The following is a 72,089-nucleotide window of genomic DNA, read 5'->3' as shown; positions in this document are numbered from 1 at the left end:
GCGACACCATCGATGTACCTTTCCTCTTTGGCCATCATAAGTCCCCTCACGAATTTACCAAGGATCTCCTCGGGCATCATCTTTGTGTACCTAGGATTCTCATGGATCAAGTTTACAAGATTAGGATCAAGAACGGTAAATGCCCTTCACATTAGTCGCATGACGTCGTGAGCCATCCATCTTGTGCTTCTGTAGTTCTAGATTTGGTTCCCCAAGGTTTTGAGCCTGTTGCACGTCTCTATTGGATCTTCACCTTTCATCATGGCGAACCTCCCAAGTTCACCTTTGATAAGGTCCATCTTGGTGATCATCGTCATAATGTTGCCTTCATGAGTGATCTTGAGAGTGTCTCAAATCTCTTTTGCATTGTCCAAGCCACTAACTTTATTATACTCATCCCTGCATAAAGAAGCTACCAGCGTACTAGTAGCTTGTGCATTTTTATGAATTGATTCTTGGGAATCAATATTGTCACGCCCGGTTTTGGAAGGTAAATCGAATGTGAACCATGTACGTGCTAGGATTGGAATTCACGTACACAACGATTACATAATTGGACATCATCACACAATAATGCTCAAAATAATAGTGGAAAGAAGTGTTACTTTATTACATCATGATGTCTGAAACATTCACATAGTCATTAACTTAAACATAAATCAAAGTGTTGTACGAAACATATTAAGATAAGGCCTTCACAGGCAACTGACTAGGGGTTTGCCGCTAATCTAGTTTAGAACTCCTCGAAGTCCTGAAACTCCTGGAAATCTTCTGTGTTGCCTTCATCTTATCCTGAGCAATGGTTGCGATGGGGACAACCTGGTGTTTGGTGTTTAAGAAAGGGTGAGTACACATCAACGTACTCAGCAAATGTCCAGTTTGGCTAAAGTGGACTAGTTGTATGTGGGATTAAGCTCAAAGCAGTTGCTTTTAGTTGATCAGGTATTTATCATTAGTAGAAGCCAAGTTTTATCATAGAACCCAAGTTGATATTCCCAAAAGAAAGCACCTCCTCAGAGAGAAAAGTACCAGATATCATAAGTATAGCCATCATCATTAAACCATCAACATAAATGTATATAGAGTATCTCTAATCAAAGAGGATCCCAAGGTTGCTCTTAACTGTGAGCACGGCTGATATACCAGTTTCTAACCCTCTGCAGAGATCGCACACTTTACCCACGAGTCATAATCTTTTTTTGCCTTGGGTCAATCAAACCCTCAAACACTTCCAAGGTGAGTCAGCAAAGTTTTACTACATAGATTTTACAAAGACAATCCTGGTGTGTAGCCGCCCATGACTAACAAAACCAAATCGAATGAACCTCAACACCCACCCTTAGCAGAGCAAGCACTATGTCTCAGCCTCCATTAACGGCACAATGGTGAAGCAAACTACACCCCTAGGTTCCTCCAATTAATCAGCTAAGGGCATCTCATACCACCCTCATGGTTGTACTATTGTCCTGGGTGGTCTCTCAACGAATATGTCCTTATGGAGAGGTACTCGAGAAACAGCCTGAGCCCCCTAAAATGCCATAATCTCATAATCATAATCAGAATGAATCATCGTATCATAAAGTAATTCTCATCATGTTCGTTGATTAAAGTAAAGCACTAGCATGTAGCTAATCATAATAACCCAGCCCAAAAAGGTAATCAATGATAGGATAAATAGAAAGCCAGTCAATTCTTAGGTTAATCGTAGTATGCAGGACAGTGAATTATAAAGTAAATAAGACATAATAGGTCAGAGGACACTTGCGTTCACCAAATTGCTGCTGTTCAGGGGCTTCTCATACAACTTCCTCGGACTCCCGCGAATGGAACGTTATCAAAGTGATTGCAAACATATATTTAACATTCTTGAAACAGAACGGAACAGTACACCATACAAGGATAAACATTATAAACACGTGCAATATAAAATAGAACTCGCTTATATGGTCACACGAGAAAAATAAACGCCGAGATCGAAGCTAGGATTGAGAAGTTATTGTGTTTACGTTATACAAATATGAAATAGAACATTTAATTCGACATACTTGCATTAATCGACATTTATTAAATGTAACTAGACTTATTACCTAGTTTTAATTAATATACTACGCTAACAGCTCTCAGTTAAATAAACAATTTAAATAATATTAGTGACTCTAAGCGAGGCGAATTAACGGCGCAAGACGAAATGCACGACGTGGAAACAACATGACAGCACGCGCACAGCACGCAGACCAACGCGACACACGAGGGCTATTAAATAGTTAACACGTTTAAACTAAAAAATTATTAATAAAGAACATTTCAATCGATATTAACCACATTGATGTTTGTTATAAACGCGCAAGTTGAAAACCCTAAATTGGATTTAATTGGAACGCTACTTTAATAACCATCGGTCAAACAAATATTTAAACAACTAAATAAAATATGTAACAACTGAGAATAATACTTCTAACATGTACACAATTTTAATACGAATCTAACGCGACTTGAACGAAGCGAATTGGATTTAAAATGCAAAAGATATCACATTTTTAAACTAGAACACTTCTCCGCGCACAGTTTTAAAATACTTCAGGGACTTTTTGCAAAAATACCATCTCCTTCCTCCCTCCATCGTCTTTCTATCACCATGGCAAGAGAAAGAGAGGGGGAAGGTTGCCGCCGCTAGGGGGAGGGGGCGCGTAGGCCGAGGGGTGGGGGCGCTGTCTCCGAACCGATCGGGACGGCCGCCGTCGGGGGCCTGCTGGGGGAGAGGGAGGTGGTGCGCCGGGGGAAAGAGAGAGGGGCTGTGCATATGGGGAAAAATGGAGAAACTCCATGTATAAAAATGGAGGGAGGCTCACCGGAGAAGACGGAGTTCGGTGGAGCCGAGAAGAAAATTTTTGAATGGCGGCGAACCGATGATCGGATCGACGAATTGAAAGCACTGAGACGAAGCTCTCGACGAGACAAACGTAGTGGTACTCTCGGATTTCGCCAACGACGCACGTATTGAAAGTAATTGCTCGTCGGAGTTGTAATCGCCTTGAACTTCCGCGAACAATTCCGGGAATTGTGGATCGAATCTGGGGTAACGTTTTTAGGATTTGGAAAGGGTTCGAGGAGAGGGTTCCAGCCATATATATATATATATATATATATATATATATATATATATATATATATATATATATATATATATATTGGTAGGGTTTGAAGATATTTTATTTTTTGTAATAATCCTATTTTTAAAATTAAAATAATTCCAGAAAAAGGCAGAAATGTTTTTAATGTTCGAAAAATATCTCGAAGGCTCCAAAAAATCTAGGAAAATTCCTTGGTATGATTTGGCACCCAATAAACTCAAAAACATATTTAGAACTTTTGAAAATATTTTTAAGTACCTAAAATAAATAGATTTTGAATTTTGGAAAATAGAAACATTTTCAGAAAAATATGAAATTTTACCGGAAACTTCTACATTGCATATTAATGGCCTTTTGGCACGGCTCCCGCTCCTAATTCTTTAGCTCCAGATTATAATCCTCCTTAGAAGCTTATCCTCCAGATTCTCCTAGGGAATCAGAATCACTTTTTAAAACTGTTTCGCAAGTAAACTGATTCTTGTTTGCTGAGAGTTGGTGGTCTGTGGTAATTGTTTGTTTTACCCTTTGCAGTCCAAATTTGTTATAGATCAATGACAAGAATGCATACACGAACAAATTTATGAAACAATACCTTGACTCCCAAAGTGCCTTCGCTACATCATCGCGGAACCTATTCATGTTCCTATTACTTGACCCTATGGTAGACGTGTCTGATGCATTCTGAGGGACATGTCGCCTATAATGCGCTGGAATAGTAGAGATATAATCTGGGTCTCGATCACATCTCTGAAAATCCTCATCCAATGCACTATTCTCACGTATGAAATTGCGAAGACACATTGTAGCAGCAATAATCATCTTTTTGTTTGTCTATAGGATAAGTTGGCATCTTAAGAAGAATTCTCCATTTCATCTTCCATACACCAAATGTGTGTTCAACAACATTTCGTAGACTTGAGTGTAAATGATTGAAGAGCACTTGCTCACCATTAGGTGGAGGACCATTTCTCCATTCTGGAACATGGTACGGTTGCCCTTTGTATGGTGCCAAGTACCCATCTCTATTTGGATATTGTAACACCCTAAATTTGGTGTATAAAATTTCTTTTCTGATATCCACCAAATTCAGGTGTTACACTCTCCTTTACTTGGTTTTCTTCTTTTTTGTAAATAATGGAGAGTTATTTTATTATATATATATATAAGTTTTTAGTGTAGTAAATAAAATCCTAGAGAAACTTCGATTGTTGCATTCATGCCATTGCATAATGTTTATGAGTACAAAAAGTTTTCGAAATATGTAAAATTATCTCGAGGATGTTTTGGGGGATTTTCTAATCATTCGGAACTTTTTCGAGTATTAAACGTGAAATTCAGATTCTCTGATATTATTTTTTATCTCTAAAATTTAGTATTTGTGAAAGCTAAAATATTCTGAAGAACTTGATAATATATATATATATATATATATATATATATATATATATATATATATATATATATATATATATATATATATATATATATATATATATATATATATTTCTTCCTATCGTCGAGCTTATTCTAGATCTCGTGCCCTTTTTCGTGAGATCGCCAAACCGCTTCCTCTCGCGAACGGCATGCTGCTCGCGTCGGCTATCCTCATCTATCCCCATCTACTCCTCCGACGTCTACCTCGTCATCCTAGGCCCACGGGCCAGCTCCGACTATCCTTGTCTAATTTTATCTAACCCTGCCTACCACCCGTCTAACTCTGTCTCCATCTTACACTGTCTCGCGCAATCCCCCGCTCAACTGTCTCTTTCGCTCGGCCAGAACTTGATCCACATCAAATTTAGTGACCATCTCCCACGCCCGCTCTTTTTATATAAATCCACTCCCGCCGTCGCATAACCCCTCGTCTCCCTCCCTAGATCCAAATCGCGCAGGAGCAGGCATCCCGGCGGTTACCAGGCATCGGTGAGTCGCCTTCATCTCTTTCCTTACCTACGCTCCTCCCCTCCGTCCCTGGCAATCTGCAACCTACAGCCCCTCCCTAAGCGTGCAAGCTAGGCCACCAGCAGGAAGACCCATTTTGCGAAAATGCCCTCAAAGAAACAAGTAATAAACACCATATTTTATGAGTCTTGGCATTTTTACTGGCTAACCCCCAAAGTCTATAGTTAATTGCACGTAGATCCCGACAGTTTTATATATCCATAGCTTCCATGTTTTAAATCTGTTTTGAGCCGTTCAAGTTGCGTTAAGTCCATATTAACGTTGTCTACGCGTTAAAGTTATCGTCTCATCATTTCACATGTTTTTAATTAATGTTTTTAATATTAGTTTCCCATTGAAGCTAATTTATTGTTTTAACCTACGCTTTTATAAATAAATGCTAACTTAATTATTACCAATTTAAATGTTTTGATTCGATGCTTGTTTAGTATAAGCGCATCATCTATTTAGTATTTCTCGCATGTCGCGCGTGCTGTTCCGCACGTGGTGGCGTGTTGGTTCGCGCGTCGTTCGCTCTGGTCGCGCGTGTTGTCTCATGCATTCTTACGCGCGCTAAGTCGCATGTGTCCGTGTGTCGCGCGCATTGTTTTTGCACGTCGCGCACCTTATCGTGTGCCGTTAATTTGCCTCTCTTATAATCGCTCTTATTAATTAAATTACTTGATTAACCGTCAATTATTAAAATAGTAAGTTAGTCAAAACTAAGTAGTAGTATTAATTTATATTGGATAAATGTTAATTAATATAATTATGTCGAACTAAATGTTCTAATTAATACTTGTTTAGTGTAAACGTGATAACTTCTCGATCGTAGCTTCGACTGTTGTGTTTCTTTTCCTCGCGTGACCGTAGTAGCGAGCTCTATTTTGTACTGCACTTTTATAATGTTTTCCTTCGTGTGGTGTAATATTTTATGCATGTATATGTTTACTTGCTTATACCTGCTCATGTTCGTTGCGCGTCGCGAATAGATTGTGATCCGTTTTCGAGCTTCGAGCACTCGACGATCAGGCTTCGACGACCAAGTGAACAAGCTCCTCGAGTTCTACAAGGCAGAAGACTCTGAGCGTCTATTTGGTTGAGGCAAGTGTCCTCTGACCCATTATGTCCTACTCACATAATAATTCATTTCCCTCGCACTACATAATTAAAACCTAAGGATTGACTAGCTTTCTATTTACCTCGTCCTTGATTACCTTTTTGGGTTATTATGGTTAGCTTCATGCTAGTGCTCTACTATAATCAATGAACATGATGAGAATACAATTAAGACGATGCTTTACATTCTGCTTATGATTATGAGCTTGTGACAATAAAGCAGGCTTGGGTTGTTTCCCGAGTACTTCTCCGTAAGGACCTGTTCGTTGGATAACCACCCGGGAAAATAGTGCAACATGAGGGTGGTATGGGACGCCCTTAGCTAATTAATTAGAGGAACTTGAGGTGTAGTTTGCTTCACCGTCGTGCCGTCAATGGGGTCCGGGCACAGGTACTTGCTCTGCCGAGGCTGGGTGCTATTGTTGGTCACTCTACCTATGGGAAGATGTATTGTGTTTATAAAACTGGAGAAACCTAACGGGCAGCTATGACCTCTGGGGAATCTTTGTAAAAGCTACGTAGTGAGACCCTACCAGCTCACCTTGGAAGTGATCAATGGGGAGCCATGATCCCCGGGTAGAATGGGAATCACGGCTCATGGGTAAAGTGTGTGAACTCTGAAGAGGGATGAAACTAATATATCAGTTGTGCTCACAGTTAAGAGCAGCCTTGGGAGCTCCATTGATTAGAGATACAGATGGTTCGAGATGTTATGGTTCTATTGATGGATTTGGTTCGATGATGATAATGATGTTCCTCGATGAGGAAATGATTCACAGGTTGGTTATTGCTAAAACCTGGCTTCTACTAATAATAAATACCTGATGAACTAAAAGCAACTGCTTTGATCCTAACCCCACATAAAGCTAGTCCACCTCAGTCAAACGGGACATTTGCTGAGTACGTTGATGTGTACTCACCCTTGCTTTCACAAAACACTAGGTTGCCTTTGGTGCAACCTATGCTCAGGTAAAGAAGAAGAAGGCGTCGAGGCGGATCTCCAGGAGTTCTAGGACTTTGACAAGTTTGAGGATTAGGCTAGCAACCTCCCCTAGTTAGCTGCATGTGGTGGGCTTGTTTACGTTGGCTACGTTTCTATTATGTGCGCTTTGATTTATATTATGTAAATGACTCTAGTCTGTAATATTATTACTTATTCTTTATTAATATTCGAAGCATTGTGCTATGATGAGTCATTTATGTTACTGCTGTGTATGTGAGTTCTGATCCTGGCACGTACATGGTTCGCATTCGGTTTACCATCCAAAACCGGGTGTGTAAGATATCCAGCATCAACAACATAGTACTTTCCTGTAACTTACAATTATACATGAGTTAGAACCTTGAAAAAACATTTGAACAAAAAATAGAACTATTGTTTGACATTTGTTTACCTAGAGGGGGATGTGGAAATATATTTTCATCGGTTTCAAGTGCATGGTACAACAATGTAGTATCATGCATGGAGCTAGGTTGTCCAACAAATGCATATATGAAGCGCATATCAAAATCAACGACTCCCATCATATTTTGAGTAAGTTTACCAGACCTTCCCATGAATCAGATGAAGTCTTTCTTTGGAGGCATTGCATTGATATGATTATCGTCAATTGCTCCAATATAGCCCTTAAAGTGAGCCCACATTTTTTGGTCTTTGATAATTCTTCTATGTATTGTATGGAAATTAGGATCCTTTGGTTATATATACCTTTTGACATTTCTACCATGCAATTCAAGACATCACTGAATTTTTTGCTAATTGTTTCATTAGAGTGCTAGAATTTCTTTTGGACGGCAGTGAATGACCAAGCATGACCACAAATAACAAGAAACAATCCTAAAGATTCTATAGAGCTCATATGGATGGAAGAAGATAGACCAAAGTCTCTTACCAACTCGTCATGCAATTTGTATAAAAGCTTTGGTTCCATCCTAAACATGTTGTAGCATTCTTTTGGATTGTTCAAATGCTTCCATGACCCAAGCAATTCCAGAAAATGTTGTTGTCCTTGGCTCATTCTTGTCAACATATGATGCATAGTACCATGATAAAATAGATGTAGCGACCACAATTTTTTTGGTTCCCAATAATAAATTGAAGAACTTTTAAGTCATCTTCTGAATCACTTGAGCCCCTTTCACTATCAGAAGAAGAGGCCATCTGTATACATCGAAGGCATGACACAACAACAAAATATCTTAAAAAATAGGATAGCAACAAAATAGTTAAACATAATTCTCATAACAAGTTGCAAACTTGTTGAAATAATAGGTTAAGGTACAATCCATCCACGAGAATGTCACGACAAGTTCAAACATCAACAAAATGATTAAATAGATACATATAGCACTAAAAATGGGACAGTGCTACAAAAAATTACAGATCCTAGTCACCCATCCACTGACCTAATCACGCTTCATTGTATGGAGGGCTCGAGCGTCGAGGTGGAGGGCCCGAGTGTCCTGGTTTCCGAGTTATTGTTCTTCGAGAGCGAGCCACGCCTGATGGCTCGTGTCCGCCTGGTCGTGGATGATGTCTTGTAGCTCGACGGTGATGGTTACATGGAGCCACGAGAGCACCATGCTATCCATCAGGCACCAGGACGGAGACGGTGGGGCGACGATGTCATCGAGGACATGGTCGGCGAGAGCATACCACCAAAGTGTGAGGAGGACTTGCCCCCGCCAACGAGGGTAGTGGGAGGACACCGGGTCCAACGAGGGTAGTGGGAAGACACGAGGGACCTGATGTTGTGCAACCCGGTAGCCTGAGCGTGGAGAGCGACGATGTGGTCGGCGTCGAGTTTAGAGGCTAGGGAAGCCTCTGGAAGGACTAGAGGCACCGACTGGGTTACTAGGGGTTGCCAAGGATGAGGCGTTGCGTGGTGGCCATCTGCACGGTCAGGGCGGCGCCCATGGCCTGCTCTTGCTCTAGAGCAAGGGACGCGGCGTGCTCGCGCTCCTGCGAGGCATCCATGGTGGCTTGGAACGTGGCGATGGCTGCAACCAACGTGGGATCGGCAAGGGCCATCGGTGCGGGAGCAGTGAGGGTGAAACCCGATGGGGGTCGACGAGAGCGCGGCTACACGGGGTGGGGCGAGGGCAGAGGAGATGGCTTCGGGGAGAGGTCTGAGGCCGTCGATGTAGGGGGCATCATCCTCGGCGAGCGTACTAGTGCGTGGGGGTGCTGCGGTCACACTGGGAGGGAGCTAGCTGAGCAGCGTGGCTTGCGAGGCAGCGCCAATGGCCGGCCAGCTGAGCAGGCTTGCTGTAGTGGCAGTGCTTGCGGCCAGACCGGTAGCACGATCGCTAGGGCGGCTAGAGGGGTAGCCAGGGTCGCGCTAATTGGAGTAGTGCCGGCAGGGGCTAGGGCCGTGATAGTGGAAGCGGCGGCGTCGATCGGGTCCATGCGATTGCGGGGTCTAGCGACGGTTGGTGACGGCGGTCAGCGAGATTTGGTGGCGGTGGGATCTGGCGGTGGTACGACCATAGCTGGGGGCAGCGGCGGGAGCGCCGTAGGAGGATGGGAGGGCTGGCGACTGGAGAGCCGATGACAGTGTGGGAGGAGTGTCTTGGGCTAGGGTCCGGCGAAGGGAGGGAGAAGGGGCCGGTGGCTGGAGGCCGGTGGCTGGGAGGGAGGTGGAAAAGAAAAAAGGAACCTAGCTCTATACCATGTGGGAAACCCTAACCCTAGATTAGGGTTGGGTGTTGTATTAATAGACTTGAGCTAACTAGGCCGGTCCCATTACAAAGGGGTGAGAGGGTAATTACACGGGGAAACCCCTAAACCCTAAACAGGTATTCTAACGGATTGGATGAAGCGGAAATGTCATTGCACTGGTCGAAGTGATCTTTGATAAAGCCTGATCAGAACAATTCCATTTCAATCAAATGTTATAAATGGCAGTGTGTTGAAGAAGAGCAAAACAAACTTGGTCAAACAAATTGTAAACAAGAAACTGCGTAAAAGATGGTATATCAATAGTCCTTTAAACAAACTGAAAGGGAAATGTGCCCTTGGGCCATTTTTATAAATGTTTTGGTGATTAGATGCTCAACACATATTGTTTTGTGCTAAGTGTCAAAGAGATGCAAATGGAAAATCAATGTATGATTCTAGCCTTAGTAAATTGTTTTTGGTACTAACATTATTCTACTAAGTGCTAGGAACCTTGTCAAATCGAGAGAAATTGGATTGGAGAAGTTTGGCTGAGTCCAGCCAAACTTGCGCTAGACTGAGGTGCACCGGACTATCCGGTGTGCACCGGACAGTATCAGGTGCCCAGGCTGGCTCCCCCAGCGAACAGGCCGCTTTCGGGAAAAACTCAGCGCATCACGGCTATAATTCACCGGACTGTCCGGTGGGCCAGCCGTGCCCACGCCAACGGTCGGCAGCGCCAATCAGCCGGCGGCGCGTGGACCTCGCCAACGGTCGGAAGGCCGCACGGACTGTCCGGTGTGCCATCAGACTATCCGGTGTGCCACGGGCGCCGTGGCTGCAACGGTCGGCTTTGCTAGAAAAGGAAGGAAATCGCGCATTGTTCTTATCCGGTGGGGCACCGGACTGTCCTATGCGCCCACGGACATAAGGCAACTATGGCCTTCCAAATGGAGCTCCAATGGCTGCTAGCTGCCTTGGGGCTATAAAACGGACCCCTAGGCGCATGGAACAGTACACTAAGCACCTCTTGAACATCCTAATACGCCGAGACTTCGCATTCACACATTTGATTCACTGTGATAGAGATTCGAGCACTTTTCTGAGTTTAATACTCATCTTGTGAAGAGCCATTAAGTGAAGTAGTTTTCTCCGCTCATTCTCCTCTCTCGAACACTACTACAGCATACCTCTGTACAGGCGGTTTGGTTCGCCTCTACACAGGCGGTTCCAGGAACCGCTTGTGGTGCACCGCCTGTGATGTAAAACAACATCACAGGCGGTCAATCAAAAACCGCCTGTGAAAAACACAGATTACAGGCGGTCCAATTCAAAGGAACCGCCTGTGATAGACACACATCACAGGCGGTTTCTTATCCTAGCCGCTTGTGTAGCCACACATCACAGGCGGTTTTTTATATAAGTCCGACTGCATACAATATAAATCACAGACGGTTTTCATTATACAGATTCATATATACAGAATTTTCAAACACAGAATATACACAGATTTCATACACAGATTATACACAGATTCACACAGATTGCATACACAGATTTCATACACATATTACAAGTTCCATAATAGGTATAATACACAGATTCATCCACATATCAAGTTCCATCGTCATACACAGATTTATACACATATCAAGTTCCATATACAACTAAACATCTCAAAGTTCCATAGACAACTAAACATCTAAAGTTCCTAACTAAAGACCTAAACACCGTGTGATATTGTGTACAAACTTAGTTCTGGGAATTTTTGCAAATTTCCATTTGTATTGTAGAATAGCCCTTGTTGATGAAGAACTTCATGGCGCATAAAGTAAAGCAAGTCTCTTACAACCTTAGCAACACCGACGGAAACCATATCTCTTTCTAACCATTCAGCATTGATCTTGGATTTAGGAACCTGCAATGAAAGCAAAAAGCAAGCGGTGCTAAGAGTAATGTGATGAGCAACAATATAACATAAAAATTGCAACATAGACAATGATAGCGAACTTACATCCTCACGATTGACCATGTAATGGAAGGTGACACGACACCATTCGCATACATAATAACCGCACAGGACAGTACCCGGAGGTTGTTTGTCACCATATGGAAATAATGATATTGACAAATTAGGCTTGTCCTCTGGATGTTCGCCGCCAAGATCTTTCCAATAAAAACAGTATGCACTGCATATAAGAATAGCATTGTGAGATTAAGAATACATTTGTTAAGTTGTAATAAGTACAAGTGTGCAATAATAATCATACTTCTCTAAAATCTTCAAGAAGTCATTATACGTAGCCTTTTCCATTCTCAGTGAGTCGAAGACCACGACTTTACCATCCTTTGGCTAGATCATGATACAAATGTAGTGGTCACTATATATACATAGACGAAAACACATGTTAAGATCACGATTGCCATAATTTATAGTTCAAAATTAAACCATGTCGATAACTTACTTAAAGTGGTGCGGAGCTATTATTAAGTCCTTGCCATGTTGTACATGATTATACATGGCTCGTCCAATGTATGCCGCCATTACCTTCATTTTCTTTCTCTGATTCTGTTTGACGGCTTTCTCAAATTCAGCATCGTCCAAGTCTTTGTATTCTTCTCCATGCCTCCGAGCAACTACTTTGTAGCGAGCTTGGGATATCATCAACGGGTCAAGAAACCCTGTCTTAAGTTGTTTCTTCTTATCATCCATGTATTGCATCCTACGTGTAATAGTGTTAATCGTTAGACTCTCGTTTATGTGTGCGTGTACAAAACTAACAAATATGAAAGTTTAGAGGTACTTACAAGCAAAAGAGGGTTAAGTAGTTGGTTTCCATCCTTTGTCGGTGGTACAACGACCAAAGATCGTCAAAGAATAAATGTCGCACATGATCTATATGATCATTGCTCCAAAATGCATCTTCTGGCACAACAAATGTGAAGTCCTCGAGTTTGTATTTGTTGCTAGCCACCATGTACCACTCATGCATTCTAATCTCCGGAGTCGACAACTTAGAAAGTTGCACCGTCGTCAAGAACGGCCTCCCATTCACAAATTTTGGAGGAACATCCTCCTTCTTGTATACCGAGATATTGGTTTTAAGACGTAATGATTCTCGAGTATGAATCATTCCATCTTCTTCCCATACTTCGAAATTGTCTATTTGGGACCGTGTGCCTACTCCATGAGATGCTGATTCCGCTTTTGATTGATTTGTCATAACTCTCTGCAATTTATGCAGGTAGCGTGCCACTGATTCTGACGGTTTCTTGACATCGTCAGTGGCGATTCGCTTATGAATTTTCTTTGAAATAGTTGGCCCTTCAACATTGGTGCCAACCTTTGGTTCCTTTTTGATGTTGACGTCGACATTCTGAGGAACAATTTTGTCTACGTCCCCCTCGTCGAGTTCCTTCGCAAGAGGCGATATGATTGTTTCAACGATTTTTTTGGAGGTCGGTGTCATATTTTCCTGCACCATGGGGTGAGGAATGATCGAACTATCTTTTTGTTGCATTGGTGTTGAATTCGGCTCATCACCCAACTTGATGTCGCGTCGATGCCAAAGGACCAACTCGTTCATTGCCTCCTGCAAAGTTATGATCCCCTCAACTGGAAAATCTATCTCCCAATCTTCACAACCACTGTCTGTGATTTCTAGAACTTGGACCACAACATAGTGTGGCAGGACAGGATTATCCTTGTAGTTAACAAGTCCTGGTTTTACCAAACCAGTAGCAGCTTGCTTTGTTTTTGTCCCAGATCGATTGATTGGAATATGAAGAAAGCAAGGCTTGTCCTCAACAATATCGTCTACAAGGTACTTGGTCAAGTCTTGCACAGATCCTACGCTGCAAGGGACTATAGGTGGACTCATGTGGCTTGGCTTGAGTTCAAATGATATGCATTCTGTTTTCTTCATTTTGTTCATCACGTCATTAATAGCCTTTTGTACCCTTTCATCAATAGTCTCTTCAAGGGTCCTTTTCGACTTCTCGTGTTTCCTATATGACGACGCATACTCTGGAAACGCCTCTCTCCAGGAAATCTTAGAAGAGATTCCTCGAGCCCGTCCAGTGTGTTCAGGATTGTCTAGTGCTGCAGTTAGTATGTCATTCTCCCTCCGAGGCTTAAATTCTCCTTTTTTCTCTTATCTGCATATTCTTGAATTTTTGTCGAAACTTCGCCTACCAATTCTGGATGCAAAAGTTTGCCGTCCTCACTCAAACCTGCCCGACCTAAGATCCAACGAATAGCTCGCTCATCGATATCTTTTAATATTGGGTCCAAAGTGCCGTTAGCTATAACTTCCTCGATTATCCTGTTCCACTTCACAACTTTATGGTGATATCCGGTTGACCCCAGGCGATGGGGGTGTTTGTTCATCTTCGCTCTCTGAGAATTAGTTTCGCCCAGTTCTTTGGCCTTCAGTTCGGTCTTCTGACGAACAAATTCCTCCCACTGAGCTTGAGTGATTTTCCCCATTTTCTTGGGCGGAGGAACCTTATTCTTCTTAACAAATTCCCTATTCATCTCGGCCTTCCACCCACGAAACATCTTGGCCATAGCAGAGAGCATCGACTTCCTTACTGCATCCTATGTGCCTTTTGGGAACTTGAATGACTCAGACAACTTAGCCCATAGCTTATTGCGGGTGTCTTCATCTAAATCCTTCCATTTTTGAAGTGTGATTGGCACTATATCTCTAACAGTAGACCCGCAGGAATTTCGAAACTTTGTAACCATGTCAAGTGATTCTTCAGGAAACCCCTCTACATTTAGTTTTGTTACGTACATAACTGCACCTTCTTTCATCTGATTCGGACCTCGTCGCCCTCGTTTCCGCTTATGTGAAACGGATGATTCAGGCATCGGAGCATCCTCCGTGTTTCGTGTAGAACATGCATCCTCTTTCTTCTCTTCATTTGAAATCTATATAGTGAAACAATTAATGGCCTTTCATATATGAACATTATTTTAGAATATAGTCGGCATATTTCTATTTACCTCTTCATCGTTGGGAATATAGTCGGCATCAAGCTCATCTGATGTTTTTTTCTTCCTTGGAGGTATAGGAGTACAAGGATTGTCGTCACTAGAACTATCCTCCCCGCTCCCTTCACCGGAGCTGCTCGTTGTCTGCCATTCAAGTTTGGTCGCGTCTTCATCAACTTTGTTAGACGCACCGGTGCAGACCACATCCATACTAGGCTGCTCGTTGTCTGCCATTCAAGCTGGTTCCATCGATAAAGGGATATACTGTTAGTCTGATATACTGGTTCCATCAATAAGGGAACTTAGAGAAAAGGTGATTCAAAAGAAATCGAGCCCAAACCCGCCTCCGGGGCAGGATCGGGTCAGGAAGCAAGCTCGCAGATAGAAGTGCACTTTCCAATGCAGTTAGACAGAGAAGGCATGACTGTGATGTTATAATGCTGAAGGACCCCAAGAAGAGATTATGCCCTGTAGTCTACCACCTCCCGTTATTTGTGGGCTTCACCGAGGGCGGGAAACATTTGGTGACATCAAACGACCTTCGGGCTGGGGACGTCTGCGAGCTTGTTAAGGGGCCAGACGATGGTGAGCCGGTGTACTCTGTCTGGATGTGTGGTCACAAAATTTAAAGTCGCCCCGACTTCATCTGTGCGCTTCTCTTCTCTTATGTCATCTACTAAGATCACTTAGCACCCCACCTAAGAGAAGAGAAGCACACACATGCAGCCGGGGTGGCTTTAAATTTTGTGACCACACATCCGAACATAGTACACCGGCTCACCATCGTCTGGCCCCTTAACAAGCTCGCAGACGTCTTCAGCCCGAAGGTCGTTTGCTATCACCAAATGTTTCCAGCCATCGGTGAAGCCCACAAATAACGGGAGGTGGTAGACTACAGGGCTTAATCTCTTCTTGGGGTCCTTCAGCATTATAACATCACAGACATGCCTTCTCTGTCTAACTGCATTGGAAAGTGCACTTCTATCTGCGAGCTTGCTTCCCGACCCGATTCAGGCATTCCGCCGATGCCATTCTCCATATAAGTCCCAAACAGAGAATAGGGATGAGGTAGTCAAGATTGTAGGCGCTAGTGCTCAATTACTAGCATCTATAGATATGGACACAAGTCCAAATTTGGTGCTACTCAGCACCATCGATATCACTAGAAAAAAAATACATCAAAGAGATCCACTTCCCAATAGTACTCGAAGATAGTTCATTGACTTGACACTCTCTAAGAGGTTCATACAAAATACATTATCTCTAAGAGTGAAACCTACGATACTCATATCGTGTTGTTTAGGACTAAACATCAACAACCCCTTGACTGGTCGCTATCATACTCAATTCCAAAATATTTTTCCAATATGTCGGCTTGAGTAAGGAGATCTGGGCTTGGGAGTTCCTCCAAATCATCTGCAGCTTCATCATCTTCAGCATATTGCAGGGCTTCATCTTGAATAATTTTAGCCCTGTTGGAGTCAGCATACTTTTTGATGGACAGAGCACACTTCTCAAGCATGTCGCATACATCTCCAATTTGAAACAAAGTGGTCTTAAGTGTGTACACTGATTCCGGTTCACTAGTATCCACAACCCCATCAGTCACTAGACTGCGAATGATGTCAACATGTGTCTCGATGACTCGAACTGAGCTCTCAACCATGTCAAGTGGCTCTTTTTCTATCTCTAAAACTGAAAATGGCCAAGTCTCACAATCAAAATTGAGATCGCAACAAAGGCAGGGATCAGAGGGAAAACAAGGATGTGGCTTATAGGGCAAAAAGAGGGGTCCAAATAACATTGTCATGGCTATGAACAAGTCAAAGATGGGAGATAAGAACAAGTCTTATAACATAGGGTTGGGAAGCAAAGATAGGTAGTCAAAAAACTAAGCAGGGAGATAAGAACAAGTCTTATAACATAGGGAGATAATAACATTGTCATGGCTATGTACTTCCATGATGTATGTGGCCATAAGCACATTTGCCCTAATGATTATCAAACAAAGATAGGTAGTCAAAAAACACTAAAAATAGACTTGTTGCCCCAATCACTATGGAGATTTTCTTATAACTGAATATGTAAGTGAAAAAACATTTAATCAGAAGGGATAAAAATAGATCCCAATCGATGGAGGGACACAAAATTCTTCATTCGAAGGATACTAACACCTTAATGGTATACAAACATTTAATCAGAAGGGATAAAAGAAATAAAAAAATGATACATGAGAAGTAATTGACAACCAAGCAATAAGCATATGATTCAGGGATAGCCAAAAAAGTAATTGACAACCAAGCAATAAGCAATAAGCATATTGACAACCAAACAAAATATGTAAGTGAAAACAACAACAGTAATTAATCTAAGAACTGATAATCAGGGATAGCCATTGATTAACACCTTAATGTGTTTGAACCATTGATTAACCTAAGCATTTGATTAACCTAACCATTTGATTAACCTAAGCTATGATTCAAACACATATATATCCAGCTATGTATTCAAACACATATATGATTCAAACACAAGTAATCTGCCATCAATTAACATATATGATTCAAACACATATATGATTCAAACACATATAGGAAATTCGAGCCATGAACTTAGAAGAAATGAACCTGAACTTTGACCTTACTACGAGAGGAAGAAGAAAGAGCTTGGGGACGGCGGCGCTTCGGGCTTGGGGACCGTGACGGCGGCCCTTGGGCTCGGGGACAAGGACGGCGGGGCTCGAGCTCGGGCTCGGGGACGGCGGGCGCTCGGGCTCGGTGAAGGGGACGGCGGCGCTCGGGCTCGGTCTCGGGGACGGCGTTGCTCGGGCGCTCGGGGACGGCGGCGCTCGGGTTCGGGGACGATGACGGCGGGGCTCGAGCTCGGTGAAGGGGACGGCGGCGCTCGGGCTCGGTGAAGGGGACGGCGTTGCTCGGGCGCTTGGGGACGGCGGCGCTCGGGGACGGGGACGGGGACGGCGGCGCTCGGGCTCGGGGACGGGGACGGCGGCGCTCGAGCTTGGGGACGGGGACGGCGGCGCTCGGGTTCGTGCTCGGGGACGGGGACACGACGGCAGCCTGGCAGCGCTCGGGTTCGTGCTCGGGCGGGAAGAGTTAGGGTTCCTGCCGACCAACGAGCCTTTTATATTGTAAAGAATCCCAGGCGGATATTTAGCAAAACCGCCTGTGATAGACAACATCATAGGCGGTTGTTAATTCCGACCGCCTGTGATAAATTAACTTCACAGGCGGTCGACGTAAAAAACTGCCTGTGATGTTATCTATCACAAGCGGTTTTGCTAAATATCCGCCTGTGATGTGTGTACACTATAAAAGGGCTAGCCCCCGACGGGTTCCAGAACCCTAATTCGCAGAACCCTAATTCACAGCACTAGCGGCGACGGGTTTTTTTAGATCTACAGGGAGAAGGTTTTGTTTTTGAGTTTATTGATTGATTTCAATAGTTTATGCATATATATGATCTCCATTTGTTTTCTTTCTCATTTTGATGCGATTTTTTGCCTTAATTTTGTAATATAGAACAGATTTGAAGAAAAGCTTTGGAATTCAAGATTTGGACTTATAATAGTTAATCTAGTTTAAAGATTCTTTAAAAACACAATTGTCTCACCTCAAGGTATCTATTGTTGCAATGTTTGTTTTATTTTCATACATATCAATTCGTTTCATGTTTTATGGATGAATTCAATTAATTAATGATTTTATTGATGTTAATCAATATAAGGATAGGTAATGGACCGAGGTTGGATGTACAATGTGTCAAGACCACATCCGTTGTATATTCGAAATTTGAGAAGCTTTATTGAAGCGGCCAAAAAGCACGCGAATTTGCGAAAGAGCAAGGAGATATTATGTTTGTGCATCGACTGTGATAATAAGATAGCTTGGAGAGATATAGGAGTAATCCAATCACATCTGCTAAAAAGAGGGTTAAAAACAATTACACGATATGGTCAGAACATGGTGAGTTGGATCCGTGTGAAGTGCCTGGTAATGACGAGAGAGTTGTCGGAATTTTAGATCTTAAAGTTGATGGTAAAGTGGATAATGTGGATGCTAATCAAGATTTTGAAGAATTTGATTGCGAAGAGATGTTGCGCCATATGGAACCAGAAATGTTGAGTTCTGTGGGATCGCAGAAAGGGCTATCTAAAATGGAGGGACTGGAAAGTGCTTCAAAAGAACCTTTATATGATGAATCAAAGGGTTGTGACAAAGAGTTTACTACACTGCGTATAGTTCTAGAACTTCTGAAGTTGAAGGCTAGCGCCGGATGGTCTGATACTAGCTTCACAGATCTTTTGAATTTTCTGTCCCAATTACTACCAAAACCCAACAAACTACCAACAAGCACTTATAAAGCGAAGAAGCTTATATCTCCCATAGCTCTAGGTGTGCAAAAAATTCATGCATGTCCGAACCATTGTATTCTGTATTGTGGCGATTTTGAGAACGCATCAAGATGCCCAGTTTGCAATGTCAGTCGATACAAGAAGAGCTACAATCAAGACTTTGTAAAAAATTCCCAAAGAAAAATAAAAACAAGAAATCCACTATTGGACCTGAAAGTGACGATGACACTTTTGATGACATGGATGGGAAAAAGAAGTCAAATAACCCAGCTTTGGTGATGTGGTATCTTCCAGTAATTGATCGCTTAAAACGTTTGTTCTCAAATCCTAGGGAGGCTGAGCTTATGCGTTGGCATGCTGAAAATCGCAAGAAGAATAACAAACAGATTCGACACCCTGCTGATGCATCACAATGGAAAAATTTCGATCTTATGTATCCTGAGTTTGCCAAAGAAACCAGAAATGTAAGATTTGCTTTGGGTACAGACGGAATGAATCCATTTGGTGAAAAAAGAAGTGTACATAGCACCTGGCCCGTGACTTTAACGATGTACAACCTTCCATCATGGTTGTGTCACAAAAGAAAGTACATTATGTTGACTATTCTTATTCAAGGTCCGAAATCAGCTGGTGTTGATATTGATGTGTTCCTAGAACCTCTTATGGAAGATATGACAAAGCTCTGGAATGAAGGAGTTAGAATATGGGATGAGTATTGCCATGAGTATTTCAACTTAAGAGCAATTATATTTGTTACCATCCATGATTCTCCCGGTGGCGCCACACTATCAAGGCAAAAGACTAAAGGAAAGAATGGTTGTGTAGTGTGCGTCGATGGAACTGCTTCCATGTACCTTAAATCATCCAAGAAGTTGGTGTTCATGGGACACAGACGGTTCTTGATGAAGCAGATAAGTACCGAAAGATGAAAGCAGAATTTAACAATCAACTGGAAAGTGAAGGTGCACCAAAGCCTTATAGTGGGAAACTTGTTTTTGAAATTGTAAAGAACATTCATGTTGTATTCGGAAAGGGAAAAAACAAAGGAGAAAAGAGAAAGAGAACTGACCCTTCAACTTACACAACTTTCAAGAAGCAATCAATTTTTTTCAAGTACCTCCCGTACTGGAAGGATATGGAAATTTGCCACAGCATTGATTTGATGCATGTAACAAAAAATGTTTTTGACAACATCATTGGAACCTTGCTGGGCATGCCGAGTAAGACAAAAGACGGACTCAAATCACGCAATGATCTAGTAGATCTTCAAATCAGACCGGAACTTCATCCAGTGGATAGTGGCAAAGGGAAGCCTTACCTCCCCCCAGCTAGCTACAACTTGTCAGTTGAGGAGAGAACAAAGATTTGCAAATGTTTGTGTGGGGTCAAAGTGCCCACAGGTTTCTCATCCAATATCAGCAGACTAGTCAGGATGAAGGACTTGTCTCTATTTGGCTACAACTCTCATGGCTGCCATGTGATGATGACGGTGTTCCTCCCAATTGCGGTAAGAGCCCTCGAAACAGAGCATGTCAAAGTTGTCATCACACGCTTGTGTTACTTTTTCAATGCGGTTTCACAAAAAGTAATAGCTTTAGAAGACTTGGACTATCTAAAGGCATACATCATCGAGACTATGTGCAAGCTTGAAATGTGTTTTCCTCCATCATTTTTTGATATGCAAGTACACCTAATCATACATCTCGTGGATCAGATAAAAATATTAGGGCCACTATATTTACATCATATGTTTCAGTTGGAGCAATACCTGGGAGTATTAAAAGGTTATGTGCGAAATCGCGCTCACCCAGAGGGTTCAATCATGGAGGGATACACTACAGAAGAAGTGATTGAGAGCTGTATAGATTACATCAGTGACGGAACAATGATAGGTGTGCCTGTACCTAAACATGAGGGTAAACTATGTGGGAGAGGGAGAATGGGCAAGAAAACTTTTCGCGTTGAGGATTACAAGCTAGTACATTGTGCTCATGGTAGTGTACTACAACATCTCACGATAGCCGAGCCTTACATAGAGGAACACCTGGATGAGCTTCGTAAAGAAAATCAGAACCGCACAGAGGACTGGATCATGAGGGAGCACAAACATCGTTTCAGCGAATGGTTAATGGACAAAAACATCCCATTCGGAGACTCTTTGGAAGAGAAAACAATGAAGAATTTGGCTTCTAGGCCATCGTGTTTTGTGACATCATGGCAAGCATATGACATCAATGGGTACACATTCTACACTAAATCAAAAGACATGAAAAGTGTTGCACAAAATAGCGGTGTTCGTATCGATGCTTTTGACCTACATGGACAGAAGACCACATATTTTGGATTCATAGAGGAAATATGGGAACTTGATTATGGCCCAAGCATGAAAATACCCTTATTTAAGTGCCAATGGGTACAACATCCCGTGGGGGTGATAGTGGATAACTACGGACTCACACTGGTAGACTTAAAGAAAGTAGGATATAAAGATGACCCGTGGGTTCTCGCCGAATGTGTTGCACAAGTGTTCTATGTACTCGATCCAGCAGATGAGAAGATGCATGTAGTTATTTCTGGAAAGCAAAAAATTGTTGGAGTTGAGAATGTGGGAGACCAAGATGAGGAATACAATAAGTATGAAGAGATGTTCGTCTTTAACGGTCCAGAGAGAATCAAGCGTGTGGAAAAGAAAATTGATAAGAACTTAAAGCCATACATGCGGAAAAATGGTAGTTCATGAAAAATTGTATGAATCAAATTGTATTTGTTATCATGTATGATCGACTATGAATTGTGGTTGCCAATTAATTTAAAATCTCTCTAGTTATCTATGTGTGCTATTATAATTCATTTAAATTGTATTTGCATATTATTGTTAAAAAATAAATATTAATTCATTTAAATTGTATTTGCATATTTCTGTTAAAAATTAAAATTATTTTCATATTTAAATTGTATTTTCATATTTTTACAATCACAGGCGGTTTTTTCTTAGGGTCCGTTTGTGAAAAGGATAGAGCACCACAGGCGGTCCTAAACAAAAACCGCTTGTGATACTATTACATCACAAGCGTACTGAACCGCCTGGGACATCACAGGCGGTTTTCTAACCGAACCGCCTGTGATGTAAAAAGCCTACCGCTTGTATAGAGCCAAATTGTACTAGTGGAACTTGGCCTTAGCTTTCACTAATCTAATATTAGTCCAAGTTTGTTTTTGTTAAGTTGTTTCTACAAGGTCAGCTATTCACCCCCCCCCCTCTAGGTGCTCTCAATTGGTATCAGAGCCGTACTCTTCATTCAGGGAGTAAGCGCCCAAAGAGATTAATCCTAAAGGTAAGGGGATGGTGATCAATGACAAGGAAAAGGAGACCCTCTATGTTGACGAGGCAAAAGGTGACAAGCCCACTGGCTCATGCTCGAGTCATAAGAAAATGGATGGGAAGAAGAAGAGGCGCATTAAGAAGATCATCTACTACGACAGCGACGCCTCCTCTTCTTCACCAAGGGATGACGACGACGACGACTCATCTACAAAAAGGAAAACGGTTAATCAAAACTACTCTTTTGATTATTCTCGCATCCCGTATAATTCGAATGCTCATTTATTATCTATTGCACTTGGTAAACCCCCTCACTTTGATGGAGAAGACTATTCCTTTTGGAGCTATAAAATGTGTAGTCATTTATTTTCTCTCCATCCTAGTATTTTGGAAATTGTGGAAAATGGAATGCAATTTGACAAGAGAGACAAACCTATATTAATTAATGAACAAATTCATAAAAATGTCCAAGCTACTATTGTTTTGCTAGCATCTCTATGTAGGGATGAATATAACAAGGTCAGCGGCTTGGACAACGCCAAAAAATTTAGGACACCCTCAAGATTTCTCATGAGGGAAACGATGTCACGATGATCACCAAAATGGAATTGGTGGAAGGTGAACTTGGGAGATTTGCCATGAAAAGGGGAGAGGAGCCAATCGAGACATACAACAGGCTCAAGACCCTGGTGAACAAGATCCGGAGTTACGGGAGCACAAGATGGATGGATCATGACGTCGTTCGACTCATGCTAAGGTCATTTACTATTATTGATCCTCATCTTGTAAACCTTATCCGTGAAAATCCTAGGTACACAAAGATGACACCTGAGGAAATTCTCGAAAAAATTGTGAGCGGGTGAATGATGGTAAAGGAAGCAAGGTATGTGGATGATATTGCAAATCGTCTGCTTCCAGTCTACGAACTGCAGCCCGTTGCTCTCAAGGCAACAAGCAGCAAGGATGTGCTACCCAATAAGATAGCACAAGTGGAGGTTGTCAGACTCAACAAAGAAGAAATGGTGCTTGTAATCAAGCGTTTCAAGACCGCCTTGAAGGGACGCAAGGAGTGTCCCAACAAGAACAAGTCAAAGGGAAAGCGCTCCTGCTTCAAATGAGGTAAGTCCAGTCATTTTATTGCACAATGTCCCAATAATGAAAATGACCAGGGACAAGAAAAGAAATGAAAGAAGGAGAAAAATAAGAACTACAGGAAAGTAAAGGGCGAGGCGCACATTGGCAAAGAATGGGACTCTGACTGTTCTTCATCCGACTCCGACGATGAAGGACTAGCTGCCTCCACCTTCGACAAGTCCTCCCTCTTCCCCAATGAACATCACACGTGCCTCATGGCTAAGGAGAAGAAGGTACGTACACGAGATACCCCTAAGTACACTTCTAGTGATGAGGATTCTGATGATGATGTAGATTATAGTTATCTTTTTAAGGGATTAGATAGATCTAAAGTAGATAAGATCAATGAACTAATTGATGCCCTTAATGAGAAAGATATATTGTTAGAAAAACAAGAAGATATTCTTTATGAGGAACATGATAAACTTGTTAATGCTGAAAAATATCTTGCTTTAGAAGTTAAGAGAAATGAACTTCTTTCTTCTAAATTATCTTCTTGTAATGATTCTATTTCTAGTCTTAAGAGTTTAAATGCTGATTTAAATGCTAAGCTAGAAAGAGAAAATGTGGCTACTTCATCTGTAGAGCATGTTGTTATTTGAAATAGGTGTAAAATTTTTGATATTGATGCTTGCAATGAACATGCTTCTACCATTCTTAAGTTGAATAATGATGTTGCTAATCTTAGTGCTCAACTTAAAATTTGCAAGAGTGATTATGAAAAATTAAAATTTGCTAGGGATGCCTACAGCATTGGTAGACAACCTTCCATTAAGGATGGACTTGGTTTCCAAAAGGGAACCAAGAACTTAACATGCCAAAAGACCTCCAGTCTCAATAAGGAGAAAGGGAACGCTCCTATGGCTAGTAGCTTTTATTCTTCACATGACCAAAAGAACCATGTCTATCTTTATGCTCATATTAAGAATGTTTACAGTATTGCTCATCATGATAGGTGCTATAATCATGATGTTTTACATGTACGTCTTGATGTTGCATTTAATTCTCATGCCATGTTTGCATCATCTAGCTCTTCATATGCTCATGGTAGGAATAGACCTAGGCGCCATCATGCCGCTTCTCATGTGCCTAGGAATGCATCAAATGGACCAACCCTGCTTTATCAAACATATGATGCTTCATTTGTTCTTTTGTGCAAAAATGATAAAGTAGTTGCTAGAAGTTTGGGACCTAAGTGCAAGAGAGACAAAACTTGCATCTGGGTTCCAAAGTCTTTTGTGACTAACCTTGTAGGACCCAACAAGAGTTGGGTACCTAAAACCCAAGCTTAAATTACCTTGCAGGTTTATGCATCCGAGGGCACAAGCTGGATTATTGATAGCGAATGCACAAACCACATGACGAGGGAGAAGAAAATGTTCACCTCCTACGTCAAGAACAAGGATTCCCAAGACACTATCATATTTGGAGATGGGAATCATGGCAAGGTTAAAGGTCTGGGTAAAATAGCCATCACTACAGAGCATTCAATTTCTAATGTGTTTTTAGTACAATCGCTCGGTTACAATTTGCTTTCTGTAAGTCAATTATGTCATATGGGATACAATTGTTTATTTACAAATATTGATGTATATGTCTTTAGAAGAAGTGATGGTTCATTAGCTTTTAAAGGTGTATTAGACGGCAAGCTCTATTTAGTTGATTTCTCAAAAGAGAATGTCAATATAGACTAATATGGGTTGGCCCTGGCACCGTCGTCTAGCACATGTTGGGATGAAGAATCTTCATAAACTTCAAAAGGGAGAACATGTGTTAGGACTAACCAATGTCTAATTTGAGAAAGACAGACCTTGTGCAGCGTGCCAAGCAAGAAAGCAGGTGGGAACTCCTCATCAAAGCAAGAACGTGATGATGACATCAAGACCACTGGAACTCCTACATATGGATCTCTTTGGGCCGTCGCTTATCTTAGCATTGGGGGAAGTAAGTATGGTCTTATAATCGTTGATGATTTTTCTGCTTCAATTGGGTGTTCATTTGCAGGATAAAATTGAAACCCAAGGAACTTTAAAGCGCTTCCTAAGGAGAGCTCAAAATGAGTTTGAGCTCAAGGTGAAGAAAATAAGGAGCGATAATGGATCTGAATTCAAGAATCTTCAAGTAGAAGAATATCTTAAGGAGGAAGGCATCAAGCATGAGTTCTCTGCTCCCTATACACCACAATAAAATGGTGTAGTAGAGAGGAAGAATAGGACACTCATTGACATGGCAAGAACAATGCTTGGGGATTACAAGATGCATGAGCGGTTTTGGTCGAAAGATGTAAATACAGCTTGCCATGCCATAAACCGACTCTATCTTCATCGCCTCCTCAAGAAGACATCTTACGAACTCTTAACTGGTAACAAACCCAATGTTTCCTACTTTCGTGTATTTGAGAGCAAATGCTACATCTTGGTAAAGAAAGGTAGACACTCAAAATTTGCTCCCAAAGTTGTAGAAGGGTTTTTACTAGGTTAAGATTCAAATACAAAGGCGTATAGGGTCTTCAACAAATCATCAGGATTAGTTGAAGTCTCGAGCGATGTTGTATTTGATGAGACTAATGGCTCTCCAAGAGAGCAAGTTGATCTTGATGATGTAGATGAGGATAAGGTTCCAACGGCCGCAATGCGAACAATGGCGATAGGTAATGTGTGACCGCAGGAACACCAAGATCAAGATCAACCATCTTCCTCAACACTGGTGCATCCCCCAACTCAAGATGAGGAACATGTACCTCAAGATGAAGGCATGGATCAAGGGGGAGCACATGGAGAACAGGATAAGGAGGAAGAAGCACAACAAGCTCCTCCAACTCAAGTCCGGGCGACAATTCAAAGGAATCATCCAGTGGATCAGATTCTAGGTGATATCAGCAAGGGAGTAACTACTTGCTCATGTTTAGCTAACTTTTGTGAAGATTACTCGTTTGTTTCTTCTATTGAGCCTTTCAGGGTAGAAGAAGCCTTGCAGGATCCGGACTAGGTGTTGACCATGCAGAAAGAGCTCAACAACTTCAAGAGAAATGAAGTGTAGAGTGCCACGTCCGAAGCAAAACGTTATGGGAACCAAGTGGGTGTTCCGCAACAAGCAAGATGAACATGGTGTGGTGACAAGGAACAAGGCTCGACTTGTGGCAAAAGGTTATGCCCAAGTCACAGGTTTGGATTTTAAGGAGACTTTTGCTCCTGTAGCTAGACTAGAATCAATTCGCATATTATTGGCTTATGTTGCTCACCACTCATTTAAGTTGTTTCAAATGGACGTGAAGAGCGCCTTCCTCAATGGACTAACCAAGGAGGAAGTATATGTGGAACAACCCCCTGGCTTCGAGGATGACAGGCATCCTGACCATGTCTACAGGCTCTCTAAGGCGCTCTATGGACTTAAGCAAGCCCAAGAGCTTGGTATGAATTCCTTAGAGATTTTATTATTTCTAACACTTTCAAGATTGGGAAAGCTGATCCTACTCTCTTTACTAAGACTTGTAATGGTGATTTGTTTATATGCCAAATATATGTCGATGACATAATAGTTGGTTCTACTAATCAAAAGTCTTGTGAGGAGTTTAGTAGGGTGATGATGCAAAAATTTGAGATATCTATGATGGGTGAGTTGAACTACTTCCTTGTATTCCAATTGAAGCAACTCAAGGAAGGGACCTTCATCTCCCAAACGAAGTACACCCAAGACTTACTCAAGAGGTTTGGGATGAAGGATACAAAGACCGCAAAGACACCGATGGGAATGGAGGGACACTTGGACCTCAAGAAAGGAGGTAAGTCCATTGATCAAAAGGCATACCGGTCTATGTGTAACACCTCAAAACCATCAACTAAAAATAATGCATTTAGATTATTAGTGGTAAACATAGTAATGAATTTTTCTTCAAGTGTTTGATCTTATTTACCTTTAGAATAATTTTTGTTTGCTCACATTTGATTGATGATTGTTTTTGTGGAATTTCTTTTATATTGAAAATCCAATTAATTAATATGAGCACTTTGGTCCAAAATAAATTCTTTAATGGTAATATTTTTGGGTATAATTATTATGAATTTTTAGAAATATTTAAAAATATATTTATTTATATTTTTGGGGAAATAGGGACAAAAAACGAAACCCTAGCCGACTGGTTGAACCAGCCCAGCCCAAACTGGCCTCCTTCCTCCCTCTCTCAACGACACGTGGGCCCCACCCATGGGTCTTCTCCCTCCTCGCGCCGCCGCGCCAGGTGCACGCGCCCGCACCACCATCGTGCTCTGGCCACGCCCAGCCGGCCGAGCCACCCTGGCTGAGCAGCCCAACCATTCGCGCCCATAACCATCGTTCCTTCCCCTTCCTCTTCCCCCCGCTTTCTCTCACCTTCAATGGAATAACGGCCGCCATTAATGGCCGATTGAAGGAGCCGCTGGCGCCCCTTCTCCTCCCTCAGAGCCCCTTCCCCTCTCTCTCTATAAATAGATCGACCGAGCTCTGCTCCTCCCTTCACCCGAATTCGCCCAGCTCTCCTCTCTCCCTGCTCGCGCCCACGCTCTGCTCATTGGAAACTCGCCCACGCCGTCGTTCCCCGGTGTCCCTGCGCACCTCGCTGTTCCCCATCCGAGCTTGCCCGGCCTCGTCCGCGACCGCGCCCGAGATAGCCAGACTGTGTACGTCCCCAACTAAGCCCTGGCCGCGACTGCCTCGCCCCTCCCCTCGTCGAACCCCTCCCTGCGCACGAGCACGAGCCCAACGTAGAAGAAAGATAGTTTGCATTTTGGCCCTCCGGTTTTTTGTAAATTATTCCTCTATTTTCTGCAGTACAAATGTATTTAAAAGAAGTCCTAAAATCTTACGTGCTACTCCCCGAAGTATACGTTTAATTGTGAATCAACCCCGACAACAATATTTTGGATATGGACATTATTTTTATATTTCGAAAATAAATAATTTTACGGTTCATTAACTTTGTACTAGAAGTGTTTATGATTAACTTCTCATTTTAGCGTATAAAACAATATTATGTTATTAGTTGTTTAAGTATAATTTTACTGATATAAGAAATTGAAAGAGGTACTAGGCCACATCTTTTTAGTCAAGTTAAAATATAGATTTTTACTAATCATGATATAAGTATTCATACACATATCTCTTATTATTGTTGGAGGCCTTCGTCTTCCGAAGGTCCTCAAAAACACGACTAACATATTTTCCAAGCATAATACATTCACAGGGACCTTCGGCCTTGGGATGAAGTTGTATATGATATGAAAAGCGTGGTCCGAAAGAAGGATGAACCAGTTCCGAAGCTACACGTGGAGAAGCTTCGGCTTAGCGGTGGAAAATGAAACCGACTTAAAAAGGAAAAAGCCATCTAGTCCTCTATAGATTGTCCTTAAGTCAATAGTAAATATCAAGGGCATGGATGTAATTTTACACAGGATGCGTCATGTGCCTATAAATAGATGAACAGTAACACCGTACTGTTCACGCTGACTTGTATTCACTCGCACGTCACACTTGGATCCTCACCTTCCATCAAGCCAAAGGTATAAATGTTATTCAATATTGTTGATGATCTTTATATAATGAGAATATAAATAATCTAATGATATTATATGATTATTTATGTTTTCTTTATATATGTCATATGATTCTGTTCTTCATTATGTATTGAGATGATGAAGGTATGTCCTTCATGACCTTCGTCTGAAGATCATTATATCCTAAGGGAAATAATGCTTCGAAGGACGAAGGTCTTTAACCATTAACATTTGTGTTGCCTTGTTCTTAATTCATAGCATTTGAGAACAAGTCCCCAACATTGGCGCCCACCTCCCGTGAACTCATTCAACCACCTTCGGCAAGCTGTGACCTTCGTCATGCCGCCGAAGAAAGCTTCAGCGCTGGGGGCTGCATTGCAACCACTGGACGTCAACCAAGAAACACTGTGTGAAGCTAGAAGCCAAAAAAAGGAAGGCTACAAGTCCAATGCCTTAGGAGGAGGAGCTGGACCAAGAAATAAGGGACCTCGAAGCCATCCATCAATAGGTCTAGAGGAAGAAGGAGAAGATGCTTCGTCTCTCCGATCTACAGAAGAAGATCGATGAGGCTGCTGAGGAAATGTGTCATCTCACTCAAGATGACCAGGATCAGAGACCTCAACTTAGAGATCTTCGTCAGGACAATTCCTACGATGATGATGAGTGGTATGATGATTTCCATCATGGAAATTTTGGTTTTGATGATGCTTCTCCTCTGTCAGCAGAACTGCAGACTACCCCATGGCCCCCATCATACAAGCCACCCCAACTCCCCATGTATGATGGGCATTTAGATCCGAAGTAGCTTCTGATGAGCTACGAAGCAACCATATCTTCATATGGGGGCAATACCACAGTCATGGCGAAATCCTTCGTCATGGCAGTCAAGAATGTTGCGCAAACCTGGTACTCCTCTCTTCGGCCAGGAACAATCACATCATGGCAGAAGCTAAAGGACATGCTGATCACCAGTTTCCAAGGGTTTTAGACGAAGCCGGTTACTGCTCAAGCTTTTGTTCCAGTGCACGCAAGACCACGAGGAATACCTCCAGGTGTATGTCCGAAGGTTCTTGCATCTGAGAGCACAGGCGCCCACGGTGCCCAATGAAATCGTCATTGAGGCCATGATTAAAGGGCTTTGGCCAGGACCTACGGCTCAATACTTCGCCAGGAAACCCCCTTAGACTCTGGAGAAGCTGCTTCAGAAAATGGATGAGTACATCCAGGCCGATAATGATTTCCGCTAAAGAAGGGAAGAAGCTTATAGGTTTTCTGAGATGACTAGGGGCTTCGGAGGAAGAATCCACCCTAGGCATGTCAGATCAATCCACAACTCTAGTCAAAGTGATGACAGAGGAAGCCAGTTTCAGAGGCCATAGCATAGCTCACAGTCTTTAGGGTAGCAGCAGAGCTCTTTCAGGCCACCAGCTCCAAGGGGCAGAGGCGGCAGGGGCTTCGGAGGAAGATATGGGGATCAGCCCAGGAAACTCTATTGCTTATTCTGTGGTGAAGACAAGGGCCACGCTACAAGAACATGCCAGGTCACCATTAAGAAGCAAAAAGAGATTGTCGAAGCAGAAGCGCGGCAGAATCAACAGAAGCAGGTTTTACATACTGCTTCGTGCTACTCTCCCTATATACCAGAATACGTGGGTAATCAACCTGTAGCATCTGTTGCTTCGGCAAGTCATTCACAAGCTTCCTGGCCCCAGCTCCCACTACCACCACCATTGCCACCTACTCATACCCGAAGCCAGCAGCCAGAAGGGCACCAGCACGCCCAACAGCAGCGCGACTTCAGGGAGGAGTATGAAGCTCGTACAGTTAATAGCACTGTACCAGAATCGAAGCATATATACTGAGGAATATCCTACTTTTGATGTACTTTTATCTTTCATGCCATTTTATTTTTTGTGTGAGAAACAAGTAATGAAGAGCTTAATTTCAATTCTTTGTAATAATTGTGCCTGCACCAGAGTGAAATATATCTTCCTCATGGATTTACGAAGCTTGAAAGACGTGTCTAAGAAAGCGGAGTAAAATTCCAAAGCTCAAAAGTCGTTCCTAAAGGAATGTAGAGCCAAAAATTATGATCCGAAGCTGCAAAAAAGTCGTTCCTAAGGGAGCGTAGCGTAAGTTTTCTTCTCAAAAGTCGTTCCTAAAGAAATGCAGATCCAAAAATTATGATCCGAAATTGCAAAAAAGTCGTTCCCAAGGGAGCGCAGCGTAAGTTTTCTGCTCAAAAGTCATTCCTAAGAGAATGCAGAGCCAAATACCACCAAAATATAAGGTGAAGAAGCTCAAAAGTCGTTTCTAAGGGGATGCAGAGCTTAAATGCCACCGAAATAGAAGGTGAAGAAGCTCAAAAGTCGTTCCTACTGGGATGCAGAGCTTAAAGACTCAAAAGTCGTTCCCAAGGGGATGCAGAGTCTTGTGCGTTACAGTGTGGGCGCGTGCGTGTGTATGGTCGACATCACCATCATTTTGCATCATATCATCGTATCATTCCGCATAACATTACATCATACATCATATCGCATTAACGGCACAAAAATTGAATACGAAGCAAAACTTCGTCAAGTGCTTTGTCAAAATGAAAATGTGCTTCTGGAAATACAGTTTTATCAGACTTGCCATAGAAGGGCTCTTTCTTTACGAAGCATGAAAAGAAGGGAAGGTGTTTTTTCGCCAAAGGCTCAAAAACGGTATGTGTGCAAATTTCATGCATCATAAAGAGATATATTACAGTAATTTACATGTCCCATCAATTATTCCATACATCAAATATTACAAAGTATTCTTACAATAAGGTTACAAGATATTATCACAATAGTCTACTCTTCTCTAAGGATCTTTTCTGCAGCTTCGTTTAATAACTTGTCGACAACTTCGTCGATAATAGAGTTTGCAATGCTTATAACATACAGTGCTTCTTTCATCTCCGGATCAGCCAGGGGATTGTACGGCTCTGGCAGCGGTGATAGCTCAGCTGTAGTAGGTAAACTATTAGTTCGAAGCTACAAAGTAAGTACCGAAGTTAAAATTCAAAAACAATACCTATGCGCCTTTCGCGTTCAGCAGCCTCTTCAGTTCGCCTAGCTTCTTCTCGGGCGTCATGGGTGTCTTTTTCATTCTTTTTTATAATTTCGTTGGCTAATTCTCGGCCACCGTTTACCCAGACATCAGAATAAAACTTTCCACCCACTAAAGTTGCTTCGGCTGAAGGGTCCTTCGTGTTGTCTATGGAGAAGGCGACTTCGGCCTGAGCTGCAGCTTTCACGTGATCGCATCCAGCCTTCTCCAGAATAGCTGCAATTCCCCGGGCGCCGGAGAAAGCGCAAATATCTCCGCGATCGTTTAGAATTTCTTCAAAAGCTTCGGCTTCCTCGCTTATCCATTCAATGACGCCTTTGGGGTCGCCTCGAATGAAGTTCTCCTCAGAGGAGTAAGCACCTACCTTTGTAAAGCTGTTTTTCAAATTTTTCACGCAATCCAAGGATTTTCTGAAGCATCTTTTCTTGGATTCGCGAACCTCCTCAATATTTTTCTCTAGTCTGGCCTTCCACCATTCACTTATTTCTTGGCTAGCCTTTGCAACTTCACAATTTTCTTTGGCTTCGGCTAGTTGTTTCCGAAGGTTTTCAACCTCGGTTTTTTGGGCTTTGGCCTGAGCATTGTATTTAGCTTCGTCTTCTTTCATTTTACTCACCAATGAAATTAAAATTTTGTCTTTCACTAGACCTTCATTTCTCAGCTCAATTACCTCTGAGCGAAGGTTGCTGAGAGCTATTGTGCAGCTTTCATCTTCAGAGCTTTTTTGAGACCTCAAAGCATTGCTAAGAATTAAGCCCTGAAAGAAAAAGAGAATTAAGCATGACAATGAAATACTTCATTTCAAACTTTAAAGTTAACAGCTTTTGTACCTTTATACTGTTGTATGCAAGGCTATCAGCAAGATATACTGTTGTATGCAAGGCTATCAACAAGATCATCCTTCGCCATGGCCGAAAGGCCTTCCTCAAGCTTCGGAAATCCCATACTTTTAGCTATCTCCCGGCAAACGGATATTTCTTTGTTGTCCGGGAGACAGTATAGGAAGTCATCTTCGTCAGTGTCATTGAACACTAAGGCCCCCTTCAGATATTTTAGTTTCTGGGCGTAGTGTCTGGCTTCTAAGATTTCTTCTTCGGATAATTTTTTCCCCGAAGCATGTCGATAACGTAATCAACATCTTCGGCCGGAGCTTTGGGGGCAGGAGATTTTGCTTTTTCTATCATACCTTGCCCCACCGCCATGCCAGTATCTGAGGTTTGTTGCTCAGCTTTATCCTCAGGCACGGCAGCCTTCGTCTCAATGGGCACTGAAGGCCCAACTTCGGCTCCGGCCTGGACTTTGACACCTTCGATAGCTTTCTTAGTAGGAGCAGGGCTCAAGGCCTTTGTGGTCTCCATGACAGCGTCTAGCACGCTGGCCATCCTCCTCTTGGGAGTTGCGGCAGGAGCCTTTTGCACTTTCGGCAATTCTGCCTTTGCTGGTGGGTTCAGTATTTCTGGCATTATCACTATTTTTTCCAATTTTGGCTCTTCGGCCGCATTATCTTTGGCTTCGCCTGGCCTGACTGTAGGCACCTTTGGCACTATAATCGATTCTTCAGCGCTCTGCACGGTGGGAGCAGCTTGTTTTGCTTCGGCAGTTGAACAGGTACCTTCACCAAATTCGGGCACTACGGCCGGTTCAATATATCGCGGCCGGTGGGTCAGAACCTTCATTTTCTTGCACTTCGGCACAGCAGTGGTGGCCGAAGCGGCAGTTTTTCTCTTCTTTCCTTGCCTTCGCAATGGGTAGTGATAATCAGGGTATACGAAGCCAATTGCATCAAACATCCTGTTCAATCTTTTCTTGCCTCGACCCCCGAAGGCTGCGAACAAGGCATCATCTTCGGCCTTCGAATATGTCCCAAGCAGCTCATCGCTGGTAGCTTCAATGCATTTCAACCAGTCATTGCTTGGTTCGTCAAACTTCTCTCTGAATCTGAAGGTATATTTCAATCGAACTAGGCCACCTTCGCTGGATTCAGCAGTAGTCTCCTTCAACATTTCCTAGCTTTCCACAAGTGGCCACACCCTATAGGCTATGTGCTCTTGGATTATATCTCTTGTGCCAATGAAGGCACAAACATTGCTAAAGGCCTTCTGGCATGCTTCGACGTCACCTTCAATATCCACCTTCGGCCTTCGGAGGCCGAAGCAAGACCAGATGGGGCGCTGGATGATTTCCTTGATATCCTTCCTTTCAATCAGATCATTTTTAACATAAAACCACTCCTCCATCCAGGCCCCGGGCCATCTTTTCCGGTATGTTGGCACCGGGTAACTTGCATTAGAGCGAGCAATGAATCCGTAACAACCAAAGTTGTTATGGTACTGTTCCTTGCTGGTAGCCTTCGTCTCGTATAATAGCTCGTGCATATTGCAGAAGCACCTCGTGCTTGGCTCCAGCCCCTGACTTCTTACAGCCCAGACAAACATCCCCATCCTAATTATAGCTTCGGGGTAATCTGATGAAGAAAGATTTGGAATATCTTTAACACTTCAACCACAAATTTGCTCAACGGGAACCGAAGGCTTGCCTTCAAGAAGCTTCGGTAAATAACAACTTCATTTTTCTCAGGAGCAGGGGCAGTGTTGTCTCCTCCAACCCTCACAATAGACATGTCGCAAAAATATCTCCCTCTCATGGCATCAATATGACTTTGTTTAATGGTCGATTTTCTGAAGATGGTATGGCTTGGCCGCTAGGGCCGGTCCTTAGAATCTTCATCTCCACTTTCCACATCATAACTATCATTGTCATCAGAATCTTCAGACAAACCCTCCAATATCTCCTTAGTAATTTTGTCTATATTCGTTTTTGCCATAGACTCATAAAACCCAGCAATAAAAGGATCCACAACTTTCTTCTCTTCATACAACTTCTTCTCCTCAGTTTTGTTCTTCTCCTCAGTCATCTTCTTCTCCTCAGATATGGAGCAAGCATGTCTTTAAACCGAAGCTCAAAAATCAAGCAAGAGCTGGTAAGCAAGAGTTAAAAAATTGAGAAAATAACGCAAACAGCAGAAATGGCGTATCAAATGCTGCCGCTGTGGGTTCCTATTTATACGTCTAGGGCTTTGCAACTTGGCAGGCCCCGTTTGTCATTGGCTTTCGCTATTCTAGCGAAGGGAAGGTATTTTTTCGGACCTTCGGCTTAAGGCCTTCGTTCACGTCGCAGTCTGAATTCGTTACAACTAATTAATACTACGAGGGGCTACTGTTCGGGGCCTTTGTCTTCCGAAGGTCCTTAAAAACACGACTAACATATTTTCCAAGCATAATACATTCACAGGGACCTTCGGCCTTGGGATGAAGTTGTATATGATATGAAAAGCGTGGTCCGAAAGAAGGATGAACCAGTTCCGAAGCTACACGTGGAGAAGCTTCAGCTTAGCGGTGGAAAATGAAACCGACTTAAAGAGAAAAAGGTCATCTAGTCCTCGATAGATTGTCCTTAAGTCAATATTAAATATCAAGGGCATGGATGTAATTTTACACAGGCTGCGTCCTGTGTCTACAAATAGATGAACAGTAACACCGTACTGTTCACGCTGACTTGTATTCACTCGCACGTCACACTTGGATTCTCACCTTCCATCAAACCGAAGGTATAAATGTTATTCAATATTGTTGATGATCTTTATATAATGATAATATAAATAATCTAATGATATTATATGATTATTTATGTTTTCTTTATATATGTCATATGATTCTGTTCTTCATTACTTATTGAGATGATGAAGGTATGTCCTTCATGACCTTCGTCTGAAGATCATTATATCCTAAGGGAAATAATGCTTCGAAGGACGAAGGTCTTTAACCATTAACATTTGTGTTGCCTTGTTCTTAATTCATAGCATTTGAGAACAAGTCCCCAACATTCACTAAGAATTGGTAGAATATCTATTTATATCGAGATAACCATGATTATGTTACTAAAGTCCAAAATTAGTAGTTTACATGAAGTTCTTAGAATATTAATGTTAAGAGATCTATAAATAACATTTTAACGATTCATATAATTTCTATTTAGAAAAGAAAGGATAAAACCAAAAGGATATTATTGGTCATAAAGAAAATGATTAATTAGCTATTTATTTCTGTAGAATTTGTTAAGCCATTTCATCTAAACTATGCTGGGTAAAATACTTTCGTAGTCACATGCCCATATAATTTTCACCAATGATAATTCAAAGTGGAAATTTTAGTGGATTAATAAAATAATTATGATTTAGGCATTATTATAAGTATAGTTGCGTGGTATGTGATTGTTCATGTAATGGTGAATGTTACCCATGTAATGGTGTATGTTTATTTATTTGGTGTATGTTTTCTTTTGTATATGGATTGTGTATCACTTTGCTCTTAAGCCCCATAAGGACATTCTCTTTTGTGTTGAATTCACATTAGCCGTGCTCTCCATTGCAGTGGATCCATATGAATATCATATGTTTGGGAAAATATCCATACCGTTCTAGGAGTAAGTATCGATTAGAGCCATAAGGACCAAAACAAATTGGTGAGACGACAAGCAGCAAATACAACATTGTATGTATTTTTCTATACTTAAATTTTCCATGAGCCATTGAGTACCTACTAATTTGGTATTTAATGATATATTTATTGGTTTCATATCCACTTCTCAAAGGTAGTTGCTTCCTTGCAACTAAACCAACTGGACCTACATGATGCTCTACTCAGGTTTGTATATTAATATTAATGTATTCCTTTTTCCCTCTTTCAATTCATTATCCTGATGCACACAACTTGAGTTGTTTTAACATGTGTTCATAAAATTATATTTGAGCTCACAATTTGCATTTCCTAAATCTCAAAAAAGAATGTCCATTGATCTAGTTATATCTCTTTTACAATATCTATTTAGATGTATCTGGTTAGACTGGTAAAATTTCTAGTCCAAATTGTATGTAAACTCTACAAAGGGATTATTTTTATCCTCAACTCATCATTTAGCTACATATCTTCTTAAATCTTATTGTTTTGTCATTAACTTCCATCTTTCACTATTATTGTGAAAATCCACCAACTTCTTATTCCCATTTTTGATGCTGCATTTATTGTATATCGTTGTGTTTTTATAGCGTCCCATCTATGTGTAGCTAATTCTCTAGCAACTCATGTCACTTTGCACATTTATTGGTTTAGTTTAGGCTTCATTCTATCAATATCATCGTGTAAAGAAACAAGACAATAACAACAACAAGGCTTTGGTGATAAGTCTATGAGAAGGCAGTTTTTTTTTCAAAATTCTACCTAAATTGGCTCATGTAATGCATGATTTAGTTGTGTGTCTCAACGAGGCAATATGTTTATGAGTTGTATAATGTGGATTGCTCATTTGCATCATGGATTGATCGACTTATGTGACAGATCAATATGCTATTTATGAGTTGCAAAGTGGATATATGAAGAATAGGACCAACTACTGGATGTAACTATTGTATTAAATAAAGTGAGTCTGAATGGTATAAGCCTATTTCAGAGTAGAAGTCGCAACCTTGTCCGTGGAGGAAAGGAGAAATAAGTTCCAAGATATTTTCAAAGGTATTGAAATGGTCCTCATCAATGAGGTATCACATCATTTCTTTTCTAAATTGTAGTGTTTTGAGTCTATGCTTTCTCCAGTGAAATTTAAAGTGTTTTTGTTTATGCTGTATCTAAAATGTCATGTAGAGATCATTGTTAGAATGCATATATTTCTTCTCTTCTCTACTGCTATAAACAAATGGACATGCACTAAATTATCGGCTGGCTGACCAAGCTTGGCTCGACTCATCCACTCAACGAGATGAAGGAGTAGTCTTAGCTTGGCTCGAAGTCGTCTCGCGAGGCGACTCAGCTCGTGAGCTGCATCCATGTGACTATGTCATTATCATCAAATAATAGGGTACCAACAATTCTGATATGACATTTGTTCTTAATAATGATCAACTATGTTTTTTCATGTTCAAGTTCGGAGAAATGTCCACAAATTTAGAGAAGTGTTGTTGTATACACTTGTTTCAATCAAGACTACTAGGTGCATCGAATATTGTTCTTACTTCCCTTAGGCATCAAGATACAACACTGGATTGAAGGATTGATGGACAAGAATGTTGAAGCAGCAAAAAAGGTATTGTTATTGTAGCAATGAATTTTCAATAGACAAACTTTGCATGCCTGTTTTTATGTATAGATTAAAGCAATGGTAGTTAAAGGCCAGGGCAAATATGTAGTTTACTAGGAAAAGAAAATTTCCATCCAGCTAGTCTTTTCGCCTAATTTTGCTCTATAATTTTGACTTTACAGATGAACCCGACAAGCAAGTCTATAGCGGTGGTTTGGATCAAGAACATCATCAATTCCCAACCTTCAAGGTTACAACCGATTGTCTCTACAAAGTCCTAGAGGCAACTTAATTTTAATTAACGACACAATACATGACCATACATATGTTATTATTTCACTATTTTTCCTGTTGCAGCGCACAGTTATTTTTCTAATCATGACAATAAGGGAAAAGGTAAAGTGCAAGAAGATATTTAAAGCTTAAGCGACCATGAAGTAGGTGATGAGAAGCTTGCTCTCATAGTGAACGATATTACTAAGATGCTAACTAAGCCAAATAGAAAAGGCATTGAAATATACTTTAGATGAAATAAAACCTTCATTGGCAGAAAACAAAGGCCCATATTCGAGACATGTGGCTAAAATTATGGTGAGCTTGATCATCTTACTCATCAATGCTCAAAGCCCAAAAATAATAAGTTCAAAGGCAAGAATGATGATGTAAATAAAGATGAAAAGAATAAGAACAAGATCATCTTGATTATGTTGTTACTTTAGTTTGCAAACCAAATTTTAACTCAACTTGGACTAGGAGATTTAATTATTTTATAATTCTAATTGAATATGTTCAGTACTTTTAATTTTAGCTAAAATTGTCTATTCAACTCTCTCTAATCGGTACTTGATCCTACAACCATCAACCGCTCTAACTGGATACACCGATCCACTAATCCCACCTAACTCCAAAAACATATATTCTTGCAAGAGGTAGGAAGAGTTTAACTTAAATATCATTGTCATTCGTGTCTTCTAAGACGTTTTTTGTACAATATGTGGTTAGTATTTACGGACTATCATGAAATGGTTTCTCTTATTGTATCACACATATTGGAATACCTGTTGGTTAACAGCAAGACATGAATTAGAACAATTAAAGGAAGGGGGACATTGTATCAGACAATCATTCCTGTACATCGAGAACCAAACATGGAAGTTTAATGCCATTATGTAAATTATACATCTTCAATGTAAATGTTTGAAGCGTAAGAGATGTGGCCCTACTCGACCTTCCTTGCTATGTCACTGATGTAGTGTTGTTACTTGATAAAGAAACATCTATTTAGATTCAAATTATCCCCACCACAATCTACATTCTACATGTAATATAAATAAAAAATAGATGACATAAAAGTATGGCCTTAATTGTTTCAAGTTTCGCTGCATCCGCGACAAGGCATTACATATCTGTTATCATAATCAATATTATTGTCGTCTTCTAACCCTAGTTGTAGCCATTATTTATGTTCTTTCTACCTCCTAGTCAATGTTTTAATGCCGTTTTGCTGGTTCACTCATAATCCCTCACTCCACTCCAACCATATGTAATGTAAGGGGTTTTGCAAGGGAGAGAGGGCACATAATATGTACCGTAAAATCTTATCTTCAACGTTTCAACATAAACTATGCCACTCAAGATTTGTTTAGTTATCATCTTCACTGCATGCGTTTGGTCGTTCATTGTCATAAACTTATTAGATATAAGTCCACACATATATTCTATAAATAACTCATATATTCATCATACTAACAACAATAACAAATTTGTCACACACTGATTGAATTTTGAGTGGTCGGGTTTGTTGAGAAGAATAAATTTGAAACACCCTATTTCTAACTGGATAGGTAGAAGTAGTTAGTATTCATGTAACATCATGAAATACTCTCCCTTGTTGTATTGCACTTGAAGACGGTGTTGGTTAGTGACAAAACATGAATTAGAAGATTTTGAAGGTATAAGAAGGTTGTATCAGATAGCTCTCATTATATCAAGGACCAGGCAATGAGGTTTAATAATACTATACATAAACAATTATAAATATTTGAAGCATAAGAGATATGACTTTGCTAGCCTCTATCTAGTTATGCCCCGTTTCACCTTTAAATTAGCCCGCCACCACACTCTACAAAAAGATGATATAAACTTATGGTGTCGATGTTTCAATTTTATTGTAACTACATTAGATTACACTTTATCGGTTACCATAATCAATAGTCTTGTCGTCTTCTAGCTTTAGTTGTAAGCATTGTCTGTGTCCCTCCTATCTCCTAGTCGTTGGTCTGCTACTAAACAATCCCACACAACCTATGTGGATATATGACATGTAAGGTCCGATTTGGGAACAAAGTTTCTGAAAACCACAATTTTTGAAATACTATAGTATACTTTAGTTATGACAATACCATAATTTTAAATACTACAGTTTTAGAAACCGATATCCAGACCTAAGTTTAGAATATCTTAAAATAACTAAGATATTTACAATACTTCAGTTTTGAAAACACATATTTTAGCTAGCTTGGCAAACACCATTCTATATAAAAATACTGCAGTATTTGAGCATACTATTCTTCTAAAACCGTGAAAAAACTTTACTTCCAAACACCTCCTAACATAAAATCCCATCTTCAACTGTTTAATCTAAACGACGTTGCTCATGATTATTTTAGTTGTCGTCATTATAGAGTTGTCGATTGCTGCGTGCTAATTAGACACATATTACACACATGTCTTATACATAACCCATAAATTCAAAGTACTAATAACAAAATATTTGTTGCACCAATTAAAACCTAAGGAGCTGTGCTTGCTGAAGAAGAAACAGAAATACTGAAGAGTGTAGTACTCTGTTTCTTGCCGCGGCAGGCAGGACTGGTACACCGGTCCACGGACCCAGCTCACAGTTCACAGGCAAAAGCAGTCGCCTTCTCCATCTCTCCTCCCTTTCGTCTCGCTCCCTCGCGCATGCTCCAAAAAGCAGCTACTCCTCCCCCATCCTGCTTTCCCCTCCTCGTCTAGGGTTTCCCACCCCCATGCCTCTCCCGAAACCCTAGCCGCCGCCTCCTGTTCACTGCTCTCCTCGCCGCTGCAGCCGTTTCCGGCCATGGCCGCTGGAGCCAGCGACTACTCTTTCGCGGCGGAGTACGTTGGCCCGCCACTCCCCTACACGCTCCCGCGCGCCATCCCGCTCGACCTCTCCCGCATCCCGCTCGCCGCGCTGTCTTCCTCGCCCCCGGCCTCCCCCTCCGCCTCCTCGTCTCCACTCCCCGTCGTTCGCCCGCTCACCCCGTCCTCCCTCTGCAACGCCATCCACGCGCACGCCCACCCGGCGCCCCGCTCCGCCGTCCCCGCGCCAGCCGGGGGAGGAGCTGTGGTGGATTCCCCCACCTCCGTCATCGAGAACCACCACGCTGCCGCGCACCACTCCGCCGAGCTCCCCTCTTCCCCCTCCGACGACGAGGCCGCAGGCGACGGCGACGGCGACGGCGGCTCCGAGGCGCTGCCGCTGAAGCCTCGCCACCACCCGCCCGTGGTCACCTTCGCCGAGACCAGCGGCTCCCTCCTCCAGTCCTCTGATGACGAGGACGAGTATGAGGAGGAGGACGACGACGACGACGATGCCGACGCAGGGGAGACTCGGCCCCGTGCTGCTGCCGGCCAGTCGAGCGGCTCCCTCTCCCCTGCGCACTGGAGGGGCGGCAGGACCCGCGGCTGCTACAGGTGCGGAAAAGGAGGCGGCTTCTGGGGCCGCGACAAGGAGTCGTGCCTCGCCTGCGGCGCGCGGTACTGCGTGGGGTGCGTGCTCCGGGCGATGGGCTCCATGCCGGAGGGGCGCAAGTGCCTGGAGTGCATCGGCCGGCCAGTGGCCGAGTCCAGGCGGGACGCGCTGGGGCGAGGGTCGCGCGTGCTCCGGCGGCTTCTCAGCGCAGCAGAGGTGGAGCTGGTCATGAGGAGTGAACGGGAATGCGCGGCAAACCAGCTGCGGGCGGAGGACGTGTACGTCAACGGCTCCAAGCTGTCGCCTGAGGAGCTCGTGGTGCTGCAGGGGTGCCCGTGCCCGCCGTCTAGGCTCCGCCCGGGGTTCTATTGGTACGATAAGGTGTCTGGCTTCTGGGGAAAGGTATGTGTCTGCGACGATTTTAATATTCCTGCGCTCCTCCGTGACATCAAGCTGTTTGATTCATCACACCAAACGCTCTATAACTAAACTGGTTTTGATTCTTTTCCATAGTAGAAATAGGAATATTGCGCCAGTCAATGTGCAGAAATGTAGTGAAGATTGCTAAGTATTCTGTCGGGTAAACTCAATGAAGGACAATTTATGTGATTTTTTTATAGCTGCAGTTCACTAATCTATAGTATTATTAATTGGAATCATGATGTATAGTCTAGAACTCTGGATGTGTGGTGCTGTTGCACATAATCTGCCAGAATATTTAGCTGACTTGATGGAGATTTGATGAATCAGCACTGTCAAGCATGTTGTATCATGGTCTGCATGATTTCTCCTTGTCTTAGGAATGATAATGTATGGCATGCTGTCTAAATCAGGAGAATGTAATAATTTTGATTACACTGCTCAGTAAAGATTGCACACCCAAATGGGCATGCCATCAATTTAGTCATGACATATAGACCTTGATTTTGGCATCTCGTGCTATGGTTTAGGTAAGCTTCTATTTTAGGTAAGGATTGAATAGTAGTTATGATGTTTTGGTTCTTTTATGCAATTTCATAATTGCTCAATAGTTCAGTTGTTGTTTTAAATTTTTGGCTGTTTTAAATCTAAAATAATTTATCACCTTCAACTCTAACAAACTTTTCACTGAAAATATTCCAGGAGGGACACAAACCACATTGCATAATCACCGCAAATCTAAATGTTGGAGGTTCTCTAGATCAAAAAGCAAGCAACGGGAACACCGGAATATTGATTAATGGGCGAGAGATTACAAAATCTGAACTGCAAATGCTTAAGGTTCGCAATCGTATATTCCTATACTTTTTTTAGATAATGGAAAAAAACAATCTGGCTCCGTCACTCTACTAGTTTTGACATATTTTGCTACCTTTTTTAAAAAAAACATTAAAATGAAATGCTTGATTTCAGTTGGCAGGAGTCCAATGTGCTGGGAAACCTCACTTTTGGGTGAACGCTGATGGGACTTACCAAGAGGAAGGCCAAAAAACTGTTAAAGGAAAGATCTGGGATAAGGTAACCCTGAGATTCTTCTGGAGTAAATGATGTTGTAATTTTAGGTTGGTAAAAATAACCAGCTTTGAATTTGTCTGCACTTTTCACCAGCCTATAGTGAAGCTTCTTAGTCCTGTTCTGTCATTGCCAACACCCAACAAAGCAGCTAATCAATCCAGCGAAGATGCTGTTGACATAGTAAACAGAGCCATCCCTGACTACCTGGAACAAAGAACAACACAGAAGTTTTTGTTGGTTGGGTCAGGGGCAAGCACCATACTCAAGCAGGTACATATGTTTTTGCCTTATGGACATCTAGCGTATTCATGTGCTCAAATAATTAAACCGATTGGCTGTAGTAAGATTACATCCAAGATATAATTTGCAGTTTGCACATGTATAGTGATATAGCATCCTGCACTCACACACGTTTGCAATGCTGCATGTGAATTGATTTTGAATCTATTGATTACATCAGGCGAAGTTCTTGTACAAGACTGGCAAGCCATTTTCAGTGGATGAGCGTGAAGATCTGAAACTTATCATACAAAGCAACATATACAACTACCTTGGCATATTGCTTGAAGGGCGTGAGCGGTTTGAAGAGGAATCTTTAGCTGATAGAAGAAAAACCAGTCAGTGTGACCCTTCTAGCTCTGGTATGATCAAATCTTCATGCTGTTATAACTCCCATTCTTTCTTTTTGCTCTTCTTTTTGGGGCATAACTGAGTAATTGAAGTGCCAGGTGTTCCAGAACACCCCTAGTTATTTGTTTTTTTGTAAAGCAATGTATAAATAGGAAATGTCCTGTATTCGTAATATGCCTACTACAAGTGTTTTTTCCTTTTTCTGCAGGGTGTTGTGAACCTGGATTATGTGACGAAGTCACTGAGTACTCCCTTATTCCACGTTTGAAAGCATTCTCAGATTGGATTCTTAAAGCAATGGCTTTAGGTAATCTTGAAGACATATTTCCTGCAGCAAGCCGTGAATATGCACCACTTGTTGATGAATTATGGAAAGATCCTGCTATTCAAGCTACATATAGAAGAAGTGAACTGCCATTCCTTCCACCTGCTGCCAGTTATTTTCTTGACAAGGTATAATTGGTTAACGGCAGTCCCTTTTTTTTCTTTGGTTTTATATATTTGGGTTAAGTTACATAGCACAAATTGTGATTGTTCATTTTTAACGTTATTGTCTGAAATGGCCAGGCTGTTGATATATCTCGAACGGAATATGAGCTGTCAGATATGGATATACTGTATGCTGATGGGATTACATCCTCAGATGGGGTAGCATCAACTGAATTCTCTTTCCCTCAGCTGTCTTTGGGTGGACTGGGTGTTGATGAGCCCGATGCACAAGACACTTTGCTAAGGTTAGTTCTTCTGTCACCTAAGGCGGTGGTAGTCCGCTATTACCTGCCTCACCGAGTCTGAGGTTTATCATAGTGTGTCGTCCGATATTATCTTGACTAGACACATTTGTAAATATATACCACCATATAATCCACTAGTTTAAACTTTGCAAAACCCACCCAACCAAATCACCCCCACACCCATAACCTCCACCAAATCTACCAAACAAATTACACCCAGACTTAACACAACATCAAAACCAATGGTTCAGATCGTTGGATAACATCCTCTGACCTCTCCCTTACTCAAATCCAATGGATAATATTATTTGGATCATCCGTCATCACTCATCCCCAATTCCCCACGACCCCGCCGCCTCCAGCCTCCCCCTCCCCCACGGCCCATCGTCCCCCCTCCCCCACTCGCGCCGCCGCCGCCGTCAACTCCTTACTCCTCCCCTCGTGCTGCCGCCTCCCCTCCCCTCCGCGGGATCATAGCGTTAGCACGGGCTATATGCTAGTCTATAAAAATTGAGTAAGTTCAACTTTTTTATTTTGATGTATGGGCATGAGATAAGTTCATGTAGAACAACTGTTTGCCCACACGTCCGTGCACTCTGTTTACACTCCGTGTAAATGCTACACAGTGGCTTGCCGTGTCCATTTGGTCAGGTGTTTATCCCATTTGATCGATCTAAATGACCATTTAGCTTGAATAAATACCTAAATGATAGCTCACCATTTGGTCTGTTAAACGTTTAGGCTAAAGCTGTGTAGAACCTGTTAAAACCTCACATGCATGAGTATGTTGCACTTATTCTAGGTTCAGTTCTTTATTGCTATTGGTATGTCAACTGTAATAGGTGTGATAACGATGGGGGTTATTTTAATTTGTTTTCAGGTACCAATTGATCAGGATAAACAGTAGAGGTTTGCATGGGAACTGCAAATGGCTGCAAATGTTCGATGACGTAAGGCTTGTTATCTTCTGTGTTGCTGCTAGCGACTACGATGAGTACTACGAAGATGCAAACGGTACCATTGTCAACAAGATGATAGAGAGCAGGCAGCTGTTCGAGAGCATCACCCTCCATCCAACATTCGAGCAAGCAGACTTCCTTCTGCTCCTCACCAAGTTCGATCTCCTAGAGCAGAAGATCAGCAGTTCCCCGCTGACCTCGTGCGATTGGTTCAGCGACTTCACTCCCCTGATCAGCCGCAACCTCCTCAACGGCGGTGGCGGCGGCGGCCGCAGGACTGCGCGCAGCAGCACCGGCGCGACACTGCCCCAGATGGCTGCGCACTACATGGCGACCAAGTTCAAGAGGCTGTTCGAGTCGATGACGGGGCGGAAGCTCTACGTGTCGTACGTGAACGCTCTGGACCAGGAGTCCGTCCGGTCGGCGATCCGCTACGGGCGGGAGGTCGTCAAGTGGGAGGAGGAGAAGCCCGTGTTCGGTGCCAGCGAGACAGTCTACAGCGAGGAGCCGAGCTCCTTCACTGCCTGACCTTCCTTCGTCGTGTGCAGAAGAAGAGGTGTAAATATCTGTGCATTTCTTTCCTCCCCAGCACGCTCTCTTAGAGCTGTACCCCCATCCGTCCCGTCGCAGATCGTCCGTCTTGTGTGGCTGTTCAGTTGTTTTTGCAAAGTAGAATGGTGGAGACGACCCGGCCCATTCTGATTCTTGTAAATTGTATTGTGGGTTGCTTGCGTTTGATGCATTATTAGGCTGGCGCGAAGTTAAGTCTGCCAGACCATCGGCTTGTATGCTGGTTACTTCTGGTATATATTGTCTGGTTCGCCATCAGTGTCAAGAGAGACCATACCATGGGAAGGATGCTTTGCTCCATTGCTGAGATATTTTGCTGGGAGATGCGTCATCTGTCTTTGAGGTGTTTTGCACTTTTGCTGGGAGATGTCCATTATTGAGATGCGTCATCTTCAACCGTGGGCCTAAAAGTAAATCCTGTGCGTCTGCAAACTTGCGGAAAAAATTGTAGGTCTAGTTTGATAACTTTATTTTTAAGGGATTCTTATTTTTTAAGGAAAAATAAACTAATTTTCTTTAGGAAAAAAATGAAAAGCCCTCGAAAAAATAGGGTTGTCACTTAGAGATTTTTTAAGATTTTTTTTTCTGTAGCTGTCTTCCGATTTACGAGTAATAACCGTTGATCATTGGTAGATGAAAACTTGCACTTGCATGCTATGATAATGCAGATGGTTGTGTGTGTTTTTTAAAGAAAGACCTTGTTTAAACTAGCCCTACAAAACAGCTAGAGCTTCGCCGTAAGTAAAATGTACGTGGCTATGCCGGTATAGTTGTCCGTTGACGCGACCAAGCGTTCAGATGGCTCTCTCTAGCAGATTATACTGTATTTCAAAAATTTAGCATGGACTCAAAACTTAGCACGGATTTGGATTCGGATTTCTGTGGGTTTCGACGTTTCTTTACGTTTTGGGTTCCCTAAACTGTAAAGATTCGAATTGCATTCAGTGGCGCATTGCTCATTTGCTCCTCGTTCCAGTCCATACTGAAATTTACTGTCTTTGCTCACGGTGCGAATTAGCGAAAAGAATGGGTAGCTGAGCAATCAGAATTCAGAAAGCAACACAAGATGCCATTGCAGTTTATATACAGCATTTATTTACAGAAACCATGGCGTGCAGACGTGCAGTTATTCCGCCTGTACAGTACAGCACGCGCCGATCGATCGCGGCGGCGGCGGCGGCAGCGGCGGGTGAGCAAGGGGCCCGCTCAGCTGGGCGCGAACCGGTCGAGGAGGAGGTAGAGCGTGGTGTCGGACATGGCGCCGCCGCACCTCGCGACGTCCCCCTCCCGCCTGTCCGTCCCGGCCGCCGCGGCTCCTCGCAACGCCTTGTTGTTGCTGCTGCTCCTGTCGTCGCCTCGCCACGGCCTCTGCTGCTGCTGGCACGGCAGCCGCGGGTCGTCGTCCTCGCCGAGCCCGTGGGTGGCGGCCACGGCCACCGCCTGCCACGTCCCATGCAGCGCCGACGAGAGCTCGCCGAGCCACACGCCCGCCAGGTTGTTGGATGCCGTCGTCGTCGTGGAAGCCATGGTGGGGGACGCTTTGCTTTGCGACTTGCGTGAGAGAGAAACAAAACAGAAAAGCCTGGACGTTGGACGACTTGTTGGTTGCTGTGTCCGTGTCTGTGTCTGTGTGTCACTCGGGGTCCTCGGCCCCGTGCTTATATAGACGCCGCGCGCCGAAGGGGCGAAGGGAACGGATCAGGCGGCCAGCCAGGCCTTCTAGTTCTAGACGTGGATGGCGCGGGCCCCGCACGGCCGGCCGCGGAACGGTTGGCGCGCCCACGGCTCCCCGCCGTGCCCGCGGTTTCGCCTCGGCTCGGGCTCGCCCGGTCGCTGTCGGACCGGCTGGGCCCGGCTCGTCAGCTGCGACCCTGCGAGGACTCAGGCGCGTGCTTGCGTGCGGCGTGCCGTGCCATGGCGCGTCCCTCGCCCTCGTCGTTCTTATCGCGACGACGTGTCGCCGTGTCGGTGTCACAGCGTGCTTCCCGGCTGGCCCGTGCCGGCGACCCGTCCAAAGTGCAGACGTGTAGCCTCGCTCGCTTCTGATAAAACCCTTCCAGCTCCGGCCCGCCGTCGCCATCGCAACGGAAACGTGTGTCCTGGCGCGGCGTGGCGAGTTCTTAGCACCAGCGCCAGCGGTAGCCGCCGTGTGTGTGTGCAACTGTGCATGTGCACGGCGTGCCGTTTCCCCGCCTCGTTTGTTCCGGTCACGGTGACTGGACAAAAAAAAAAAAACCGTAACTCGAAGCCAAAATATCCAAACCCGAATTTCATTCGGAAATTTCGGGTAGCAACTTACAAAACCTAAATTTATTTCTGGTAATTCGGGTGTCATAACTAGGTACCCAAAATAACCAAATTATCCGAACTTTTATGTGTCATATACTCATATCATTCTTAATTATTAATTTATGTATATATAATTATGTGTAAGTGTGCATGACTTGTGATTGTAGATTGTTTGTGTTTTTTATATCCATGTATATCATTATTCAAAATATATTTTTATACTAATTTAATAGGGTGCATAATTTAATAGGGTGTATGTGTTTTTATGAAGCTGACACTGACACAACAGTTCGGATGGTTCAGGAATATCCGAACCCAAATCCGAAATTCCGGTACCCGAATTTTTTAGTATTGTAAAACCCGGTGTAATTTCGGGTATCGATTCTCAAAACCCGAAATTTTAAGTAATCAAATTACCCAACCCAAAAATTTCGGATAACCCGAACTCCCACCTAGTCCCGCTTATAGATGTATAAAAAACACGAAGCATGTTTTTTGGCCCGGTATTAGCCCGGTCTGCTCGCTTTTGTACGGGCCCATACCAGCCCGGTATGAATAAGTGGGCCGGACTCGGACAGGAACTAAGCATGGCGGGGCTAGCCTTGCACGGTCCATTTACCTATAAGCCCGTCAAGCCCGCTTTTTTACACTAAACCGTGCTTACCGACCTGTTTAGCTCGTTTTGGCCCGCTTTTTCCGTGCTTAACGGGCCGACCCGATCCATTTAGACCCGCAACAGGCCGGGCTCGGACAGGAAAACGAGCCCACGGGCTTAGACGACCCGGCCCGGTTTACTAATCGTACCTAACGGGCCGGGCCAGACGACGCATTTGGCCATCTCGAGTCCCGCTCGCGGCCGCTTGCCGTCTCCTTCTCGAAGCATCTCGGCAGCCAAGCCGAAGCAGATGGGCCGTCAGCATCGCCTCTATAATACCTAAATTATAAAACTTATAAGAGAGTTGATCTCTGAAAGGGAATCAGGCTTACACCTAGTCTCTAATTAATTTTGGTGGTTGAATTGCCCAACACAAACAATTGGACTAACTAGTTTGCTCTAGTGTATAAGTTATACAGATGTCAAAGGTTCACAACAAGCCAATTAAAAAGACCAAAGTTGGGTTCAAATTAGAAAGCTAAAGGCAACCCGGATGGCACCCTGGTCTGGCGCACCGGACTGTCCGGTGGCGCACCGGACAGTGTCCGGTGCACCAGGGAACCGCGCACAGAACTCTTCACTCTCAGGAATTTCCGAAGGCCACTCCGCTATAATTCACCGGACTGTCCGGTGTACACCGGACATGTCCGGTGCTCCAAGGAAGAGCGGCCTCAGGAACTCGCCAGCCTCGGGTTTTCACTTCGGCTGCTCCGCTAAAATTCACCGGACTGTCCGGTGTACACCGGACTGTCCGGTGTAACAGCGGGGCAACGGCTATTTCGGCGCCAACGGCTACCTGCGACGCATTTAATGCGCGCCAAAAGCGCGCAGTCGTCAGGCACGCGGGAGCAGGCGCACTGGACAATCTACAGTTCATGTCCGGTGTGCACCGGACATCCAGGCGAGCCCAGAAGTCAGAACTCCAACGGTCAAATTGCAACGGCTTTGGTGACGTGGCTGTCGCACCGGACATGTCCGGTGTGCACCGGACTGTCCGGTGCGCCATCGAACAGACAGCCTCACCAAACGGCTAGTTTGGTGGTTGGGGCTATAAATACCCCCAACCACCCACCATTCATTGCATCCAAGTTTTCCACTTCCCAACTACTTACAAGAGCTCTAGCATTCAATTCTAGATACACCAAAGAGATCAAATCCTCTCCAAATTCCACACAACGCCCTAGTGATTAGAGAGAGTGATTTGCTTGTGTTCTTTCGAGCTCTTGCGCTTGGATTGCTTTCTTCTTTCTTGATTCTTTCTTGTGATCAAACACTCACTTGTAATTGAGGCAAGAGACACCAATCGTGTGGTGGTCCTTGCGGGAACTTTGTGTTCCAAGTGATTGAGAAGAGAAAGCTCACTCGGTCCGAGGGACCGTTTGAGAGAGGGTAAGGGTTGAAAGAGACCCGGCATTTGTGACCTCCTCAACGGGGTTGTAAGGAAAATGGACCCCGGGCCTTTTGGCTAATTGAGTTTTGGTGTTTGATGAACAACACAATCCGTGAACTAATAAGGTTTCTAGTGTTTGTGTTTGTAGTTCACAGGATGCGAAGAGGATTGGACCAAGGCAATGAGGATGCAACACCTCAAATGAAGACATAAAAAGATGCATAGAAGTCCAAGACTCAAGAACAAAAGAAGCCCATAGAAATCAGCAAAGAAACCTGAGAAGAGGGCTGTCAGCCAGCGCCTGGTGGCGCACCGGACAGTGCACAGTACCTGTCCGGTGTGCACCGGACTGTCCGGTGGGACAACCGGACGGTCTGCGCAGAGAGGCCGCAGGTAGGCGCTCTCGGGCTGTAGCACCGGACTGTCCGGTGTGCACCGGACTGTCCGGTGTGCCAACGGGCAGACGGCAACGGTCGAATCCAACGGTCGGATCCAACGGTCGACTGCTACAGACGCCAACGGTCGGCTGACATAGGCGCACCGGACATCTACTGTTCAGTGTCCGGTGGTGCACCGGACTGTCCGGTGCACCCGACGACAGAAAGCTGCTGCTTTCTGTCCAACGGCTAGTTGAGGGTGTGGAGGCTATAAATAACACCCCAACCGGCCATTCTCAAGTGTGAGAGCCCAAGCAACATTCCAATACACATAGTGCATATTTCCAAGTGCTCAAACACCCAAGTGCTTAATAGAATCACTCGGTGATTAGCATAGGTGCTTTGCGAAGTGCTTAGGTTAGTTAGACCGCTTTAGCGCTTGCTCTAGGTGAATCCTAGTTAGTTGAGTGAGTTTAGATAAACCTCACAACCCCTCGGCTCTTGCGCGAGCCGTTGTAATTGTACCGAGTGGGGCGAGAGTCTTGCGAGACCGTGACAACCGTGTTTGTGTCACGGCCGCCACCGTGTACCGGAGGGAACGAGGCCCGCGGCGTTTCGGCCGGAAGCTCGATAGTGGAGACGGCGGGGAGCGTCCGAGAGGAGCCGGAAGCGGAGCACCACTTGCGCGTGGAGAAGGCCCGCGGCTCTCTACGGAGTTACTCGACCGAGGTGCTTGGCCCTCGCGTGGGCTTCCCTTTGCGTAGGGGCACCAACGAGGATTAGTCGGGACCTTGCGCGGTTCCGGATACCTCGGTAAAAATACCGGCGTCATCCACGAGAGTTTGCTTCTCTACTTAGCTCTTTACACTCCGCATTTATATTAAGCATTTAAGTTTCAATCTTGTTGTCATACTTATTTAGTGTAGATTGAAACTTAGCCTTTGCGGTAGAGATAGCAACACTTAGACAAAACCTAGTTTGCACATTCTAGTTTTGATTCTTGCATAGGTTTTGCTCTAGGGATTTAATTGTGGCCTAGTTTAGTAAAAGTTTAAGAAGTCCTAATTCACCCCCCCCCTCTTAGGCGTCACCCGTTTCCTTCAATTGGTATCGGAGCCCGGTTTGGCTCATTTGAAACGTTTTAGCTTCACCGCTAAAAGAGCCGACGCTTTTTAGAGGAAGGGATGGATACCCATAGGCCACCACACTTCGACGGCACTAATTTCCCATATTATAGTGCTAGAATGGCTTGCTACCTAGAGGCCGTTGATCTAGGTGTTTGGAGAGTCACTCGTGACGGGATGAAACCCCTCAAGAATCCCGAGAAACCCACCACGAGTGAGGAAAAAGAAATCCATTTAAATGCTAGAGCCAAAAATTGCTTGTATGAATCTCTTAGCATGGATATTTTCAATCAAGTATTTACTCTGAAAACTGCTAATGAGATTTGGCTAAAATTGCATGAGCTCCATGACGGCACATCCAATGTCCGTGAGCAAAAACATTGCCTAGTCTTAAATGAGTATAATTCTTTTGCTATGAAAGATGATGAGCTTGTTAGAGACATGTATTCTCGTTTGAATCTAATAATCAATGAGCTCAACTCTATTGGCATTAATAAGCTAGGTGATGCGGACATTGTGAGGAAGATTATCTCCCTGCTACCACAACAAAAATATGGGAGCATCATCACCATCCTTCACAACATGGAGGACTTGAGCAACATGACCCCGACCATTGTGATTGGGAAAATCGCGGCCTTTGAGATGTCGCGAAAAATGAGTCGGGGAGAGGAGCCAACTTCCTCAAAGCCATATGCTTTTGCATGTGATGAAAGGAAGGGCAAAAAGAAGGCTCCCACTCCAAGTTCCTCAAGCGAAGAAGAGGAAGAAGAAGAAGAAAGTGATGATGATGAAGATAATCAACCATGCACATCATCCTCCGAGGACGAAGAAACAATCCGACGCGTCGGAAAGGTAATGAGGATGATCCGCAAGATTAATCTAATGGGTGTGCCCCTGCAGGTCGAGGATCTTCTCTTTAACATTGACAGGAAAAAGCAAAGGAAGAGAGGATGCTTCGCATGTGGGGAGAAGGGCCACTTCAGGGACAACTGTCCAAATATGGCCAAACCCAAAAAGGAGAGGAGCAAAGGCAAGGCGCTCACAAGTGTTAGAACTTGGGATGACTCTTCAAGTGAAGATGAATCTCCAAGGACGCGCAGCCACCGGTCCTCGTCACGATCATCACGGACATCACACAAATGCCTTATGGCAAGAGGTAACAAAAGCATTCCATCCTCTAGTGATGAAAGTAGTAGTGATGATGAAGGTGAAGGAAAGGCCTCTCTAGATGAGCTTGCAGAAGCCGTAGAATTTTTTCAGGATGTTTGCACTAAGCAAAAAGCTCAACTTAAAAATTTGAAAAATAAGTTAGTTAGCTCTCAAAATGATTACAAAGGTTTGCTAGAAAAATTTGAAACTTTTGCAAACTTAAATAGTGAGCTATCAACTAAAATTGAGCTGTTAGAATCTAGTGCTCCATCCACTGCTACCGATGATAGCCTTATTAAAAAGAATGAAAAACTTAAGGCTAAGTTAGCTAGCTCCCAAGAAGCTATTGAAAATTTGCTAGAGAAAATGGAAATTCTTAGCATACACAATAATGAGCTAACTACTAAGCTAGAAAGCATTGGTAGCACCCCAGCAGCATCTTTAGTTGAAATATCTGAAATAATTAAGAAAGATGCTTCTACTTCCTGCTTTGATTTAATTGATGATTCTAACACCTGCAACCAAGTCGCTGTTGAGAATATTGTTATAGAGACATGTACGGATGAGGTTGCAAAGGAAAATGAACAATTAAAGCAAGAAGTGGCTCGCCTTGGCAAGGCTTTGTATGACAAGAAAGGCAAAGCCAAACAAATCCAACCTCCACAGGATAACACCACTGCGGGAGTGAACAAGCCTATGGAGGGAGAAACTGTGATTTGTAGGCTATGCCACAAGGAAGGCCACAAGTCTTTCCAATGCAAGGCGATGACCGGGGATAAACAAAGGCAAAAGCTCAAGCAAAAGCCATCAAGCAAAATCTCCAGCACCTACATCAAAAAGGAGAACAAAAAGGACGCTACACCATATTTGATCAAGAAGAAAAAGAATGGAAAGGTGATAGCAATCAAGGCCAACAAGCAAGCCAACAAAGGAAAGGGGGCCAAACGCATCTGGGTGCCAAAAGAGATAATTTCAACCATGAAAAGCACCAAGAAGGTTTGGATCCCGAAAGGGAAGTGAGTGAACCAAAGGTCATCGGGAAATTTGGAGACTTGGCTAAATTGGGATGTATATCATGGGATACATCATATTGGATCAAGTTTATTGCCAAGTGGGTTAGTGAAAATTTTAGACCCAAATTTCCCACCCATGACTAAGGTAACTAGTTTTAGTGTATTCCTCGTTTTTAGATATGCGTATCTATTTATCTTTTATCTAGTTTACCTTTCTTGCCTAGTATTACAGTTGTTATGTACTTTTGTTCAAAATCATGCATACTAGGTAAATCATATGGTAGGATTGCTAGTTTTTAAATTCATATACTTAAGCAAACCTACATGGCTTAAAATGTTTAGTTAAAGCACGGCACATAGCTTTTATATCACTCCATAGTAAATGATGCATCAATTGAAAATTTTGATTTCTACAAAGTGTATCATTTAACTTATATGTGCCAAAGTTTGGATTATGGATAATTTGCCCCTCTTGATATCAAATCAAAGTGCATGTCTCCTACAAGTATTCAAAACTTGTATGCACACCTTTAGGGGGAGGTTACTCTATAATCTAACACCTTGAGACTAACACCTTTTCAAGTCTATTTCATGTGATAGTCTCATTGTAAGGAAAATGAAGTCCCCGGAGAAAGACAACAATCTTCCACTGCAAAATCTCCAAGAACTCTCATGTCTCTCAAGCTCGCCATTGATCTTCAATTGGTATCTTTTGAGACTACATTCAGTATCATTTACATGTCTTCTCCAATATTTGATTAGACTATATTTCATATCATATGCTTCCATGTTGCTAAAAATGCATAAGCAGTTAACTCATATTCTGTTACCTATGCATAAGGGAAGTTAGTCTTTTCAAATCATGTCTTGCACCTCTAATTTTCACATGCTTTTTCCTAAGTAGAGGATCTCTGTCAGGGGGAGTATTTCTTCATCTCTAAAGGGGGAGAAAAACTCTTTCCAAAGGAGAATACTCATTTAGGAGAAATAATCTTTTGAGGAACTCCTACTCATGGTATCTTTCATGATCTACAAGTGGTATCATTCATGGCTTAATTTAATATACTTCTAGTGATATCATTTGTTGAGGGCAAGCTTTTATTTACTTCCTACATGCTTTTAATGTCTTCCTTTTCGGTGGTTGATGCCAAAGGGGGAGAAGTTTAGGGGCCAAAGCAATGAAAACTATATCAAACACCAAACACCACCAATTTAAAATTTTATATCTACAAATGACTTTTCAAGTGGTTTTGGTTATTTGGTCCAAAAATAGGAAGTAAGTGAATTATGGAGTTAGGGGGAGGCTTAAGTCCATAATGTCACATTGTGGGGACAATCATGCATTCTAGCAAGTAGATTGCACTTTTTAATTCAAACACTTGTATTATTTGCTTGCTTTGGTTGTGTTGTCATCAATCACCAAAAAGGGGGAGATTGTAAGGAAAATGGACCCCGGGCCTTTTGGCTAATTGAGTTTTGGTGTTTGATGAACAACACAATCCGTGAACTAATAAGGTTTCTAGTGTTTGTGTTTGTAGTTCACAGGATGCGAAGAGGATTGGACCAAGGCAATGAGGATGCAACACCTCAAATGAAGACATAAAAAGATGCATAGAAGTCCAAGACTCAAGAACAAAAGAAGCCCATAGAAATCAGCAAAGAAACCTGAGAAGAGGGCTGTCAGCCAGCGCCTGGTGGCGCACCGGACAGTGCACAGTACCTGTCCGGTGTGCACCGGACTGTCCGGTGGGACAACCGGACGGTCTGCGCAGAGAGGCCGCAGGTAGGCGCTCTCGGGCTGTAGCACCGGACTGTCCGGTGTGCACCGGACTGTCCGGTGTGCCAACGGGCAGACGGCAACGGTCGAATCCAACGGTCGGATCCAACGGTCGACTGCTACAGACGCCAACGGTCGGCTGACATAGGCGCACCGGACATCTACTGTTCAGTGTCCGGTGGTGCACCGGACTGTCCGGTGCACCCGACGACAGAAAGCTGCTGCTTTCTGTCCAACGGCTAGTTGAGGGTGTGGAGGCTATAAATAACACCCCAACCGGCCATTCTCAAGTGTGAGAGCCCAAGCAACATTCCAATACACATAGTGCATATTTCCAAGTGCTCAAACACCCAAGTGCTTAATAGAATCACTCGGTGATTAGCATAGGTGCTTTGCGAAGTGCTTAGGTTAGTTAGACCGCTTTAGCGCTTGCTCTAGGTGAATCCTAGTTAGTTGAGTGAGTTTAGATAAACCTCACAACCCCTCGGCTCTTGCGCGAGCCGTTGTAATTGTACCGAGTGGGGCGAGAGTCTTGCGAGACCGTGACAACCGTGTTTGTGTCACGGCCGCCACCGTGTACCGGAGGGAACGAGGCCCGCGGCGTTTCGGCCGGAAGCTCGATAGTGGAGACGGCGGGGAGCGTCCGAGAGGAGCCGGAAGCGGAGCACCACTTGCGCGTGGAGAAGGCCCGCGGCTCTCTACGGAGTTACTCGACCGAGGTGCTTGGCCCTCGCGTGGGCTTCCCTTTGCGTAGGGGCACCAACGAGGATTAGTCGGGACCTTGCGCGGTTCCGGATACCTCGGTAAAAATACCGGCGTCATCCACGAGAGTTTGCTTCTCTACTTAGCTCTTTACACTCCGCATTTATATTAAGCATTTAAGTTTCAATCTTGTTGTCATACTTATTTAGTGTAGATTGAAACTTAGCCTTTGCGGTAGAGATAGCAACACTTAGACAAAACCTAGTTTGCACATTCTAGTTTTGATTCTTGCATAGGTTTTGCTCTAGGGATTTAATTGTGGCCTAGTTTAGTAAAAGTTTAAGAAGTCCTAATTCACCCCCCCCTCTTAGGCGTCACCCGTTTCCTTCAGGGGTGTAGGTTTGAGAGAACCGAACCTCGGTAAAACAAATCCGCGTGTCTCACTTCATTTTTCGCTTGCGATTTGTTTTGCGCCCTCTCTCGCGGACTCGATTATATTTCTAACGCTAACCCGGCTTGTAGTTGTGATTATTTTTGAGAATTTCAGTTTCGCCCTATTCACCCCCCTCTAGGCGACTTTCAATTGGTATCAGAACCCGGTGCTTCATTAGAGCCTAACCGCTCGAAGTGTGTCGGGAGATCACACCAAGAGGGAGATGGAGACCGGCGACAAGCCCACTACGAGCCAAGGGAGCACTTCATCGGAAGAGTCCCGCACCAAGAGGAAGGAGAAGAAGAAGGACTCCTCCAAACGGAAGGAGAAAAGATCTTCTTCACACCACGAAGAGAAGAAGAAGGACTCCTCCAAAGGGAAGGAGAAAATGTCTTCTTCACATCACAAAGAGAAGAAGGAAAAATCCTCTTCCCACAAGCCGCATCGAAGTGGGGACAAGAAGAAAAGGATGAGGAAGGTGGTCTACTACGAGACCGATTCTTCATCGACATCCACCTCCGGCTCCGACGCGGCGTCCGTCACTTCTAAGCGCCAAGAGCGTAAGAAGTATAGTAAGATCCCCCTACGCTACCCTCGCATTCCTAAACATACACCTTTACTTTCCGTCCCATTAGGCAAACCACCAACTTTTGATGGTGAAGACTATGCTATGTGGAGTGATTTAATGCGATTTCATCTAACCTCACTCCACAAAAGTATATGGGATGTTGTTGAGTATGGTGTACAGGTACCATCCGTAGGGGATGAAGACTATGATGAGGACGAAGTGGCCCAAATCGAGCACTTCAACTCTCAAGCTACAGCCATACTCCTTGCTTCTCTAAGTAAGGAGGAATATAACAAGGTGCAAGGGTTGAAGAGCGCGAAGGAGATTTGGGACCTACTCAAGACCGCGCACGAGGGTGATGAACTCACCAAGATCACCAAGCGGGAAACGATCGAGGGGGAGCTCGGTCGCTTTCGTCTTCGCCAAGGGGAGGAGCCTCAAAATATGTACAACCGGCTCAAGACCTTGGTGAACCAAGTGCGCAACCTTGGGAGCAAGAAGTGGGACGACCACGAGGTGGTTAAGGTTATTCTCAGATCTCTCATTTTCCTTAACCCCACACAAGTTCAATTAATTCGTGGCAACCCAAGATATACTCAAATGACCTGTTGGGGACCTTCGGCATCCGAAGGTCCTCAAAAACAGGATTTAACAGTATTTCTGGAGTATAATGTGTGAACAGGTATCTTCGGACTCAAGTCGGCATCACAGTAGACCAGAATAATACGAAGGTTGGTACAGCGTCGAAGGTGTGAGCAGGAAAGCTTCGGCGTGACAGCAGAAAGTGAAACCGACTTAAAGATGAAAAGGCTATTTAGACCTCGACAGATTACTATAGAGTTATTATCAACTGTAAAGGGCATGAATGTAATTTTGTATGGGTTGTGTCCCGCGCCTATAAATAGGTGAACAGTACTCCCGTACTGTTCACGCTGACTTGGCATTCGCTTTTTGCGTCACGCTTGTACTATCATCTCCTTCCAGTTGAAGGTACATTTGTAATTCAAAGATGTTTATGTCTATGTCTGATAGTAATATATAATTATTTATGTTATCTTTTATATTCTCTACATTTTATCCTTCGTCACTGTATAATAAATTTATGAAGGCACGCTCTTCATCACCTTCGTCCGAAAATCATTATATCCTAAGGGAAATAATGCTTCGAAGGACGAAGGATGTTAGCGATTAACATTTTTTATGTTGCCTTGTTCTTAACTCCTAGCATTTGAGAACAAGTCCCCAACATTGGCGCCCACCTCCGGTGAACTCACTTCCACTCTGAGTTTTTTGAACACCTTCGGCGATCATAAACCTTCGTTATGGCGCCGAAGAAGGCTTCAGCGACTGGGGCTGTAGCTCTGCAACCACTGGACCACAATCAGGAGACAGTCTCCCTGCGGGAGGCCCGAAGCCAGAAAAGGAAGGCTGTCAGCCTGACACCACCAGAGGACGAGATAGATCAAGAAATCAGAGATATGGAGATGCTTCATCAACAAGTACAGAGGAAGAAAGAAAAGATGGCCAGGCTAGCTGAACTGCAGAGGCAGATAGACGAAGCCTCTGAAGAAGTTCGTCATCTTGCCCAGGATGAGCAGCACCGAAGGCCTCAACACCAAGATCTTCATCAGGAGGGTTTCCCCAACGAAGATGACTGGTATGACAATTTCCATCATGGGAATTTTGTTTTTGATGATGCTTCTCCTCTGTCCGCTGAGCTGCAGGCTACACCTTGGCCTCCGTCCTACAAGCCGCCCCAGCTTCCCGTATTCGATGGCCACTCAGACCCGAAGCAGTTTTTGATGAGCTACGAAGCAACAGTATCTTCGTATGGTGGCAATGCTTCAGTCATGGCCAAATATTTCGTTATGGCTGTCAGGAGTGTGGCTCAAACCTGGTATTCCTCCCTTCGACCAGGAACGATCACTTCATGGCAGAAGCTGAAGGATTTGTTGTTAACTAGCTTCCAAGGATTTCAGACGAAGCCGGTCACTGCTCAGGCTTTGTTCCAGTGCACCCAAGATCACGAAGAATACCTTCAAGCGTATGTCCGAAGGTTCTTGCGTTTGAGGGCACAGGCACCAACGGTGCCCAATGAAATTGTCATTGAGGCCATGATCAAGGGGCTTCGGCCAGGACCGTCAGCTCAGTACTTCGCTCGGAAGCCTCCTCAAACTTTGGAGAAGCTGCTCCAGAAGATGGACGAGTACATTCGGGCCGATAATGATTTTCGCCAAAGAAGGGAGGAGGCTTTCAGGTTTTCTGAAATGACCAGGGGCTTCGGAGGGAGGTTCTACCCGAGGCACGTGAGATCAATTCATAACTCTACACAAAATGATGATAGAGGAAGCCAACAGCAAAGGCCACAATGTTCCTCACAGGCTTCGGGGCAACAGCAAAGCTCCTTCAGACCACCAGCTCCAAGAGGCAGAGGCGCCAGGGGCTTTGGAGGAAGATTTGGCGATCAACCGAGAAGAATCTTTTGCTTATTCTGCGGTGAGAACAAAGGCCATACTACCAGGATGTGCCATGTTACTATTCAGAAGCAAAAGGAAATAGCTGAAGCAGCAGCACAACAAGCTCAGCCGAAGCAGGTCATGCATACAGCTTCGTATCATTCGCCCTACATTCCAGAATATGTGGGCAATCATCCTGCAGTTTCTGTTGCTTCGGCGAGTTAGCCTCAAGCTTCTTGGCAACAGCCTCCGCCTCCACCTCCGTTGCAACAAGGCCAGCAGCCAGAAGGGAGCCAGTATGCTCCACACCAGAGGGACTTCAGAGAACAGTCCGAAGCTCGTACAGTCAATAGCACTGTGCCAGAGTCAAAGCACATCTATTGACAAATATCCTACCTTAATAGCAATCTTTTTCATTCAGTTTTATTTTCTGCAATAAAGGACATTGTTTAGGTTTCATGTAATTAGTTTCGTTGATTCCTACAAGGAAAATATATTTTCTTCACAGGCTTATATTGATTAAAGTTTAAAGACTTGTGATAACAAAGAGGACCTTCGAACTATCGAAAATTCTTCGAAGCAACAAAAAGTCGTTCTAAGGAACGTAGAGTAAGTTTGCCGAAGTCACAAAAAAGTCGTTCCAAAGGGAGCGCAGTGTAAGTTTTCTGCTCCAAAGTCGTTCCAAAGGGAATGCAGAGCATACAGCGAAAAGTCAACGCTGATACCGCCTAAGTAAAAGGCGAAGCGCGAAAAGTCAACGCGAATACCGCTGAAAGTAAAAGGCGAAGAAGCTCCTAAGGGAGGCTTACAGCGAAAAATAAACGCTGATTCCGCTGAAGTAAAAGGCGAAGAAGCTCCTAAGGGAGGCTTATAAAAGATTGTGTTTTATTGCAGGGATGCGTATGTATCTTCGGAATAAACATCATCTCACATAACATAACATCATCGCATCATTTCGCATAGCATAAGCATCATACATCATTTTGCACATGGCACAAGAGGTGGACACATTATCAATCTATAGAAGAACGCTTTGAAAAAAGGGAGAAATCATAGTCACAAAAAGATACATTATTGATCTTCGGAAGTGTAGCTTCGGGAAAAATCTTCACGAAGCCTGGATATTATTCATCAGAACATTGGATATTGTTGTGACAAAGATAAATTTTTCTTCACGAAGCATGAAAAGAAGGGAAGGTGTTTTTTCGTCAAAGACTCAAAAGCGGTACGTGTAAAGTTTCATGCATCGTAAAGAATTGACTAACAAAAATAGGTATATTACATTTGGGGTTACAAAATGTTACAGTATATTACATTTCAGAAGTTTTCACAAAAATACTTAATCTTCTCTCAAAACGACTTCTGCAGCCTCGTTCAGGAGCCGATTGACGACTTCGTCCATAATATCTTCAGCCATCTTTTTAATTTCGTCGTCTCCTTTCGGCTGAGGGCCCGAAGACGTTTTAGCAGGATCTGAAGTAAGACAGGATACGGCTACATTGCTATTACAAATCGCAAACAAATCTTAAAGCCTAAAGATTACAACACAATAAAAACTATTAGTTAATACCTAAATGACCTTCGGCCTCTGCGCTCTTTTCAGCAGCCTCAGCTACTTCTCTAGCATCGTGAATGCCCTTTTCACTTCTTCGAATAATTTCTCCGGCCATTTCTCGGCCACCATTATCCCAGATATCGGTAAAAAACTTTCCACCAATTATACTAGCTTCGGCCGAAGGATCTCTTGCACCTTCAAAGGACAAAGCAGCCTCGGACTGTGCTAAAATTTTTACATGTTCGCAGCCCTTCTTCTCTAAGATGGTGGCAATCCCTCTGGCACCAGAGAAGGCACATATATCTCCTCGGCTATTTAAAATTTCTTCGAAGGCCTCAGCTTCGTGGTCGATCCATTCGATGGGACCTTCGGGATTGCCTCTCGTAAAGTTTTCTTCGCTTGAGAAGGCGCCAACCCTGGCGAAGCTAGCTTTTAACTTCTTAACACACTCTATAGATTTGTTATAGCATCTCTTTCTGGACGAACGAAGCTCTTCAACAGTTATTTCTAGGTGATCGGCCCATTGGTCGCTGAGTTCTCGCTTTGTTTCTTCAAGTATGCGTTCTTCCTTGGCTCTGGCCAGTTGTTTCCGAAGATCTTCAATTTCCCGCTTCTGAGCTTCAGCTTGACCTTTGAAAGCAGCTTCGTCCTCCTTTATTTTATTTATCAATGAGTGCAACATTTTATCTTTTTCGAGACCTTCGTTCCTCAGTTCAATAACTTCGGAACGAAGGTTGCTCAGGGCTATAGAACACCCTTCGTCTTCAGCATCTTTCTGTGCCCTGAGGGCATTACTAAGTATCAGGCCCTGCAAAGAGAAATATGTCTACGTCAATAGGTTTAAACAAACGAAAAATTTTGGACTCAACAAAAAATACAAGGATTTCATTTGTCGCACCTTTAAGCTATTGTAAGCTAGGCTGTCGGCCAGATCGTTCTTCGACAGCACCGAGAGCCCATCTTCTAAAGTTGGGAATCCGAAGCTCCTGCTCATCTCCCGACAGATAGAAATTTCCTTGCTGTCGGGGAGACAATACAAGAAGTCTTCTTCTCCACTGCCATTGAATATTAACACCCCTTTGGATATTTCAGTTTTTGGGCGTAGTGCTGGGCCTCTTGCTCTTCTTTTTCTGATAGTTTTTTCCCCGAAGCATGACGAACAATATAATCACGAACTTTGGGGGATGCTTCGGGGGCAATGACACCGGTTTCTTCAACAAAAGTTGGCTTTGTTATTTTTTCTGCCTCACTTTCCAAGGATTTTATCTTTGCAGGCTCTGAGGGCCCAGCTTCGGCTTCAGTCTCTTGCCCTGGAGCTTTAGAATCAGAAATTTCAGTTGTTGTTTCAGGAATGACAGCAGCCCTCTTCGGAGGTGTGCTTGAAGATTTGATCGTTTCCAGTACATCTAGCACATTAGCCATTCTCTTTCTTTTCGGAGTCACTGCTGGCACTTTTTGATTTTTTACTCTCTCAATGTTTGCTGCAGGACTCAAAACTTCTGATGTTTTGGATCCCTCAGTTGCTTCTTTTACCTCTTCCATTTTTTCTGTGGACGGTGCTTCGGCCTTCTCTTTCGTTTCTGATAACAAAATCTTTGATTGTTCCAATCCTATCTTTGTTGGCACTTCGGCTGTTTCTGCGACTTCTGGCAGCAAGGTTGGCTCGGCTGGTTTTTCAGCTTCGGTGGCCGAAGAAGTTTCTCCGGTAAACTCAGGCACCGAAGCTGGTTCAATATAGCGCGGCCGATGTGTAAGGACCTTTATCTTCTTTCTTTTCGGTTCTGGCTCGCTAGGAGCAGTTGCAGCTTCTTCTTTTGCAGAGGTTGTGTTTTTTCTTTTCTGCCTTCGAATGGGATAGCAATAGTCAGGGTAGACAAACCCGATTGCATCAAATACCCGATTCAGCCTCTTCTTTTTTCGGCCTCCGAAGGCTGCTGACATTGCAGTGTCTTCGGCCTTCGAATAAGCCCCAAGCAGTTCATCACTTAAATTTTCAATACTTTTTAACCAGTCATCATCTGGCTCAACGAATTTATCTCCAAATTTAAAAGTGTACTTCAACCTGATAAGTCCACCTTCGTCGGCCTCTTTTACGGTTTCTTGTGGCATTTCCCATTTCTCCGCGAGCGGCCATACCCTGAAGGCAATATGCTCTTGTACTAAGTCTCTCGTTCCAATGAAAGAGCAGACTGCGCCGAAGGCCCTCTGGCATTCTTCGACAGCTTCATTCATTTCAACCTTCGGCCTCCGAAGGCCGAAGCTTTGCCAGATAGGGCGCATAATTATACCTTTGATATCTTCTCGTATTGTCAGATCATTCTTCACATAAAACCATTCTGTCATCCAGTCGCCGGGCCATCTCTTCCGAAAGGTTGGCACGGGGCAGCTTGACCCGGACCGAGAAACGAAACTGTAGCAGCCAAAATTATTGTGATACTGTTCCTTACCCCAAGGTTTTGTTTCATATGATAATTCGTGTATATTGCAGAAGCTTTTTGCATCAGGCTTCAGACCTTGGCTTCTCACGGCCCACACGAAGATATTCAGCCTTATGATTGCTTCGGGGGTAAGTTGGTGAAGATAGACTTCGAAGATTTTCAACACCTCCACGACGAAGCTGCTCAAGGGAAATCACAGTCCAGCTTTCAAAAAGCTTCGGTACACTACGACTTCATTCTCTTCAGGGTGTGGGCACGTTTTTTTCCCCTTCGTCGGCCCTCACAATGGATAAATCCCGGAAATACCTTCCTCTCATGTTGACAAGATGATTCTCTTTGATAGTTGATTTACCATAAACTGAATGGCTTGGTCGCCAGGGACGATCTTCGGAGTCTTCACCACCACTGTCCACATCATAGCTGTCACTGTCACCAGTATCTTCAGACAAACCTTCCAGAATCTCCTTGGTGATTTTTTCTGTATTGGTCTTTGACATCGCTATAAGAAACCCCAAGTTTTTCTCTTCGTCCAGGCTCAGCTTCATCTCAGCAGCAGTCTTCTTATCCTCAGACATCTTCGGAGACACTAAAAACTATTTTCAAAGCCGAAGCTTCAAAACTAAAGGCTTAACAAATCTTAGTGCACAAGAGCTAAAAATTGAGTGAGCGGGAGCAGTTGGCCAGAGAGCGTGTCAAATGAGTTTGCCGTATGACCGTATTTATACGCCAAGTGCGTTGAAAATTGAAAGACCCCGCTTGTCAGTGAATGTTGCTATTCTAGCAAAGGGAAGGTGTTTTTTCGGACCTTCGGCGTAAAGCCTTCGTCCATGTCGCAATCTAAATTTATTATTTTAAACAAATTAATATTGCGAGGGGCTACTGTTGGGGACCTTCGGCATCCGAAGGTCCTCAAAAACAGGATTTAACAGTATTTCTGGAGTATAATGTGTGAACAGGTATCTTCGGACTCAAGTCGGCATCACAGTAGACTAGAATAATACGAAGGTTGGTACAGCGCCGAAGGTGTGAGCAGGAAAGCTTCGGCGTGACAGCAGAAAGTGAAACCGACTTAAAGATGAAAAGGCTATTTAGACCTCGACATATTACTATAGAGTTATTATCAACTGTAAAGGGCATGAATGTAATTTTGTATGGGTTGTGTCCCGCGCCTATAAATAGGTGAACAGTACTCCCGTACTGTTCACGCTGACTTGGCATTCGCTTTTTGCGTCACGCTTGTACTATCATCTCCTTCCAGTTGAAGGTACATTTGTAATTCAAAGATGTTTATGTCTATGTCTGATAGTAATATATAATTATTTATGTTATCTTTTATATTCTCTACATTTTATCCTTCGTCACTGTATAATACATTTATGAAGGCACGCTCTTCATCACCTTCGTCCGAAAATCATTATATCCTAAGGGAAATAATGCTTCGAAGGACGAAGGACGTTAGCGATTAACATTTTTTATGTTGCCTTGTTCTTAACTCCTAGCATTTGAGAACAAGTCCCCAACATGACCCCCGAGGAAGTTATCGGGAATTTTGTGAGCTTTGAATGTATGATCAAGGGCTCAAGGAAGATCCACGAGCTTGATGATCCCTCCACGTCCGAAGCACAACCGGTGGCATTTAAGGCGACGGAGGAGAAGAAGGAGGAGTCTACACCAAGTAGACAACCAATTGACGCCTCCAAGCTCGACAATGAGGAGATGGCTTTAATCATCAAAAGCTTTCGCCAAATCCTCAAGCAACGGAAGGGGAAAGACTACAAATCCCGTTCCAAGAAGGTTTGCTACAAGTGTGGTAAGCCCGGTCACTTTATAGCTAAATGTCCATTATCAAGTGACAGTGACAGGGACAACGACAAGAAAGGCAAGAGAAGAGAAAAGAAGAGGTACCACAAGAAGAGGGGCGGCGATGCCCACGTGTGCCGCGAGTGGGACTCCGACGAGAGCTCCACCGAGTCCTCCTCCGACGAGGACGTCGCCAACATCGCCGTCACCAAGGGACTTCTCTTCCCCAACGTCGGCCACAAGTGCCTCATGGCTAAGGACGGCAAAAGGAAGAAGGTTAAATCTAAATCCTCCACAAAGTATGAATCCTCTAGTGATGATAATGCTAGTGATGAGGAGGATAACTTGCTTACCCTTTTTGCCAATCTTAACATGGAACAAAAGGAAAAATTAAATGAATTGATTAGTGCTATTCATGAAAAGGATGACCTTTTGGATTCCCAAGAGGATTTTCTAATTAAAGAAAACAAGAAACATGTTAAGGTTAAAAATGCTTATGCTCTAGAGGTAGAAAAATGTGAAAAATTGTCTAGTGAGCTAAGCACTTGCCATGAGACCATTAACAACCTTAGAAATGAAAATGCTAGATTAATTGCTAAGGTTGATTCTCATGTTTGTATTGATTCAACTTCCAATCCTAGAAATGATAATGTTGAATTACTTGCTAGGATTGATGAATTGAATGATTCTCTTGCTAGCCTTAGAATAGAAAATGAAAATTTGATTGCTAAGGCTAAAGATTTTGATATTTGCAAAACTACTATTTCCGACCTTAGAACTAAGAATGATATGTTGCATGCTAAGGTTGTAGAACTAAAATCTTGCAAACCCTCTACATCTAATGTTGAGCATGTTTCTATTTGTACTAGATGTAGAGATGTTGATATCAATGCTATTCATGATCACATGACTTTAATTAAACAACAAAATGATCATATAGCAATATTAGATGCTAAGATTGCTGAGCATAACTTAGAAAATGAAAAGTTTAAATTTGCTAGAAGTATGCTCTATAATGGGAGACGCCCTGGCATCAAGGATGGCATTGGCTTCCAAAGGAGAGACAATGTCAAACTTAATGCCCCTCCTAAAAATTTGTCTAACTTTGTTAAGGGCAAGGCTCCCATGCCTCAGGATAACGAGGGTTACATTTTGTACCCTGCCGGTTATCCCGAGAGCAAAATTAGGAGAATTCACTCTAGGAAGTCTCACTCTGGCCCTAATCATGCTTTTATGTATAAGGGTGAGACATCTAGCTCTAGGCAACCAACCCGTGCTAAGTTGCCTAAGAAGAAAACTCCTAATGCATCAAATGATCATGCTATTTCATTCAAAACTTTTGATGCATCATATGTGCTTACTAACAAATCCGGCAAGGTAGTTGCCAAGTTTGTTGGGGGCAAACACAAGGGCTCCAAGACTTGTGTTTGGGTACCCAAAGTTCTTGTTTCTAATGCCAAAGGACCCAAAACTGTTTGGGTACCTAAAGTCAAGAACTAAAATTGTTTTGTAGGTTTATGCATCCGGGGGCTCAAGCTGGATACTCGACAGCGGGTGCACAAACCATATGACAGGGGAGAAAAAGATGTTCTCCTCATATGAGAAAAACCAAGATCCCCAACGAGCTATCACATTCGGGGATGGAAATCAAGGTTTGGTCAAAGGATTGGGTAAAATTGCTATATCACCTGACCATACCATTTCCAATGTTTTTCTTGTAGATTCTTTAGATTACAATTTGCTTTTCGTATCCCAATTATGTCAAATGGGCTACAACTGTCTATTTACTGATGTAGGTGTTACTGTCTTTAGAAGAAGTGATGATTCAATAGCATTTAAGGGAGTGTTAGAGGGTCAGCTATACTTGGTAGATTTTGATAGAGCTGAACTCGACACTTGCTTGGTTGCTAAGACTAACTTGGGTTGGCTCTGGCACCGCCGACTAGCCCATGTTGGAATGAAGAATCTTCATAAGCTTCTAAAGGGGGAACACATTTTAGGACTAACCAATGTTCATTTTGAGAAAGACAGGATTTGTAGCGCATGCCAAGCTGGGAAGCAAGTTGGCACTCATCATCCACACAAGAACATCATGACTAGTGACAGGCCACTGGAGCTCCTACACATGGATTTATTCGGCCCGATTGCTTACATAAGCATCGGCGGGAGTAAGTACTGTCTAGTTATTGTGGATGATTATTCTCGCTTCACTTGGGTGTTCTTTTTGCAGGAAAAATCTCATACCCAAGAGACCTTAAAGGGATTCTTGAGACATGCTCAAAATGAGTTCGGCTTAAGGATCAAGAAAATTAGAAGCGACAACGGGACGGAGTTCAAGAACTCACAAATAGAAGGTTTCCTTGAGGAGGAGGGCATCAAGCATGAGTTCTCTTCTCCCTACACTCCACAACAAAATGGTGTAGTGGAGAGGAAGAATCAAACTCTATTGGACATGGCAAGAACCATGCTTGATGAGTACAAGACACCGGATCGGTTTTGGGCCGAGGCAGTCAACACCGCCTGCTACGCCATCAACCGGTTATATCTACACCGAATCCTCAAGAAGACATCCTATGAACTCCTAACTGGTAAAAAGCCAAATATTTCATATTTTAGAGTTTTTGGTAGCAAATGCTTTATTCTTGTTAAAAGAGGTAGAAAATCAAAATTTGCTCCTAAAACTGTAGAAGGCTTTTTACTAGGATATGACTCAAACACAAGGGCATATAGAGTCTTTAACAAGTCCTCAGGACTTGTTGAAGTTTCTTGTGACGTTGTGTTTGATGAGACTAACGGCTCTCAAGTAGAGCAAGTTGATCTTGATGAGATAGGTAATGAAGAGGCTCCGTGCATCGCGCTAAGGAACATGTCCATTGGAGATGTGTGTCCTAAGGAATCCGAAGAGCCTCCAAATGCACAAGATCAACCATCCTCCTCCATGCAAGCATCTCCACCAACTCAAATTGAGGATGAGGCTCAAGATGTTGAACAAGAAGATCAAGAAGATGAGCCACCTCAAAATGACGGCAACGATCAAGGGGGAGATGCAAATGATCAAGAAAAGGAGGATGAGCAAGAACCAAGGCCGCCACACCCAAAAGTTCACCATGCAATACAACGAGATCACCCCGTCGACACCATCCTCGGCGACATTCATAAGGGGGTAACCACTCGATCTCGTATTGCACATTTCTGTGAGCATTACTCTTTTGTTTCCTCTATTGAGCCACACAGGGTAGAGGAAGCACTACAAGATTCGGATTGGGTGATGGCGATGCAAGAGGAGCTCAACAATTTCACAAGGAATGAGGTATGGCACTTAGTTCCACGTCCTAACCAAAATGTTGTAGGAACCAAGTGGGTCTTCCGCAACAAGCAAGATGAGCATGGTGTGGTGACTAGGAACAAAGCTCGACTCGTGGCCAAGGGGTATTCACAAGTCGAAGGTTTGGATTTTGGTGAAACCTATGCACCCGTAGCTAGGCTTGAGTCAATTCGCATATTATTAGCCTATGCTACTTACCATGGCTTCAAGCTTTATCAAATGGACGTGAAGAGTGCTTTCCTCAATGGACCGATCAAGGAGGAGGTCTATGTTGAGCAACCTCCCGGCTTTGAAGACAGTGAGTACCCTAACCATGTTTATAGGCTCTCTAAGGCGCTTTATGGGCTCAAGCAAGCCCCAAGAGCATGGTATGAATGCCTTAGAGATTTCCTTATTGCTAATGGCTTCAAAGTCGGCAAAGCCGATCCTACTTTATTCACTAAAACTCTTGACAATGATTTGTTTGTATGCCAAATTTATGTTGATGATATTATATTTGGGTCTACTAACGAATCTACATGTGAAGAATTTAGTAGGATCATGACAAAGAAATTCGAGATGTCGATGATGGGGGAGTTGAAATATTTCTTAGGATTTCAAGTCAAGCAACTCCAAGAGGGCACTTTCATTAGCCAAACGAAGTACACTCAAGACATTCTAAGCAAGTTTGGAATGAAGGATGCCAAGCCCATCAAGACACCCATGGGAACAAATGGGCATCTCGACCTCGACACGGGAGGTAAATCCGTCGATCAAAAGGTATACCGGTCGATGATTGGTTCATTGCTCTATTTATGTGCATCTCGACCGGACATTATGCTCTCCGTTTGCATGTGTGCAAGATTCCAAGCCGACCCTAAGGAATCACACCTTACGGCCGTAAAACGAATCTTGAGATATTTGGCTTACACTCCTAAGTTTGGACTTTGGTACCCTCAGGGATCCACATTTGATTGGTTATTCGGATGCCGATTGGGCAGGGTGTAAGATTAATAGGAAGAGCACATCGGGGACTTGCCAGTTCTTGGGAAGATCCTTGGTGTCTTGGGCTTCAAAGAAGCAAAATTCGGTTGCTCTTTCTACCGCCGAAGCCGAGTACATTGCCGCAGGCCATTGTTGCGCGCAATTGCTTTGGATGAGGCAAACCCTGCGGGACTACGGTTACAAACTAACCAAAGCTCCTCTTCTATGTGATAATGAGAGTGCAATCCGCATGGCGGATAATCCCGTTGAGCATAGCCGCACTAAACACATAGTCATTCGGTATCATTTTCTTAGGGATCACCAACAAAAGGGGGATATCGAGATTTCATACATTAACACTAAAGATCAATTAGCCGATATCTTTACCAAGCCTCTTGATGAACAAACTTTTACCAAACTTAGGCATGAGCTCAATATTCTTGATTCTAGGAATTTCTTTTGCTAATTTGCACACATAGCTCATAAATATACCTTTGATCATGTCTCTTTTATATATGCTATGACTAATGTGTTTTCAAGTGTATTTCAAACCAAGTCATAGGCATATTGAAAGGGAATTGGAGTCTTCGGCGAAGATAAGGCTTCCACTCCACTCTACTACTCATCCTTCGCCGTCGCTCCGCTCCACTCTCCATCTTTGGTATAATCTTTACTCATATGTTTTATTTATGACCAAAGGGGGAGAAAGTACTTTCAAGGGCTTATATCTCACTCAAAGTATCCGTTTTTGGCGATTCATGCCAAAGGGGGAGAAAGTATGAGCCCAAAGCAAAAGGAACGCACCACCACCCTAATTTTAAAAATTTGGAGATTTTCAATTGGTCAATTTCAAATTAGTATCTTATTATGTTCTAAAGGGGGAGGAAGTAGTATTTCAAAAATGATATATCAAAACCCTCTTGAACACTAAGAGGAGGATCTCATTTAGGGGGAGTTTTGTTTAGTCAAAGGAAAACCATTTGGATCAAAGGGAGAAAATTTCAAAACTTGAAAAAGCTTCTCTAAATCTTTTTATTTACCTTTGACTATCATGCAAAAGGATTTTAAAAAGAATTTACAAAAGGATTTGCAAAAACAAAACATGTGGTGCAAATATGGTCCAATATGTTAAAAACAAAGAAACAATCCATGCACATCATGTAAGTATTTATATTGGCTCAATTCCAAGCAACCTTTGCACTTACATTATGCAAACTAGTTCAATTTATGCACATTTATATTTGCTTTGGTTTGTGTTGGCATCAATCACCAAAAAGGGGGAGATTGAAAGGGAATCAGGCTTACACCTAGTCCCTAATTAATTTTGGTGGTTGAATTGCCCAACACAAACAATTGGACTAACTAGTTTGCTCTAGTGTATAAGTTATACAGGTGTCAAAGGTTCACAACAAGCCAATTAAAAAGACCAAAGTTGGGTTCAAATTAGAAAGCTAAAGGCAACCCGGATGGCACCCTGGTCTGGCGCACCGGACTGTCCGGTGGCGCACCGGACAGTGTCCGGTGCACCACGGAACCGCGCACAG

General features: G+C 43.3%; 2 protein-coding genes across 2 annotated transcripts; one reads left to right on the top strand and one right to left on the bottom strand.

Moving 5' to 3' along the window:
* Positions 1-41,242: 41,242 nt before the first annotated feature.
* LOC103640517 (extra-large guanine nucleotide-binding protein 1) lies at positions 41,243-46,862 on the top strand. Its single transcript, XM_008663356.3, has 8 exons — positions 41,243-42,546; positions 43,267-43,404; positions 43,537-43,641; positions 43,732-43,908; positions 44,099-44,279; positions 44,477-44,721; positions 44,836-45,002; positions 45,883-46,862. The coding sequence occupies exons 1-8, from the start codon at positions 41,530-41,532 to the stop codon at positions 46,487-46,489; spliced, it is 2,637 nt and encodes an 878-aa protein (XP_008661578.1). The 5' UTR covers positions 41,243-41,529; the 3' UTR covers positions 46,490-46,862.
* A 717-nt stretch (positions 46,863-47,579) lies between these two features.
* On the bottom strand, positions 47,580-48,165 carry LOC100276732 (uncharacterized). The gene has a single exon (NM_001150449.2). It carries the CDS (start codon positions 48,056-48,058, stop codon positions 47,738-47,740), a length of 321 nt encoding a protein of 106 aa, NP_001143921.1. The 5' UTR covers positions 48,059-48,165; the 3' UTR covers positions 47,580-47,737.
* Between the last annotated feature and the right edge of the window lie 23,924 nt (positions 48,166-72,089).

The sequence above is a fragment of the Zea mays genome, chromosome 1, assembly GCF_902167145.1.
Source record: "Zea mays cultivar B73 chromosome 1, Zm-B73-REFERENCE-NAM-5.0, whole genome shotgun sequence".
NCBI classification, from domain to species: Eukaryota; Viridiplantae; Streptophyta; class Magnoliopsida; order Poales; family Poaceae; genus Zea; species Zea mays.
This window is presented reverse-complemented; position numbering and strand designations above follow the sequence as displayed.

Excerpts from the sequence above, each read along its gene's own strand:
- LOC103640517 (XM_008663356.3), top strand. The coding sequence starts at position 41,530 with ATGGCCGCTGGAGCCAGCGACTACTCTTTCGCGGCGGAGTACGTTGGC. Across the intron at positions 43,909-44,098 it reads CAAGCACCATACTCAAGCAG|GCGAAGTTCTTGTACAAGAC; the intron begins GTACATATGTTT and ends TGATTACATCAG. Across the intron at positions 45,003-45,882 it reads GCACAAGACACTTTGCTAAG|GTACCAATTGATCAGGATAA; the intron begins GTTAGTTCTTCT and ends ATTTGTTTTCAG.
- LOC100276732 (NM_001150449.2), bottom strand. The coding sequence starts at position 48,058 with ATGGCTTCCACGACGACGACGGCATCCAACAACCTGGCGGGCGTGTGG.